Below are 59,501 nucleotides of genomic sequence, written 5' to 3'. Positions count from 1 at the left end.
GGAAGAGGATATATTCACTGGATTTCTCTAAGGGCCTTCCAGAAGATGGCAAAAGCCTTCCATGTTAGGAACCCTTTCAAGCCCTAAATGTTTGCTCTCTTTTTGAAATTTTTTTAATTGCTGAGGTTGCTTTTAAAAAATGGTTGTTGCATTTCTTATATTACTGTTTCATTTCCACTGTATGCTGTTAGCCCCATCTTGACCTTGTTGGAAAATGGTGTCATATAACTGTTTAAATGGGACGTGGGTGGTGCTGTGGGTTAAACCACAGAGCCTAGGACTTGCCAATCAGAAGGTCGGCGGTTCGAATCCCCGCGGCGAGGTGAGCTCCCGTTGTTCGGTCCCTGCTCCTGCCAACCTAGCAGTTCAAAAGCATGTCAAAGTGCAAGTAGATAAATAGGTACCGCTCCGGCGGGAAGGTAAACGGCGTTTCCATGCACTGCTCTGGTTCGCCAGAAGCGGCTTAGTCATGCTGGCCACATGACCCGGAAGCTGTATGCCGGCTCCCTCGGCCAATAAAACGAGATGAGCGCTGCAACCCCAGAGTCGGTCTCGACTGGACCTAATGGTCAGGGGTCCCTTTACCTTTAACTGTTTAAATAAAGTGGGAGATTTTATTTAGAAAGTGTCTTGCTCTTGGTGACAAAATTGTTTCTTCCAAGTGTCGGAAACAAATTGAATCGTATTACCTCCCCGTTGCTATGTCCCATCATTTCTCATGAGAGAAAGAGGAAATTTGTGGTTTACAGAAGGCTGTTTCACTATGGTTTTCAAGAGACTTTTCTGGGAGGCAGCTTTCAATTACAAAATTATTCCTTCAAAGTCTCAAGTACTAATTGCATCCTGTCATTTCTCTGATTCACATAGCTGCCACTTTTCTTGGACCTTGGGGCTTAGTCAGCAAGGCAATTCTTACATTCTAATGGGAAAGTCAGAATGCAGAGACAGTCCATACACTCACAACCCCTGACCCTGCAAAGGTCCTGGTCATAGGGAGTGTCTATGCTTTTACCTCCTCTGGACATTTCCTGTTTTGGGGGGATAGAAAGATGGAGCAGGCATTTCTGTTACTTTGGTAGGATGGGATCCTGTTCAGGTGGCTTCTTGCTCAGAAAGAGGTTATTTCAAAGCTTACAAGGGTGTCTGATACCTTTATCAAACGATACGGAATGATGCTGTTAGTCAACAAACAACAAACAGGAATGCATTTTATTAGATGAAATTGCTTGCAAAAATGTGCAAATTTTTGCAGTCGAAACTGCAAAAAGTGTTTATCAGGATAAATTTGCAGTAAAATGCAGAAGAATTTTCAGGAGAAAATTAATAATATATATGTTACTTCTGAATGTGGACACATTACTGCCAGGGATGATTTCTGCCTTAGAGTGGTTGGCATCACCTGATAATTTGTACTGTTTCTGCCAGACCCTGAGGCCAGTCTATGTAAGTACACATCTGCAATCATACGCAGGATGGGAGTGGTAGAGAAAGTATTATGCACCCCATTTTATGATGCTTATATTTAACAACATCCACACGAGGCAGGATATAGCTTGTATGTAGCTGGAACTAGCCGTCTCCTTGTTTTTAGATTCAGGTAGGTAGCCATGTTGGTCTGACGCAGTCGATATATATATATATATATATATATCCAGTAGCACCTTAGAGACCAACTACTTAGTTGGTCTTGAGGGTGCAACTGGACAGTCCCCCCCCTTGTTTTTAATACTGCATTGTTAAGCATTTCTTTTAAAACTGAGATGCACTGTTGTGTATTGATTCGAGGTTCAGATTTAGATATGGGTACATATCCCCATATCCCCACAAAGCTTACTGAGTGACTTCAGGTCAGTCACACTTCGTCAGCACTAACCTAAGGGCAGATCCATTAATTTAAAGTATACAATTGCACACACACCCCGCCCCAACAATCCTGGGAACTGCAATCCCCCCCTCTCAGGGCTACAATTCCTATCACTCTTAACAAACTATAGTTCCCAGGATTCTTTGCAGAAGCTATGCTCTTTAAATGTGTGTTGACTGTGCTTTTGGTGTGGATCCTCAAAAGCTCAAAGGGTTGTTGTTGAGTGGAGAAAAGGGGGAATACTCAGGAGTCCACAGTATCTAGGAGTTGGCTTCCTAGCCAACCATTATTTGTGGTCATCACCACTGAGTTTGTGCTCCAAATCCTTGGCAAGCACTTGAGGTCCTGCTAGTGAGATAGCAGTCCTCTCTCCTTGGATAATGCTAATAATAATAATTTATTCCCCACCCATATGTGCTCTGGGCAGCTTCCAGTACTTATAAAAACATAATAAAATGTCACATATTAAAAACATCCTGCCTTCAGCTGCCTTCTGAAAGTTGTGTAGTTCTTTATCTCCTTGACATCTGATGGGAGGATTTGGAGAAGGTAAGAAACAACAGGAGTTTCTCAGAAGGGACTCTGCTCTTTTCTACATGAAAACAGTAGTGGAAATGAGCCTTCTGGGGGTAAGGACTTGTGTGGCCACCCTGTTTTCCAGAGGCCTGGGGCCACTCATCCCTTGTAATCAAATGAGTGAATTTGTGGATGCCTGGAGGGACCAGGTTTGCTACCTTGAACTTCTTAGACGTATATTGGGATAAAAAAGTCAAGAGTATTTTTAAATACCATTTTTTTGCAGTACGGTTATAAATCCCAGGGTTATAAATGATGAGGTAGGACATAACAAACCAACCAACCAAACCAAACCAAATCAAATCAAACACTCTTTCATCTCTGCCTCGGCCTCCATTGAAAAGAATATCTGTTCCCTAAAGAGACGGTCAGCCTCAGGCCCAACCGCTCCTTGTGCATTGGGCTATGGCTAAGCAGATTTGTGTTTTCCCTCACCTGCCCTCTATATTTGCTTCTTCAGAAAGCATTTGCACAATATAGCTGCTGAAAACTAGCATTGGCCAATGTAAGGTTTTTGTGTGTGCACGTGTGTGTGAATGCTGGGAAGGGACTCTAGCATTGCCATTTGATGTGTAAGAGAAGAAAGGTCTTAAAAAACCCAGAGTGTTCCCTGAACAGGCGTTCAAAGGGTGAGAGGTCAAACTTTTTAGGAGCAGGGACTCCCCGTAATCAAGAAGAAGAAGAAGAAGAAGAGGAGGAGGAGGAGGAGGAGGAGGAGGAGGAGGAGGAGGAGGAGTAGTTTGGATTTGATATCCCACTTTATCACTACCCTCAAAGCAGCTAACATTCTCCTTTCCCTTCCTCCTCCACAACAAACACTCTGTGAGGTGAGTGAGGCTGAGAGACTTCAAAGAAGTTTGACTGGCCCAAGGTCACCCAGCAGCTGCATGTGGAGGAGCGGGGAAGAGAACCCGGTTCACCAGATTACAGGTCTACACCTCTTAACCACTACACCACACTGGCTCTCCTGTACAATCAGTGTTCCTGATCAAAGGGAGACTTTGAACCACCGCTCAGTGCTATAAAGTGAAGCACTGCATGAGGGAGTCACAGACATGCCTTCCCTGTTCTCAGTGCCCCTTGACTCCACACCAGTAGAGGGTCAGCCCAATACTGAGCTACATGGATCCAGGATGTGGTAGATTTACAAATACACTACACATCAGGCTGACTCTTGTGGCCCCCATATCCCACAGCTGGCTTGAAAGCAGTCACCCAGCAGACCAGGCCAAATTAGCAGCTGAGTGGATGCACATGAAAGTCAATGTTCAGATAAAACAACAGAATCACTTTTCATAGTAGGAACCAGGAGCTATGTGCTGATTTCTGGCAAACCAAAATGGCGAGCTGAGCATCAAATACACTGCCACAACAGACTGAAATGTTAGCACATGGCTCAGCGGTTTGTTTTTAAAAAGTGTGTCAAGGATCTCAGATTTAATTAACGCGAAGATAAGCTGCAGGGCTGGAGACCATTGGCTTCATACCTGCTTCCTTGTATTTTGCAATACAATTGCCCTTAGGTTGTATATCTTTATCTTCTATGACTAAGTAACTGATCTTGGGATAAAGACGGAAGGTTTATGCTTCCAGACATGGAACAGCCATTTTTCTCATTTAAAACAGGAATATCATCCAGGTTTGTGGTGCAACAAGGTGTTAATGACTTGTACCACTGGAATTTATTTGTAATTTAATTTTGCCAACAACAACAACAAAAGGGTGAGGGGAAGAAAAGACAAGAGATTGCGTATAGCATATAAATAATATTTGTTTATACACAGAAGAGCATGAAGAAGGGATAGACTCTGAATAGCAGAGATGTGATAATTTACGTCCAACCGCTGGAGCATCAACCTTAAAGGATGATTCATGGCCCTTGTTACACCAGAAAGCCCACCCCTGAACCCATGTGTCAGAGTCAGAATTCCTCTGCTGACCTGGGATTAGCTCTGAGAGTCCCTTCTCCAATCAGAGGGTGGATATTGTGGCTTCTCTGAAGAAGGGGCATGTGACCCCTTCTATGAAAATGACTTGCCATCCTCAAGGAATGGTGTGAGGCCTCATGCTCCATGTAGCCCAATCACAAAGGGGTGCATTTTCCATCCACATGACCGTCTGTAATTGGTGATGTCACAATAACAATTATAGGTCAATGTGATAGCAAAGGAGCCATAGTTCATACATCTGGGGCTTCCGGTGATTTTATATCCCTGCCCTGCTACTAATGTCAAAAATTATTATTATTATTATTAGTAGTAGTAGTAGTAGTAGTAGTACAGTGGTACCTCGGGTTACATACGCTTCAGGTTACAGACTCCGCTAACCCAGAAATAGTGCTTCAGGTTAAGAACTTTGCTTCAGGATGAGAACAGAAATTGTGCTCCGGCGGCGCGGCAGCAGGAGGCCCCATTAGCTAAAGTGGTGCTTCAGGTTAAGAACGGACCTCCAGAACGAATTAAGTACTTAACCTGAGGTACCACTGTAGTAGTATTTATTTGGCACTTACTACAAAATATCTCAAAGTGACTTATATTTTAAATTCTGCATCATGTTTGCTTATACAGTAAAAAGATAAAAGAGCATTAATTGACTAAAAGTGTTGATCCTGTAGTGGAATGACATAAAAGGGTCTAACCCGTAACCCTGATGTAGGTGTGGGTATCATCGTACCCCAAATGCCTGAACAGGACCAATAAAATTAAGACCAGTAAAAAGCATGTTTAGTGTGGAAGGCACTACACAGAGCCAAGCAGCTTATCAGGGAACCAAATTTAAAGGACAAAGCCCCCGCCTTTCCACCAATAACCAATCCCTTAGCTGCCAAGTACCAAACAGCTTTAGAAAGATGTCTCTTCAGTTTTCCAGTCCTGTGAAGGACTAAGTGCACTTCTAAATATTTATACAGTAAACACAGCAAAAATAAATAAATCATTATATATATTTACATATCTTGTTTTTAACCTATCCATTAAGCTAGCACGTCAATGCACTCTAATGTACAATGCAGCTCTCCTGTAGTTCAGGAGAACTCAGGGAACTCAGTTATGCCTTGAGGCAACAAAATGACCAATGTTCTTGTTTTGCCATTTATATTTTATTCAAAAGGTTTCAATTCTAAAGAAATGAAGTCATGCAAAGAAAAAAAGAGAGAAAGAAAAGAAGAATTAAAAGGCACAAAATGTGCGGAAAGAAACGATGTACAAAATACGAAAAATACCCTAACCCATACATTCTCATATAAATTTCATATTATTATCCTAGTACACTTGTAAATATTGATAGCCTGCTACATTTTGTATAAACTCATTCGAAAAATTGTCATAGTTATCCAGTCAAAGTCTACATCTGTAAGCTGTCCATTCATAAGTTGTGTGTGTTATCATATGGTCAATCCATTTATTAAAGGGGATCATATCTTTATTCTTCCAGTTCATCAATATCAGTCTCTTGTCTACCATTAGAATGCGTAGAATCCATTTTCATTGTCCTGTTGTTGACTTCCATACAATAGGTATATAGTTCAAAAGAATATTTTCCACTGAAAGTTTTAGCTTTTTGTGGATGGACAAAAGGACCAATGTTTGATGCAAAGTAAAATACAGAACCTGTTGTTCTTGACTACTCTTTCCCTTTCCCTTTGCTCTTAACCAAACCAGATGTAGTTCTTCTTTTCCAGTGGTGAAACTCATTCATGCGGGATGATACTCCTATCTTACAGGAGCAACTGATTATTCTATGCATTGATGCATGATCTGTTAGACTTTAACCTAAGATCAGTAAACAGAGACCGAAAAGCAACCAGAAGGTAACTGCGAAATAAGAGAAAGCAGTCATGGAAGAACTTGATCTCAGAATCCTCGTTGGCAATAAAATAAAAAATCCAGAGTTGTTTTGGCTTGCACTCCTCATTTATGTCCCCATGGTTGAGTTCCTTCAGACGCAGTGGAAGGTGTTGATAGTAAGTTGTGAACATGAAATGAGCAATTGCCGAATTCAGTACTACTCAGTGTGATAATGTGTTAACGTAAAGGGACCCCTGACCATTAGGTCCAGTCAAGGACGACTCTGGGGTTGTGGCGCTCATCTCGCTTTATTGGCCGAGGGAGCAAGCGTACAGCTTCCGGGTCACGTGGCCAGCATGACTAAGCTGCTTTTGGTGAAACCAGAGCAGCGCATAGAAATGCCATTTACCTTCCCGCCGGAGCGATACCTATTTGTCTACTTGCACTTTGACGTGCTTTTGAACTGCTGGGTGGGCAGGAGCAGGGACCAAGCAACGGGAGCTCACCCCATCGCGGGGATTTGAACTGCCGACCTTCTGATCGGCAAGCCCTAGGCTCTGTGGTTTAACCCACAGCGCCATCCATGCTTGCTAAATGGACCGACCCCCACCCCCATGTACAGTAGAGGTATACTACTTCCCTGGAAGGATTATGAGTTGCACTCCCTTGGGGAGATCAGACTCACAGCTTGGGAAAACTCCTGGATCCAGACTCAGGTGGTGTTGGTGTTTTGGAGTGCCTAATTCCAACTACAGTGGTACCTTGGTTTGCAACCATTTTGGATTACAACCACGTCAAACCCTGAAGTGTGTATCCCTTGTTTTGGATTACAACCCATTTATTTTTTTGGGGGGGAGGCCCCATTGGCAAAAGCACACCTTGGGTTACAACCTGTTTTGGTTTACAACCGGACCTCTGGAATGGATTATGGTTATAAACCAAGGTATCACTGTATAGCTGCTATTGTACCCTAGTAACTTCCATACTGGATTATTGCTACAAACACTTTGCATGGGACTACACTTGAGATGACTTGCCCAAAATGCAGCGGCCAGAGTGTTGCCTTGGGTTCCATCTAGAACTCATATAATGCCTGCTCTAAAACAAGTTACAGTGTTTGACTTCCGGGGGCGGCGCGAAACTGTAATGGCGGTCCTCTTCGAGCTCTGAAGAGGGGCTCTGCGGAAAAGGGTCGTTCGCTGCGGCATAGCGACGACCCATCAAGATAAACCACGGGTAGAGTGAGCCCGTGGCCGTGGGACTCGGCGGGCACCAGAAGCTGCTCCGAAAACACAGAAGGGACCCCGTAAGGAGACCCGGAGTGAAGGAGGGGTGGCGGTGCTGTGAGTTCATCGCTCTTTCCGCGGAAGTGAAGCCGCGCAGCTGTTACAGATGAGCGCTGATCCTTCTTCCTAAAATCAACACCAACTACAAGTAACATACCCGTGAGTAAAGGGGACTTGAATTTGGCAAATAATTTCGTAAATCTGGCTGAAAGCGGGAGACGAAAAAAGGGAAGTCCGTCTTCCGACATTGCTGACAAGATCAAAGCAAAGCTTTTAAAAGCGGAAGCGTTTGAAACGGGACTTTGGGAAGCTTTAACTTTTTCGTGCTATTAAATCTGCCCTTTTTACTGTTGAACTGAAGGTGGAAAGGGACTTTGATCATAAGAACGAGTAACGGGGGGTCTCCTCCTACCTCCCCCCCCCCTGGGGTGATCTTTAAAGAGTCAGATCGTCGGGCTGCCGGAGAGAGAGACTGTGCTAAACTGCGGAAACAGTTGCAAATTTTGTGAAAACTTTGCTGGAGTATAATTGATACATTTGAGCAGGAAAGTTTGGTTGGGACATTGTTGCAAGCACCCCCTGTGAAACTTTGTTGAACTTTAAAAGGTGCTCTGGGGAATTTTGAATTTTTGAAGGGACTTTTGGATATTGAACTTACTGAGCCAAAAATTTCTGGAACTTTAATGGCGGACTACTTCCTTCTTTGTCTTTGAAACTTGGTGGCACTCCCCCTACAGGGCTTTCGGATTATAAGATCCTGGGAACTGACTTTTGTTTTGAATTCCACTTTACCGGTTGTTTATAATTGAATTTGTCTTTCCCATGGAACAATAGACAATTTGACCTTGAACACTGACAGATGTGTAATGAGTGGTGCGGGGAGAACAAGAGCATCTAAAGCTAAGGAATCTAAAGAGGCTAAGGAGAAAGAAAAGGAAAGAAAACCAGCACAATTTCTACAAACAACATTGACCCAAGGACGCCGATCGTCGGTTCCAGCTGTACTGGTGACCCAAAGGGAACAAAGGGAAACAACTGAGAAGTCCACTGAGGAAGATATGGCAGCAGGTGGGTCGGATACACTACTTAAACAAATATTGGAGCAACTATCAAGTCTAAACCAGAAGGTGGACGACCAGTCTCTGAAGATAGATAAAGCAACTTCCTCGATTCAAAAATTGACTGATCAAGTTTCCCAGCATACACAAGCTATAGAGAACTTGCAAGGAGCTACAGCGGAAAATCGGGAATTGGCTGGAGAAGCAATCCAGAAAGTGGGAGCTCTACAAAAAGAAGTGGAAGAAATAAAAGGAGAAGTTAAGCCCCTGCACAAACAGGTGAGTGAACAACAAGTTTATCTGTCAATGGTGGAACTGAAAAATCGCGAGAGTAACATCAAATTGAGAGGTATCCCGGAACTTGAGCAAGGAGATTTGATTGGATACTTAACACAAGAATTTTCGAAGTTCTGGGGATTAAAGGAAGACACAGATTTTAAGATTGTTTCGGCATATAGACTGGGAAGAGTGGTAAAGAAAGATAGATCCAGAGACTGTTTGATAACTTTAAGATCAAAGGAAGAGAGGGATAAGATCCTAGGTCTTCATTTCAAAAAAGCAATTGAAATACAAGACAAAAGGGTGGAAATCTATAGAGATATCCCGAAACAGCTGTTGGATCTTAGAGCCACCTATTCAGAACTAGCAAAATTGCTGAGATACAACGCAATTCCCTATAGGTGGGAGTTTCCACAAGGACTATCCTTCACCTACAAAGAAAGGAAGGTTAAAATTAGAACACCTGAAGATAACCAAAAGTTCCTTCACGACCACGGAGAAGATCTCCAAAAAGGAGTGGATTGGCTTCCAGCTGTACCAGCACCAATATTGCCTGAAAGCGGGCCAACGCCTGCACCCTCGGGATCTGACCAAAAGGAAGGCACCCCATCTTAAGAACGTTTAAAATAGAACAAGATGTCTCTGCAGCTACTTAGCTGGAACATAAATGGCGGGAATTCTCCGGAAAAAAGAAGGAGGATATTCCATATTTTGAAAAAAGAACAATTGGATGTAATATGCCTTCAAGAAACACATGTGACCAGGCTCCATAGGAAAGTATTAATTAATAAAAGACTTGGTCAAGAATTTATCTCATCAGACAAAGTCAAAAAAAGAGGTGTTGTAATTTATGCAAAGGAGAACCTATCACCAAAATTCTTATTCAAAGATGATCATGGAAGAATTCTCGCAATTGAAATCCAAACACAAGGGGAAAAGATTTTGATATTAGGAGTTTATGCGCCAAATGATGGAAAATCAGAATTTTATAAGAAGCTGCATGAGACAATGATGGACTACCTGGACTATTCTAATATTATCGTGATGGGAGATATGAATGGGGTGGTGTCTACAAATATGGACAAATCTCAAAATCAAAATTTAACAACAGACGGCAGACTCCCTAAAACCTTTTTTGAAATGACAGACAATATGGACTTGATTGACATCTGGAGGACAAGGAACCCCTTGGGTAAAGAAGGAACCTTTTTTTCTGATGCCCACCTGTCATGGACACGAATCGACCAAATTTGGATATCTAGAGGGCTGGCCCCGAAAACGAGAAAAGTGGAAATCTGCCCAAAAACCTGCTCCGACCATAACGCCTTAAAAATGGAATTGAGACTTTTCCCAACTGGATCCTTCAGATGGAGAATGAATGACACCTTGCTAAGAGATCAAGAGATTGTTAAGAAGGCCCAAAAAACGCTAAAGGACTACTTTGAAATAAATTTGAACACTATGGTGGAGAAAAGAATAATCTGGGACGCAAGCAAAGCTGTAATGAGAGGGTTTCTGATACAACAGAATACAATAAAGAAAAAATTTTGGAATGGAAAAAAGGAAAAAATTCTAGAGAAAATAAGTGAAGGAGAGAAAAAGTTGAGAACTAATCCGAAGTCAAAAGAGGTGCTAAGAGAGATTAAATTCCATCAAGCACAATATTCGAAATTGATTAATCAAGAGATTGAGTGGAAAATTAAACAAATGAAGCAAAGATCGTTTGAATCAGCAAATAAATGTGGAAAGTTGTTAGCTTGGCAATTGAAAAAAAGACAAAAGTTAAACACAGTCACAAACCTGGAGATTCAAGGAAAAATAGTTCAGAAACCAGAAGAAATAAGAAAGTGCTTCCACAGATACTTCAAGGAACTTTATGCACAGGGGCCTCAGAAAGAATCGGAAATAGACCAATTCTTGAGGACAAATGGACTATCTAAAATAAGTCAAGATAAAAGATCAATTCTCAATAGTAAAATAACTCAACAGGAAATTGAAGGTGCCATCCAAAATATGCAACTTGGCAAATCTCCAGGCCCAGATGGTCTCACCTCCAAATATTATAAGACTCTGAAGGATTGTTTGTTACAACCGTTGCTGGAGGTTTGCAACCAGATTATGGAGGGGAGAAGGGCACCGGAAACGTGGAAAGAAGCATTCATCACATTGATTCCTAAGTCAGAGAAGGAAAAGACTCAGCTCAAGAACTACCGTCCCATCTCACTCCTGAATGTGGATTACAAAATATTTGCAGACATTTTAGCAAGTAGACTTAAAAACGTTTTAAACGAAGTAATTCACAAGGACCAAGCAGGCTTTCTCCCTGGTAGACACATGTCTGATAACACCAGGAACATTATTGATATATTGGAGTTGTTGAGAATTAGAAACACAAGGGCTGCCTTAATCTTTATTGATGCGGAGAAAGCATTTGACAACATTTCTTGGATGTTTATGAAGAAAAACTTGAAGGGGATGGGAGTGGGACGGGGGTTTGAAAATGGAATAGAAGCAATTTATTCAGAGCAAAAAGCCAAGTTGATAGTGAACAATGTGGTGTCGGATGAACTTCTAATTGAAAAAGGGACACGACAGGGGTGCCCTTTATCCCCTCTGCTATTTATCTCTGTTCTGGAGGTATTGCTGAATATGATTAGGGAGGACCAGTTGGTGCAAGGTATAGAGGTCGGAGCGAAACAATACAAACTGAAAGCCTTTGCAGATGACCTAGTCTTGACAGTACAGGAGCCAGTATCTAGTACAAAAAGAGTTTTGGAAATTATCTTGGAGTTTGGTCGGGTGGCGGGATTCAAGTTAAACAAACAAAAAACTAAGGTTTTGGTCAAAAATTTGACACCTACAGAGATAGAGGGGTATCAGAAAGAGACAGAGCTAAGTGTGGTTAAGAAAGTGAAATACCTGGGGGTATACTTGTCCACCAAAAATTTAAATCTTTTTAAAGATAACTATGAAAAATGTTGGTTGGAAATTAAAAAGGATCTGGATATTTGGTCAAGATTGAAACTTACCTTGTCAGGCCGAATCGCAGCTATAAAGATGTGTGTTTTGCCAAAAATGCTATTTTTATTTCAAACCCTTCAGGTCGTGGACAGAATGGAATGTTTTGGAAAATGGCAGAAGGATATTTCTAAGTTTGTCTGGCAGGGCAAAAAGCCCCGAATAAAATTTAAAATATTAACCGACTCAAAAGAAAGAGGGGGGTTTGCCCTGCCGGACTTAAGGTTGTATTATGAAGCTGCAGCCTTTTGCTGGTTGAAGGATTGGTTCCTGTTGGAAAACACCGATGTCCTAGATCTGGAGGGGTTTGATAATGTGTATGGTTGGCATGCATACTTGTGGTATGACAAGGCGAAGGTTCATAAATTGTTCAAAAACCATATTGTCAGAAAATCAATTTTTGCCGTATGGATGAAGTATAAGGATTTATTAGAAAACAAGACCCCGAGGTGGTTATCACCTGTGGAAGCCAAGATTTCTAAAAAAAAGCCCAATATGGAGGCCTATTGGCCAAAATATTGGGAACTGATTGAAAGAGTTGGAGACAATTGGAAGCTCCAAAGCCAGGACAAATTAAAAGGTAAGGTGCGAGATTGGTTACACTATGCTCAAATTCAAGAGGTATTCAAAATGGACAAAAAAGTGGGTTTCCAGTTGGAGAAATCGAAACTGGAGACGGAGTTACTAGAACCAAAGACTAAGGTACTTTCGAGGATGTATGACTTGCTGCTTAAATGGAACACCCAGGATGAGACAGTTAAATCTGCTATGATAAAATGGGCACAGGATGTAGGACACAACATTATGTCTGAGGACTGGGAAAGGTTATGGAACACCGGTATGAAATTCACGGCATGTAGTGCCTTGAAAGAGAACATTATGAAAATGGTATACCGGTGGTACATGACCCCAGTCAAGTTGGCTAAAATATACCATCTTTCTGATAATAAGTGTTGGAAATGCAAGGAGGCAGAAGGGACATTCTTTCACCTCTGGTGGACCTGCCCGAAAGTAAAGGCCTTCTGGGAAATGATACATAATGAGTTGAAAAAGGTATTCAGATATACCTTTTCTAAGAAACCAGAGGCCTTTCTATTGGGCATGGTGGACCGGAAGGTGCCAAAGAAGGACAGAACCTTGTTTATGTATGCAACCACAGCAGCTAGGATTCTTATCGCAAAGTTCTGGAAGACACCAGATTTACCCACACTGGAGGACTGGCAGACGCAGCTGATGGACTACATGGAGTTGGCAGAAATGACCGGCAGAATTCGAGATCTGAGCGAAGAAACAATGGAGGAGGACTGGAAAAAATTTAAGGACTATTTGCAAAAACATTATAAGTTGTTTGAGTGCTAAGACTGTGCATGATTAAGAAACATTATGCTTCTGCAATTTATTTTAAGTAAATGATAAAGTAAGTATTGATGGGAAAAAATGAGACAAATTAGAAGCAAAATATTATGTTTATTAAGAGTGTTAAAATTAAATTACAAATTTTTGAAACTGGTAACATAATAAATACAAAGGTATAATAAGTCGGGAAATATGATAATAAATTGCTGAATTGGTTAGAATGATGAACGCAATGCTGAGAGGATGCGAGGAGGTCCAAAAAGTTGTCGAAGAAATTTTGTGATGATCTTTTCTTTTTTCTATGTTTTTTTTCTTATATATATGGAAAATGTTTCTTGTATATTGTTGTCCAAACAAATTTGTTTACCTATGGAAAGAAACGCAATAAAAATTTTTATAAAAAAAATAAAATAAAACAAGTTACAGTGTTTGATTGTCATTTCTGGGCACGACTCAAGGTGCTCACGTTATTGTTTGAAGGTCTAAATGACTTTGGCCCCACATATCTGAAAGCGCCAACTTGCACCGAAGAGTGAAGTGACCGGGTGATGTCATGTGTGCAGCATGCGATGTCACATGACATTTTGGGAAGAGCCAGGGATGAAGCCGAATGCTGTGGGTGGGGGGCCCTCCTCTCTTGTGCTTGGTAGCTCCTCGCTCAGCCTCCTCCACTCACTGATGGTAAGGAACACGGGGGGATCATCACCCCAAAATTATGGAGGCCCCCCCAAAAAACAACCAGCCCCCTGGAGTTGGAGCCCCATCTGAAAAACTGCCTCCTTCCCTTTGGATCTTCTCAGGTGTTAAGATCAGCATCGGGTGCCCTCTTGGGAGTTCCCCAGCCCTCAGAAGTTCACAGGATGGCAGCCAGGGAGAGGGCATTCTCTGTGGTGGCCCCTAAATTGTGGAGTTTCCTCCCACAGATTGTGTTCCCCCATGGAGGTGCATCTGACACCTTCATTATGTAGTTTTCTCATATGCTGAAAGCACACTTTACCCACGTCTTTTGCACATGAGATATATATTTTACACGATATATTTCAGGACCCACCCTATTTCCTTGATTGTCGTTTGTTTTAACTGATTTCAATATTGTATTTTTAAAAGGTTGCAACCTGTCCTGGGGCCTCATGGTGAAGTGTGGATAATGATAGCAACAGCAACTTTGACCATAATAGTAATAAATCACTTTATTGCACAGTATTGTACAAAAATATATGGTTTTCTGCAATAATTTATATTAAATATATCTATTTATTTTCTTGTTTTAAAAAATGATGTCCTGCTCAGTTTTAAATAAAATCTTCAAGTAGTTTACAAAAAAGTATAGCAAATGTTAAGACTGTAAATAAAGGCAGAGTTGAAAATTATATTTAAAATAATTTAAAATATAAAAATAGAATCATAGAATCATTAAATAGTTGCAATCTACCATAGGTTAAAAACAAATATATACTAGAACTTCCTTATTCAAAATGCAGCTTGTTCCATGACTCATGAAACCACAGGAGAGACCAAGTCATGCCAACAAAGATGGTGCCCAGTGAGCATTGCCTGATGCCCAGACCAAGAGAGATTCCCTTCCTCTGGGCCTCATCACTTTTTCCTTTGTCTTGTGTCACTGGCACCCAAACCAGCTGTCACTCTTCTTGATGCTGAGGAATTTTTTGTTTTTGCTGTCAAACTCATATTGATTTGATCCACTGAATAGATAGAAATGTCCTAAAAAGAATAGGGAGTAAGAGTAAAAATTGTGAATTGAATGCATGAAGGAAACTCAAAAACCTACAAAATACCTCAGTGTGGAATGCTCTTGGTTACCGTTCCATTAAGTCAAGCACCCCTGCTCCCCCACAATGGTCCATTCCACAACCATCCACACCAGATATCCTATTCCTCAACTGCTGAAGTAAGCCACTGAGCATGCTCAGTCCTCATTGGTCTGTTCTGCACCCCCTCCCTCACATTTTCCTTTCTGCTTCTGCAAATCTATATCTTCTCTGAACAGAGCTATGGCAGGGGGTTAAGGTTTCTTCCATCTTCTGCAGTTTTGATCCTGGCATGGACCATGGCTATGGTAGCAGTCGTGAGATGCTCAGGCGGTTGAGCAACCTGCCACATTCACATCTGTGGTCAAGTCCTTCTGTCTCACCATTACAACTATATATGGTCCTACTGGATTAGGGAGGTTGTTTAATGAAGATGGTTATCCACCTACCATGATGCAGAAAAGCAGCTTTCACCTTGGAGCTAATTTTCTGGAAGTCGGCTGCTATCTTTCTTGGGTAGCCTTTTTCCATGGACTTCTTGGCTTCATCATATCTAGAGAAATGAACGGGTTGAGATTTCATTGATTTAAAGAGCTTTTCAACGAACTTTCAGAATTGTCCCACATGAGATAGGTAAGTTCCCCTTACTTCCAGTAGCGGTTTCCAGAGAAGAAATATGTCTTCTTTGAGTTGCTGTCATGAGCAGCTGCATCAATGCTCTTAACACTTTTTGGAAGCCCCAGGCTGTGAATATTCTTGGGGAAACCAATCTGTATTGTATTTCCTTTGGTGGCCCAATACTTGCTTCCTGTTAAGCAAAAGACAGTAAAAAGGAAAAAAAAGGGGGAAAGAGATTGAAAGAGCCTTTCATGAAGATGGAACAAACCCGAATGAGAAAGCACAGGCCCTGCAGAGACAATTGCAGAGAGTGGCTGGGGAAACTCAGCCAGATGGGCGGGGTATAAATAAATTATTATTATTATTATTATTATTATTATTATTATTATTATTATTATTAGGCAGGGCCGTTCCTAATCCATCTTATTCCTTCTGCTCAGGGCAATGGGGATTTGGAAGCAATATCCTGCACATTGAGGGCACGTGATGTGATTCCTTTGCTGCTGCTAAGCAAGTTGAGGACTGGTCAGTGCCTTGATGGGGAACTACCTGACAACCTTATTTAAAGAACCTTGAGTTCTATGATGGAAGAAAAAATAGATAAAGGAAATAAAAAATCTGCTTGGATAGAGATGAGAGAATCTGTCCAGTTTCACATACCCACCCCTTGTAGCTTCAGTTCTCAATTTTACACCACCACCAATAATAATAATAATAATAATAATAATAATAATAATAATAATAATAATAATAATAATAATAAAGTCTTTGTAGCTATACTGTGTAACTTATTGAACAGCTAGGATTTGGTCATTAACATTCTGTAACACTCTTGCACAGGTCGTTCTGCTTAATGGCAAGATGTCCTCCACTCCTTCCATCATTCTTAGCTCCTTTACTTGCTGTTCATTCACATTTGGAATATTTACCTTTGAAGAGAAATATTGTGTCATCAGCCTTAACTTCATACGCAGCATCTATGCCTTTGCTCAAACCTGGCCAGAAAGCAGAAATGGGAACCTTTTCAACATCTCTTCTCTGGGGATTCTTTCTCCAGAAAAAGCTGGGGAAGACAATATGAATGTTTACAGAAGAAGGGCTGTGGCTCCATGGTAGATCATCAGCTTTGCATGCAAGTGGGGCTGGAAAAGACCCTCCCCCAGTATAAAACCCAGGAGAACAGTTGCTGGTCAATGTAGGAAATACATTGGTACCTCAGGTTAAGTACTTAATTCGTTCCTGAGGTCCATTCTTAACCTGAAACTGTTCTTAACCTGAATCACCACTTTAGCTAATGGGGCCTCCTGCTGCTGCTACGCTGCCGGAGCACAATTTCTGTTCTCATCCCGAAGCAAAGTTCTTAACCTGAGGTACTATTTCTGGGTTAGCACAGTCTGTAACCTGAAGCATATGTAACCTGAAGCGTATGTAACCCGAGGTACCACTGTACTGAGCTACGTGGACCAATGACTGGAATCAGTATAAGACAATTTCCTCTGTTTCCTTATTTTCACTGTATCAAAATTCTTCCTTGGTAATGTTTTGTGTATAAGATTTAAGTCCTACCTGTCGGCCTATTTAATTATTATGCATATTTTTAGCAGTCCCAGGGAAGGTTACTCACAACAAGCCATACAATGCTTATTATGACTAAGACAGCAAATAAAACTATTTTAAATAGGGGGGGAAAAGACCAGCAAAGGAAGAGGGAGCATCTAGAGATCATCTTCCAGCCTCAGGGTCCTGGGTAAAAAAGGATGCATCTTGACTCACTGTAGAAAGAGAGCCAAAAATGGAGTCAAATGCACCATGGAAAGGAGAGCATTCAGTAACCTGGGAGCCACCCTAGACAAAGCCATCTCCAGAACCACCACAAAAAACTACAGGATGCCTAGTCAATGTTGGGATACTGCCAGGGAGACAAAGTCCATCATGGCCCCACGTCGCCTCTGGACGTCCATCGATCTCCCGTAGACACGCAGTATCAGCAATTAGCGACACGAGCTCCAGAAATAGCTTGCCACATTCCAGAGCTGATGCACGCTCTTATCAGCAGATAATGCACAGCGAAAGATGCACGCAGGAGAGCATGATTTAAGTTTATTCAGCGTTGGTCAGAACAAAGAAAAACATGACCGCCTGCTTCAGTGTTCAGGCACCGAGGGAGAAACAAAAGCAACAGAAAACATAAACTTCCTGTGAACAGGAAATACGCAGACTCTGTGACTCACAAAGCCTGCTCCCTTTTAAGGTGGAACGGAAATATCCTAACAGTCAATACTGACTAGTACTATTTGCAATTGTTCTTACCTTACGCACCAAGGAGGGCATGTTGAATGAATTTAATGAGCAGTATGTTGAGCTTAGTATGGATGGTTATTTTCATCATAAGGGAAAAGTCATTGCTGTTTCATTGTGTTTGCAGGATACTCTTTGAGTAGAAATGTTCTTGGAGGTGGGGCATGACTTTGAATTAGAATGTAAAAAGTTCAGTGTTTAGATATTATTTACCTGTCTTTAAAGAACAGGATTTCCCCTCGGAGAGAAGTGACAGCATCAAAAGCCAGGTGAGGGTCACACCATTTGGTGGATGGTGCCTCTGTTGTGGATGTGAGGTTAATTGATTCATTGTCATCACCACCTTCAGGAGGTCCTTGAAAAAGAGGTAAAGAGAAGAACTGAAGAACAAGCAGGATTTGGAATAGGCAGTTCAGAGGCATTGCAAGACACTTCATTTTAAGTTTCTTTAAACTTTTTTTTAAAAAAATCATGTAGTATTTTGTTTTAATATTGATATTGTGTATTAATTGTTGAAACCCATCCTGGGACTTTAGGGTGAAGTCCAGGTAATAAATGGTAATAATCATAATGAGTAATAATTTATTGGAAGACAGTTAAATACAACAATAGATGGAATAATAGATTGGCTCTGCAAATTCACATCAGCTGGTCTGGACGATCATTTGCACCCCAAATAAGAAGGTTCACAGAAAGATTTTCAGTTGTTTTTCTCACCCACCCATTCCACAGCCATGGTACCCCCTTAAAAATCTCTCTGGAGGGTTGAGGGGGCATCCAAAATAGATGGGGCATGGGGAGCGTTCCTGCAGGGAGGGCTGGAATTCCCCTCAGAATCTAAGACTACTTTAGGGAGTTCATGGAAATAAAGTTTCCTGTTACCTTGTTCTGAAGGTCGACCCAAATCCTCCAGAGAATCTATTTGAGTCTTCTCTGTGAACATTCTTAAGATAACTGTCCTTAGGATCCAAGCCAGTGCTCTTACATGGCCTCATTCCATATAACCATCTAGGAGTCTGTACTTACCATAAAGGTGCTGGATGCCCTCAATGTCATCTGTATGAAGACCAAAATTTTTAAGGTCTCTATTTATGTAGGTTGGAAACATCAGAGCATCTGGATTGCTGGAATGCCTGAGGCCCAGTACATGGCCAAACTCGTGAGCAGCTACAAGAAAAAGGTTGGTGCCTATAAAGGAAACAGAAATGGGTTTAGCAAATCTAAAAAAATGTAGTATGAACACTGACAACTGGGAAACACTGGCCTGCGAGCGCTCCACTTGGAGAACAGCCTTCACCAAAGGTGTCATGGGCTTTGAAGACAATCAAACTCAGGACGCAAGGGAGAAACATGCTAAGAGGAAGGCATGCTTGGCAAATCCACACCGTGATCAACTCCCGCCCGGAAACCAGTGTCCCCACTGTGGAAGGATGTGTGGATCCAGAATTGGCCTCCACAGTCACTTACGGACTCATTGTTAAAACCGTGTTTATGGAAGACAATCTAACTCAGCTATGAGTGATCGCCAAAGAAGAAGAAGAAGAAGATGGACAGCAACTCTTTGGGATTTCAGATGGGTCTTTGCAATCCCTTCCTGGAGATGCTGGGGATTCCACATGGAACCTTTTGTGTCAAACAATTTCAACTACATGCTAAAAAAACAGCACACTTGCCCTTTCACCAGAAACAAGGAAATGTAGTCTAATTTTATGAATAACCTGAGTGAGTTTATTAATACCGTTTATGGTTGTACAGAACAGTCCATAGGATGTACCAATGAACATTGTGGGGTGTTTTTTTCTTGGTTTTTTTACGTTGACAAAAATGGTGCTTTTCATAATTAAATTTCATCAGCCACATTCCTATTCTCTGCAGTCAGAAGGAGCTAAAAGATCACTCTCCTGGTCATAAGTGGTCCTAGCAAACATGATCATTATCACTGATTTCATTATAGCAACGACTGCTTTCAATGCAAGTCCTGATTATTTCTTTGTTAGGGTTGTATCCCACCAAGCAGTGCTCCAAGCAGCTCATAGAAAGAATGCAAATACAAGAACAACAATCAAATAGACCAGTAATGTGACAGAGAGCAATATGATATGCAAGTGGAGTGTAATAAATGAATGTCATGAACACAAGAAGTGTCCTATTGGATAAGGACCGAAGATCCACATCCTATGCTCCCAGTGGTGGGTTGGAAGGCAGAAAGGCCAAGAGTAGAAGGATCTAGGGCCAATGGCAGGCAGAGCCAACTAATTCTACAGTTGTCCCCATCCACCTCCCTGCTGAGTTCTGCAAGGGCAATGAGATTAAGTTACAGGAAGCTGAAAAGCAGGGGCGCCCACTGACCTGGTTGTAAGTCAAAGGGAAGGCATGTTGGCCCTGGAAGAGGCAGCCCTCCATTTACCCTAATAGATCAGCCTCCAGATGTCTATCAGAAGCCCCGAGAATGACTCAAGAGCAACAGTGCCTTTGGCACTTGTGATTCCCAGCAACTGCTATTAGAGCCATGAAGTTGGGATGCAACATAGTCATGAAGACTAGTAGCCACCAATCATCTAACGCCCATGAATTTGCCAGCCACACTGATGGCCATTGTGGCATCTTGTGGCAGCAAATTCTATAGCTGAGCTGTGTGCAAAAGACTTGCTTTGTGTGCCAGATAAACTTTAGCAACGCTGTAGAGCGATGCATGGAGAAATTTTAAAAATAGATTTTTATGTGGATTAGTTTATATTTATTTCTTTTATTAACTGTCATTGGGAGGAACCTAGACCCCCTGTACCTCAGGCATATTTTTGGCTTGGTTGATTTACTAAACATGCTGCTATTATTTTCTGCCTTATACACATCATGGTGATATTTTGCTTTGTACCTGGTGACCAACATTTGTTATTTGTTGTTCGTATTTTTTCCATGTCATTCTTAATAACAATGATAGTATTTTAAAACTCTAGAGTAAGTCTCCTGGGACATGAATGGTGATGGGGTCTCAGTGTTTGTCAGCAAAAGTAATTAAGCTGCCTTGACAGTCGTTACAAGCAAGTGAATAGAATATATTGAGACAAAACAATGAAAATACCATTTAAATCCCGTGCCCAGGGTTCATTCTCATCAAAATGGACGCTTCCACCGAAGGCAGGTGAAAATGCATGAGCCAGCTGCCCACCTGGTCCATCAAAGGGTATATTGTCACCATGAGCTTTTAAAAAAAATAAAAGAACATATATATAAATCACCCAGCCAGGAACTTGGGTAAACCTACTATAATTCCTTGCATGTGATTTACAGTACTTACATCTAGCAGCGAAAGAGATCTTGATATCTGCAGGTTTCCCATAAACCCTGGTGAAGGTCAGGGGAGTCACATCACTCCAAACTTTCCAAGCTCTCTCGATTGCATCATCTACGTCAGCGTGGTCCATGTCTGGCGTGTAATTCAGAATACTGTGAAACACACGGTAGAAGATGAAATGCACATTTGAAAGAATGTTCACAGAGCTTTCAAAGTGTGTGTGCAAGAGGAGACATCATTTTACGTCTCAGAGTATCTCCACATCCCTGCCCCTTGTATTTCTAAGTGTGTTAAAATTATGCTACGATGACTAGAATTAAGCTCTGTGTTGCACAGGAAAATCAATAATGGTAGACTGGTCTGAAGCTCAATATCAAAAAAACGAAGATCATGGCCACTGGGCTCATCACCTCCTGGCAAATAGAAGGGGAAGAAATGGAGGCAGTGAGAGATTTTACTTTCTTGGGCTCCATGATCACTGCAGATGGTGACAGCAGTCATGAAATTAAAAGACGCCTGCTCCTTGGGAGAAAGGCGATGGCAAACCTAGACAGCATCTTAAAAAGCAGAGACATCACCTTGCCAACAAAGGTCCGTATAGTTAAAGCCATGGTTTTCCCATCAATTTACAAGAATTGATGCTTTTGAATTATGGTGCTGGCGGAGACTATTGAGAGTCCCATGGACTGCAAGAAGATCAAACCTCTCCATTCTGAAGGAAATCAGCCCTGAGTTCTCACTGGAAGGACAAATCGTGAAGTTGAGGCTCCAATACTTTGGCCACCTCATGAGAAGAGAAGACTCCCTGGAAAAGACGCTGATGTTGGGAAAGATGGAGGGCACAAGGAGAAGGGGACAACAGAGGACAATATGGTTGGACAGTGTTCTCGAAGCTACAAACATGAGTCTGACCAAACTGGGAGACAGTGGGAGACAGAAGAGCCTGGCGTGCTCTGGTCCATGGGGTCATTAAGAGTCGGCAGTGGCGTAGCGTGGGGGGTGCCAGGGGTGCCGGCCGCACCGGGCGCAACTTCGGGGGGGCGCGCTCGCTGCCTCCGGAGTCGCCGAAGAGCCTCGGGCGCAGGCTGTAGCGGAGCCGCATGTTTCCAGGCGCCTGGCTGACGGCGCCCGGCAGGCAGCGGCTCTCAGCGCTCGCCGCGGAGGACGCTCCAGGCAGCCCCTCCTCACAGTCCCGCCTCCGCCGGCGCTGCTGCAGCTGCTGGGCCGTTGCATTTTCCTCGCCTCTCTGCCCCCTCCTCCTCCGGGCAAGCGGCGTCGTTTGGGCAGCAGCGCCAGCGGCAACTCGCAGGTTAGGGGGTAGGGGGTGTGCAAATTACATGCCTTGCCCCGGGTTAGGGGGCGCAAATTACTTGCGTTGCCCCGGGTGCTGACAACTCACGCTACGCCGCTGAGAGTCGGACACGACTAAATGACTAAACAACAACAACAACAACAGCCAACTTTTAGGAAAGACCATTACTGATCTGACAAAGGAATCCCAGCAAAGGAATCCTATAATACAAGTTGAAAACAGTAGCTTGCAAGTGGGATCTGTACTACCCAAAAATCTGCAGTCTGGTGTGTTCCTGATCAGGCTTCCAGACAGCCGGCCAGACATACCCTCTTTAAGATCATCCATTCCATTTTCTCCCCAGACAGAAGTTTTCTTCCTCAGCCAGGAGCCAATAATAAGCATTATCAAGTTACATCTTTGATTCAGGCAAGTGTTTCGAAACTTTACCTATATGTCAGGTTTTTTCGTCCCCATTTTGGTGACAAAGGAAAGGTGCTGTATTCTGCTACATCAGGAACCCCACACCTGGGATTCTTCATTGCAGCCAAAGTGTGTGAGTCCAATCTGCCCGTCACTCTCAGCCCAAAGTGTTTCTGCATTCGTTGTAACTTGTCAACAGGAATCTCATCACTCCTTTTGCTTCTTGCGACTGGCGTTGATGTGGAATCAGGATAGTAGTTTTCTATGTACATCTGATGGAAAGAACAGATGCATTTGATTGTTGCAGAATTATTTTCACATATAATCTTTCACATTGTAGGATTTTGATCTTTCTAACTTTTCCCCCAATGAGGAAGCTCATTTGTCTAATTGAACCCATTTTACAGACATAAGAACTGAAGCTAACGGACATTAACAGTGAATCCTATGCACGTCTTCTCAGTTCAGTGGGACTTACTCCAAGATGTAATGTAGGGTTGCATGTAGGATTGCGGTCTATTTTACCCAAACCCATTAGTGACACCTATGGAGGAGCAGAGGTCGGAATTTGCATTTTCCCAGTCTATAAGCATGCACAACATTACATTGACTGCCACTTTGCACAAGGCAATTAGTGACTGACTACTTTTTCTGCTAGTGGAATTCTGCTTCCCCTCTGTGCTACCATCAAACATTACCTTGGCAAAATTCAGGTCCGCTTCTCCAACTTGATCAGCTTCGTGGATTAGGGGCAAAGCACAAGAAAGTGCTCCATAGAGCGCAATCGTCAGTAGGAAACTTTTCATTGTCTCTTTCGCTTTTGCGTCCCAGTCTTAGAGTCCCAGAACTGTTCAGTCTCTCTGTCAATGGATGTGTCTATGTGCTCCCAATGGACCTCTATATATACCGGTACTTCATGGTTTTTTTTTATAGAATTAACAGAACCATGACTCACAACATTATAACATCCGTTGACTTGCCAAACACAGAAAATGTCCCTTTTAGCAGAGTGACACATACAAAGTTTGTTAAGTTCAGAAGCCCTAATTTGGCAGTTACTAAGAAGGTGAGTGGGGTTCATCACACAGGGTTTTGCCTCCAAGTAATTAATTAATTAGAATCATAGAATCATAGAGTTGGAAGAGACCACAAGGGCCATCGAGTCCAACCCCCTGCCAAGCAGGAAACACCATCAGAGCACTCCTGACATATGGTTGTCAAGCCTCTGCTTAAAGACCTCCAAAGTAGGAGACTCCACCACACTCCTTGGCAGCAAATTCCACTGTCGAACAGCTCTTACTGTCAGGAAGTTCTTCCTAATGTTTAGGTGGAATCTTCTTTCTTGTAGTTTGGATCCATTGCTCCGTGTCCGCTTCACTGGAGCAGCAGAAAACAACCTTTCTCCCTCCTCTATATGACATCATTTTATATATTTGAACATGGCTATCATATCACCCCTTAACCTCCTCTTCTCTAGGCTAAACATGCCCAGCTCCCTTAGCCGTTCCTCATAAGGCATCGTTTCCAGGCCTTTGACCATTTTGGTTGCCATCCTCTGGACACGTTCCAGTTTGTCAGTGTCCTTCTTGAATTGTGGTGCCCAGAACTGGACACAGTACTCCAGGTGTGGTCTGACCAGAGCAGAATACAGTGGCACTATTACTTCCCTTGATCTAGAGGCTATACTCCTATTAGAATGACTCCCTAAAATTACCGAATTTTTTGCTCTATAAGACTCACTTTTTCCCTCTTAAAAAGTAAGGGGAAATGTGTGTGCGTCTTATGGAGTGAATGCAGGCTGCGCAGCTATCACAGAAGCCAGAACAGCAAGAGGGATTGCTGCTTTCACTGTGCAGCGATCCCTCTTGCTGTTCTGGCTTCTGAGATTCAGAATATTTTTTTTCTTGTTTTCCTCCTCCAAAAACTAGGTGCGTCTTATGGTCTGGTGCATCTTATAGAGCGAAAAATATGGTGATGTGCTATATTCTTTAACCTCCAAGTGTTTACTCTGTGTAGGACTAGCGGTGAATGGCACCAAACTTTTTTTTTTTTTAATCTGAAGGAATCTCATTATATTGGGATCATGTCAACTAATAGACTGAAATCTTATTATCTATATAAATAGAAATAATTATAGCAATTGTGGCATTATCTGAATGAAACATTAACCATAAGATATGATGAAATAAATAACACAGATCTTTCCAATGTGGCAAGTTCTGGAAATTCTAGACAATTTTACTAGGAAATCAGCAGAAATTGTTAGAATAATTCTGACATTGATCAGCACATCTAAGTCTGAGAAGCTTGTTTATCATTTTTGGGTACAGAACAGTATTTGCCTTCTCCCACTACAACATAAGAAAAGAAATTTTAGGTCTCACAGGGCGCAGCTGAAATTTTAAAAGCCCAAAGTCCACCTTTGCCTGTGGTTCTTTCCTTTGCAGAATTTACACAGAAGTAGACCTATAATGCTGCTCTGCTGGGATTTTGTCAATAGCACAGGAGTAAACAGAGGGAAAGCCCTCTGTACACACAAAAGATAAGCATAAATGCTTTACTGCAGGGAAGCAACCTAACTTGGATTCCTAGTTCATTCATCTGTTATTTGAATACAGAAAATGAGTCTGTCGGTGGCTAAAACACCAAGTCAAGCAGGAAACTTTGCAGTTGCCAAGAATGGACGATTTGGAATAATCCCTCCTAAAAACATAAGCTGGGGGTGGGATGACAAAAAAGAAAGAAAGAAAAAAGATTTCTGTAGTAATTTTAATTGAAGAAAAACTCAACAGGAAGAGGGACAAATTCAGAGTCATAGTAAACTAGAAGAAAATGATGTAATGAAAGGATGCAGAAGTTTACTTTAATTTGTTAATGAATCACTTCCTAGAAGATAGCCGAATGTGATTGAACAATCATAGAATCATAGAGTTGGAAGAGACCACAAGGGCCATCGAGTCCAACCCCCTGCCAAGCAGGAAACAATGAAAACATAAAGAATAGAAACATATATGCACAGATGTTGATGCCCAGCCTCAGCTGTTCATGTTATGGTGACCTCCCATCTGAATGACTGTATTGTGGGGCTGCTAGGTTGGTAAGTGGGGTAGTCATGTGTTGTCACTGGTCCGGAAAGCAAGGCCTTACCGCCTTACCCCCACATGTGCCACTCTTGATCACTTAAATTGGCAGAGTTGGTGCCAAATAATACCCATTCTGTATTGTAAGAGCTTGATCGCTTAGTGTCGCAGTGCCTAGACTTTGGAACTCCTTGCTTATTGTGGTCCATAACTGTTCCCAGTCAGCCATCATTATGTTATGTCCAACATCTTGTGCCCATTTAATCATAGCTGATTTCACCATTTCATCCTGAGTGTTCCATTTCAACAGCAAGTTATACATTCTTGACAAATTCTTAATTTTTGGATCGAACAATTCTGTTTCCAATTTTGATTTTTCCACCTGGAAAGCAACTTTTTTGTCCAGATTGTATGCCTCCATTATTTGATAATAATGGAGCCAATCTCGCACTCTGTTTTTCAATTTTTCAAAGCTCTGCAATTTTAATCTGTCTCCATCTTGTTCCAGAATTTCCCAATATTTCGGCCATTTGGCCTCCATATTGAGTTTTTTCTGTGCCTTCGCTTCCATTGGTGACAACCATCTTGGGGTTTTCTTTTCTAACAAATCCTTATATCTTATCCAGACATTAAACAATGCTTTTCTAACAATATGATTTTTAAACGCTTTATGTACCTTTCGCTTATCGTACCACAAGTATGCATGCCAACCGAATACATTATTAAAACCTTCTAGATCCAACATGTCAGTATTTTCAGGAAGCAGCCATTCTCTCAGCCAGCAAAAAGCAGCTGATTCATAATAAAGTTTAAGGTCTGGCAGGGCAAATCCACCTCTTTCTTTGGCATCAGTTAGTATCTTATATTTTATTCGAGGCTTCTTGCCCTGCCAAACAAATCTAGAAATATCTTTCTACCACTTCTTGAAACAGTCCATCTTATCCAAAATTTGCAATGTTTGAAACAAAAACAACATCCTTGGCAGCACATTCATTTTTATCACAGCAATTTGGCCTAACAATGATAACTTTAAATTTGTCCATATTTCTAGATCCTTTTTCACTTCAATCCAACATTTTTCATAATTATTCTTAAATAAATTCACATTTTTAGCAGTCATGTTAACCCCTAAATATTTCACTTTCTTAACCAATGTTAGTCCTGTCTCCTCCTGAAACTTCTCTTTCTCATTCACAGTTAAGTTTTTCTCTAACACCTTAGTTTTCATCTTGTTCAACTTAAAACCTGCTACCTGTCCAAATTCTTGAATCAGTTCCAATACCCTTTTAGTACTAGATTCTGGCTCCTGTAAAGTCGATACTAAGTCATCAGCAAATGCTTTCAGTTTGTACTGTTTAGCTCCCACTTGTATACCTTTAACCTCTTGGTCCTTCCTAATCATATTTAACAAGACCTCAAGGACCGATATAAAGAGCAATGGAGAAATTGGGCAACCTTGTCGTGTCCCTTTCTCAATCTTAAATTCTTCTGTCACCACATTGTTCACAATTAATTTTGCCTTTTGTTCTGAATAAATTGCACCTATACCATTTTCAAAACCTTGACCTACCCCCATCCCCTGTAGATTCTTCTTCATAAAGCTCCAAGAAATGTTGTCAAAGGCTTTCTCTGCGTCCACAAATATCAAAACTGCCTTAGTATTGATATTCACTTGAAGTTTTTCTAGAATATTAATTATATTCCTCATGTTGTCAGACAAATGTCTGCCCGGGAGAAAGCCCGCTTGGTCTTTATGAATTTCTTCTACTAACACCTTTTTTAATCTTTTAGCCAAAATATCTGCAAAAATTTTGTAATTCACGTTACGCAGCGATATAGGGCGGTAGTTCTTAAGCTGTGTCTTTTGAGTCTCTGTTTTCAGTATAAGTGTAATGTAAGCTTCCTTCCACGACTCTGGTGCCTTTCTCCCTTCCAATATTTCATTACAGACTTCCTTCAATGGTTGTATTAACCATTCTTTCAAGGATCTATAATATCTTGAAGTCAAACCATCTGGTCCTGGAGATTTACCTAATTGCATATTAAAATTCACGGCATGTAATGTCCTAAGAGAAAATTTAATGAAAATGATTTATAGGTGGTATATGACACCAGTCAAGCTTGCAAAAATTTATCATTTGCCCGACAATAAATGTTGGAAATGTAATGAGACTGAAGGTACATTCTTTCACCTTTGGTGGACATGCCCAAAGATTAAGACATTCTGGGAGATGATCTATAACGAAATAAAAAAGGTATTTAAATATACCTTTCTGAAGAAACCAGAGGCCTTTCTCCTGGGCATGGTTGGCCAATTGGTGTCAAAGAAGGATAGAACTTTTTTTATGTATGCAACAACAGCAGCAAGAATACTCATCGCGAAGTATTGGAAGACACAAGATTTACCCACTCGGGAAGAATGGCAGATGAAGTTGATGGACTATATGGAATTGGCGGAAATGACTGGCAGAATCCGAGACCAGGGAGAAGAGTCGGTGGAAGAAGACTGGAAAAAGTTTAAAGACTATTTACAGAAATATTGTAAAATTAATGAATGTTAGAAAAATGTTGGAATGAAGTTATATGGCTCTAGTAGAAATGCTGTAAGGAATTAAGTATAAATAGATTAATAGAGTATTAAAGGGAAAAATAAGGTTAGAATCTGTTAAGATAATTAAAGGATAGAAAGCAGAGGAAGATGGAAAGGAATTGCTGAAACAATCAACAGAAGTGGAATACAAAAAGGGAGGTGTGAGGAGGTCACTGAAATAAGTGAATGAAAGATAAGATATTGAAATTGTTTAATGTCTTTTAACCTGTTTTTGTTTTGTTTTGTTAGTTTAATGTGTTATGTAGTGTTTTTGTATTGTATTGTTCTTTTTTCTTTTTGTGTGTGTGTGTGTTTAAATTGTTGGAAAAGTAATAAATATTATTTTTTTTAAAAAAGGAACTCCCTGCTTATTGAGGTCAAGCTCTTTTCTCACCTCTTGAGAAAAATATTATGCTCTAAACAAGCCTAACCAGCTGCTTAGAAAGTTGACGTAGTTTTAATCCGTTTTTCCTAGCTGCTTATAGCTATTGAAATGAAATTAATTAATGAAATTAATGAAATTTTATTATGAAAAGCACCTTTTTCTCCAATGTAAAAAAATGTGTAACTGGTAACTGTTGGTACAGCCTATGGGCTGTTCTGTGTAATATATTTCATACATCCATAAATGGTATGGTCTCATGGGTTACTTCTTTAACTTAAAGTCATTTCCTTTTTTTTTTCTTGAAAAGAAAGTTTCCTCTTTTGGCAAAAAGATAAAGTGATGATTCAGGAAAAGCTCACCCACGACCCTACAGGGAAGGAGAAGCCACACATTCAAATTAATATGAGGAATGTGGAGGACTAAATTTAAGATCAGAAATCTGAGTTAATTTTGGATCCCATGAAGAGATTGAGGAGAGCCAGCGCTGGCCATTTGGGCGGAACTTTTTCTGACACCTTCATTATGTAGTTTGTCTTTTGCTGAAGTCCCACCTTACCCTGACCCTTTACACATGGGATACGTATTTTCAAATTGTATTTTAAATAATTGTAACTTGCCCTAAGGATCTTCTTGATCCTTGCCCACCCTGGCTTATAAAGGCTAGCCAGGAAGGGCTGGGCGATGGGCTTCGCAGGGTGGTGAATGCTTCTTGAGAGCCAGTGTGGTGTAGTGGTTAAGAGCGTTAGACTCGTAATCTGGGGAACTGGGTTCGCGTCTCCGCTCCTCCACATGCAGCTGCTGGGTGACCTTGGGTCAGTCACACTTCTTTGAAGTCTCTCAGCCCCACTCACCTCACAGAGTGTTTGTTGTGGGGGAGGAAGGGAAAGAAGAATGTTAGCCACTTTGATACTCCTGAAGGGGAGTGAAAGGCGGGATATCAAATCCAAACTCCTCCTCCTCCTCCTCCTCCTCCTCCTCCTCCTCTTCTTCTTCTACTTCTACTTCTACTTCTCCTCCTCCTCTCTGTGAGGGAGCCTTCCCAGACCCACTGGAAGAGGCGGTTATCAAACTGCTTCTTAAAAAACCACCTTTAGATGCTGCCAATATGTCCAACTATCGCCCAGTCTCAAATCTTCAATTCTTGGGCAAGGCGATTGAGCGAGTGGTTGCTGAACAACTCCAGGCATGCCTGGAAGAAGCGGACCATTTGGATCCCTTCCAGTCAGGATTCAGGCCTCATCATGGGACTGAAACTGCCTTGGTCGCACTGGTCGATGATCTCCGGCGGGCTAGGGACAAAGGTGAGAGCTGTTTCCTAGTTCTGCTGGATCTCTCAGCGGCTTTTGACACCATTGACCATAACATCCTTCTGGACCGTCTAGAGGGGCTGGGAGCTGGGGGCACTGTTATACAGTGGTTCTGCTCCTTCCTCCTGGGCCGTGTTTAGAAAGTGGTGGTGGGGGATGAGTGTTCAGACCCCATGGCTCTCACTTGTGGGGTGCCTCAGGGTTCTGCCCTCTCCCCCATGCTTTTCAACATCTACATGCAGCCGCTGGGAGAGATCATCAGGGGGTTTGGGCTGGGTGTTCATCAGTATGCGGATGATACCCAGCTCTACCTCTCTTTCAAATCAGAACCAGTGAAGGTGGTGAAGGTCCTGTGTGAGTGTCTGGAGGCGGTGGAGAATGGATGGTGGCTAACAGATTGAGGTTGAATCCTGACAAGACATAAGGACTGTTTTGGGGGGACAGGAGGCGGGCAGGTATAGAGGACTCCCTGGTCCTGAATGGGGTAACTGTGCCCCTGAAGGACCAGGTGCACAGCCTAGGAGTCATTCTGGATTCACAGCTGTCCATGGAGGCGCAGGTCAATTCTGTGTCCAGGGCAGCTGTCTACCAGCTCAATCTGGTACGTAGGCTGAGACCCTGCCTGTCTGTGGACTGTCCCGCAAGAATGGTGCATGCTCTAGTTATCTCCCACTTGGACTACTGCAATGCGCTCTATGTGGGGCTACCTTTGAAGGTGACCAGGAAACTACAACTAATCCAGAATGCGGCAGCTAGACTGGTGACTGGGAGTGGCCACCGAGACCACATAACACTGGTCTTGAAAGGCCTACATTGGCTCCCAGTACATTTCCGAGCACAATTCAAAGTGTTGGTGCTGACCTTTAAAGCCCTAAATGGCCTCGGTCCAGTGTACCTGAAGGAGCGTCTCCACCCCCATTGTTCTGCCCGGACACTGAAGTCCAGCACCGAGGGCCTTCTGGCGGTTCCCTCGCTGTGAAAAGCCAAGTTACAGGGAACCAGGCAGAGGGCCTTCTCGGTAGTGGCACCCGCCCTGTAGAACGCCCTCCCACCAGATGTCAAAGAGAAAAACAACTACCAGACTTTTAGAAGACATCTGAAGGCAGCCCTGTTTAGGGAAGCTTTAAATGTTTAATAGACTATTGTATTTTAATATTCTGTTGGAAGCTGCCCAGAGTGGCTGGGGAAACCCAGCCAGATGGGCAGGGTATAAATAATAATTTATTATTATTATTATCTGCTTGAAATGAAATTAATGAAATTTTATTATGAAAAACACCTTTTTCTCCAATGTAAAAAAATGTGTAACTGGTAACTGTTGGTACAGCCTATGGGCTGTTCTGTGTAATATATTTCATACATCCATAAATGGTATGGTCTCATGGGTTACTTCTTAAAGACATTTCCTTTTTTTCTTGAAAAGCAAGTTTCCTCTTTTAGGAAAAAGATAAAGTGATGATTCAGGAAAAGCTCACCCACGACCCTACAGGGAAGGAGAAGTCACACAGTCAAGTTAATATGAGGAATGTGGAGGACTAAATTTAAGATTAGAAATCTGAGTTAATTTTGGATCCCATGAAGAGATTGAGGAGAGCCAGTGCTGGTCATTGGGGCAGAACTCTTTCTGACACCTTCATTATGTAGTTTTATCTTTTGCTGAAGACCCACCTTACCCTGACCCTTTACACATGGGATACGTATTTTAGTATCCACCCTATTCTCACAAATGAAGTAATTTTAACTGATTTTCAAATTGTATTTTATATAATTGTAACTTGCCCTGAGACCTCATGATGAACCGCAATTAACGATAACAATAGTAATCATATACCAACAACAACAATAATAATAAAAATCCACTTTATTACAAAGTAGCATACAACATACATATTCTTTGCAGCAATAATTTATATTAAATATCTATTAATTTATGTAACAAAAGTTATATACTGCTTGATTTTAAAAAAACCTATAAACAGTTTACAAAAAGTAAAATGAACATTGAAATAAAAGAGATAGAAACAGGATTATTTTTTAAAAAAATAATAATAATTGAGATCTATCGTAAGTTTAAAACAGTGGGGAATTTCCATTTTAGAAGCTCCTTATTCAAAACGCAGCTTGTTCCGTGGCTCATGCAACCACAGGACAGGCCAACAAACACAATGCCCAGGAGATTCCCTTCTTCTGGGTTGCATCACTCTTTGTCCCGTGTCATTGGCACCCAAACCAGCTGTTGCTCTTCTTGATGCCAATAAAGCTTTTGGTTCTGCTGTCAAACTCATATTGCTCTGAGCCAATGAATAAATAGAAATGACCTGAAAAGAAAAATGAGGGAGAGTGAAAACTGTGGATCTAATGGATGACGGAAGCTCTCAAAACCCTACAAAACACATCAGTGTAGAATGAGCCTACAGTGGTACCTCTGGTTAAGAACTTAATTCGTTCTGGAGGTCCGTTCTTAACCTGAAAATGTTCTTAACCTGAAGCACCACTTTAGCTAATGGGGCCTCCCACTGCCGCTACGCCGCCAGAGCACAATTTCTGTTCTCATCCTGAAGCAAAGTTCTTAACCCGAGGTACTATTTCTGGGTTAGCGGAGTCTGTAACCTGAAGCGTATGTAACCCGAGGTACCACTGTACTCACTTTTCCAGTAAGACTTGCTTCCTGACTGCTCTCCTCCACCACAATGCTCCATTCCAACCAAACCTCCCCCTGCCAATTTCCTTTTCGCCTCCTTTCCCATGTCAGCCGTGGGCTGTTCTGCATCCTCCTCCAACAATTCCTTCGTACTTCTACAAACCTTGAGTTTCCCCTAAGCTTGGAAATACCTCCCTTTGGAACCATACCCAGCAGGAATATTCTCAGTGGCTTTCTGCTATTGATTATTTCTTCGTCAATGGATACCAACATAAACAGCAAAGTAGCTTCCAATTGTAGGACCAAGAGGATTCAGATCCACTGAGTGGAGTCAGTCCCTGATCAGTTGTTTTTCAAAATAATAATAATAATTTTATAATAATTTATTATTTATACCCTGCCCATCTGGCTGGGTTTCCCCAGCCACTCTGGGTGGCTTCCAACAAATGATTAAAAATACATTAAAACATCAGTCATTAAAAACTTCCCTAAACAGGGTTGCCTTCAGATGTCTTCTAAAACTCAGATAGTTGTTTATTTCCTTGACATCTGATGGGAGGGCATTCCACAGGGCGGGTGCCACTACCAAGAAGGCCCTCTGCCTGGTTCCCCTTAGCTTCGCTTCTTGTAGTGAGGGAACTGCCAGAAAGCCCTCGGCACTGGACCTCAGTGTCTGGGCTGAACGATGGGGGTGGAGACGCTACTTCAGGTATACTGGGCCGAGGCCATTTAGGGCTTTAAAGGTCAGCACCAACCCTTTGAATTGTGCTCGGAAACATACTGCCTCTGGGGAAACTTTCTGCCTCTGGGGAAATTGCACACTCAGTTGCACTATCACTCATGCCAAGCAAGCACTGTAGTCTTCACAGAGTCCTCTATGACAGCGGTCCTGTTAATTTGAAAATTATCTTTGTGGGCAAGAAAACAGTCTCAGACAGGAGGTTTTCCCAGGCCGAATGGGAGACACTAGGGACTGACCCTAGGAACTTTGGTACTCAGCTACCAACCTGGCTCTGAGCTAAGACCTGCTTTTTAGATCCTGACATGGACCATGGCCAAGGGAGCAGTTCTGAGATGCTCAGGTCATTGAGCAACTTGCCACATTCGCAGATGTGGTCAAGTCCTCCTGTGATCTCACCATCACACAGAAGAAAATACTGTTTAATAGGCTAGCACCATGAAGATGGTCATTTGCTCACCATGGTTCAGAAAAGCAGCATCCACCTTGGAGCCAACCTGGTGGAAGTCAGCTGATATCTTTCTTGGGTAGCCTTTTTCCATGGACTTCTGGGCTTCATCATATCTAAAGAAATGAATGGGTCGAGAATTCATCACTCTTTGCACCAGCAGAAACAGCTACATTGAAAACTCCTTATATGTGAACCTACATATGTAAAGTGTAAGGACTTTCCTTCACTGGGGGTTTTTAAACAAAGGTGTCTTGCATGGTTCTGGGATGTGTGGCAAAGCAGCAAGAACCACGTGATACAGTGTGGTGTAGTGGTTAAGAGCGGTAGTCACGTAATCTGGGTAACCAGGTTCGCGTCTCCGCTCCTCCACATGCAGCTGCTGGGTGACCTTGGGCCAGTCACACTTCTGTGAAGTCTCTCAGCCCCACTCACCTCACAGACTGTTTGTTGTGGGGGAGGAAGGGAAAGGAGATTGTTAGCCGCTTTGAGACTCCTGAAGGGGAGTGAAAGGCGGGATATCAAATCCAAACTCTTCTTCTTCTTCTTCTACCTTGGGATAAGTACTTAATTCGTTCCTGAGGTCCGTTCTTAATCTGAAACTGTTCTTAACCTGAAGCACCACTTTAGCTAACGGGGCCTCCTGCTGCCGCACTGCTGGAGCACGATTTCTGTTCTCATCCTGAAGCAAAGTACTTAACCCGAGGAACTATTTCTGGGTTAGCGGAGTGTGTAACCTGAAGCATGTGTAACCTGAAGCCTATGTAACTCGAGGTACCACTGTACATTATTTGCATTTCAGTTGCAAAGGATTTAAAGGAGGGTTGGTCCTCCAGATGTTACTGAGACTACAGCTCTCAACATCCCTGCCCATTGGCAACTTTTGCTGGGGCTGATATGCTTTGGAGTCCAATGGCGTCTTGAGGACCACCAGTTCCTCATTTCTGAATTAAAGAGCTTCTCAATGAACTTTCTGGATTGCTCCACTTGAGCTAGGTAAGTTCCCCTTACCTCCAGTAACTGTTTCCAGAGAAGAAATATGTCTTCTTTGAGCTGCTGTCATGAGCAGCTGCATCAATACTCTTAACACTTTTGGGGAGGCCCAGGCTGTGAATATTCTTGGGGAAGCCTCTCTGTATAATATTTCCCTTGGTGGACCAATACTTGTGTCCTGTTAAGCAAAAGACAGAAAGAAAGAAAAATGATTGAGAGAGCTTTGCATGAAGATGGAACAAATCTGAATGAGAGAGCCCAGGATTCCTGAATGTTGTGAAGCACCCTGCGATCTATGGGTATAGGGCAGTATACAAATAATAATAATAATAATAATAATAATAATAATAATAATAATAATAATAATAATAATAATAAAATAACATCCTCAAGGTCCCAGGCCTCAGAGAGGTTAGGCTGGCCTCAACTAGAGCCAGGGCCTTCTCGGCTGCTGCTCCAAACTGGTGGAATGCTCTGTCACAAGAGACTAGGGCCCTGCGGGACCTGACATCTTTCCGCAGGGCCTGCAAGACAGAGTTGTTCCGCCAGGCTTTTGGTCAGGGCGCAGCCTGACTCCCTCCTCTGGCAACCTGCACAGAATTTTGCTTAATTGGTTGCCATCAATTTGATTTAATTAATTTTTATAATGAAACATTTTTAGATTGTGTGATTATTTGACTGATTATTTGATTGTTGTTAGCCGCCCTGAGCCCGGCTTCGGCTGGGGAGGGCGGGATATAAATAAAATTTATTATTATTATTATTATTATTATTATTATTATTATTATTATTATTATTATTATATTATTATTATTATTATTATTATTATTATTATTATTATTATTATTAATTCCCTTTGTTATAATCTACTAGCCTTTATTAGCTTACACAAGAAAGATCCTGTTTGGAATCATCTTTCCTCTGAATCAAGGCAGGAACCAGTACAGGTGGTATTTGTGTACCTTGGTAGAAACCTATTGATTTCCTTAGGCCTTTCCAGGATATTGATACCACTTGACTATAATAATATGTCTCTTTTGGCCTAATGCTGGCTGCTCATCTATTTATTTTGCAAGTTACATATTGAAGTCATATTTATGTAATGTTTCTTTAAAACTTCATGATGGGTATGTCAAAAATAGCATTTATGTGGTTTTAGTAAATAAATAAATGGCTGGGGCGACCCAGTCAGATAGGTGTGGTACAAATAACAACAACAACAACAACAACATATTAAGGAGGTCTGGGACTGATTTCCTAAGAAACATGAAGTAGTTTCACTAACAGCAGCCCAGAATTTTATTTTATTTATATACAGTATTATTCTGCTTATATCCCACCTTTTCCTTCAAAGAGTTTTAAAAACCTGACAGTAATCCTGTAAAATAGGTTAGGACTGAGTTAGGACTTCAGCCCTAGCCTCCCAAGGTCTTAATACGGCATTCTAACAGCCACACTTTGTAGCTTAGGATTCGGTAAGTAACATTCTGTAGACTCTTGCACAGCTATTTCTGCTTAATAACATGACACCCTCCACTCAACTCCTTCTTAGCTTCTTTACTTGCCATTCACTCATACTCACAACATTTACCTTTGAAGAGAAACACTGTGTCATCAGCCTTAACTTCATACGCAGCGTCTATGCCCTTGCTCAAAGCTGGCCAGAAAGCAGAAATAGGAACCTTATCAACATCTCTTCTCTGGGGATTCTTTCTCCAGAAAAAGCTGGGGGAGACAATGTGGATGTTTAGAAACACAGAATCATAGAACTGCAGCGTTGGAAGGGATCCTGAGGGTCATCTAGTCTGACCCCGTGCAACGCAAGAACCTCAATGGTAGATCACCAGCTTAGCATACAGGAGGTCCCAGATCCAATCCCTGACATCACCAGATAGGTCTGGGAGAGTTGCCCAGTCTCAAACCCAGGAAAGCTTTCACTCAGCAGTGTAGACAATACTGAACTAGGTCACTCAGTGGTCTGACTCAGTATAAGGTGGTTTTCTCTGTTTATTACACATATTTGTAGCAAGCTCTACAAATATGTAAAATTCACTGGGCTACTGACAGGTCAACAATTATTATTTTTAATTGTTATTTTGAAATCATTTTTATTTGATTTTACAAATACAAAATTATATATTTTTTAAAAAATTCAAATATATATCCATAAACAGAGATTACTCCGAATTTTGGAACCCCTCCCCCATGGGGTCCCATGTTAAACATTTCAAACTGCATATACTTCCAAACTCTAAGCGTTATATCAATCCATATTATCCATGGTAACTGTTACACTACAAGTGAAATAAAAATCCTGTCAATGTTTCCATTTGTTTGCAGTGGTCTCCTAGATAACTTATCATTTCCCCCCATTCTTTCATAAAGTTTTTATCCTCTTGGTTTCTGAGTTTTCTGGTCAGTTTTGCCATTTTGGCATAGACTTTTTATGTACGGAACAACAGCCGCCCGGATGCTAGTAGCCCGGAGATGGAAAGAAGACAAGGAATGGCAAACCAAGATGACAGGCCAACAATTAAACTCATCTGAAGTAGCAGTAAAGCCCAACAAAACGAAAGGGAACATCCAGATATCATCTTCCAGTGCTTTGGGTTGAAATGCAGCTGGAGGGGTTGGGCGTGACTTTGAATTAGAAATAAAAGATGTCAGTGCTTTGTAGGTAACTTAACCCTGACCATTAGTTCCACTTGTGGCTGACTCTGGGGTTGTGGTGCTCATCTCGCTTTAGTGGCCGAGGGAGCCAGCGTACAGCTTCCGGGTCATGTGGCCAGCATGACTAAGCCGCTTCTGGCGAACCAGAGCAGCGCACGGAAATGCTGTTTACCTTCCCACCGGATCGGTACCTATTTATCTACTTGCACTTTGATGTCCTTTTGAACTGCTAGGTTGGCAGGAGCAGGGACCGAGCAACAGGAGCTGACCCCGTCGCAGGGATTCGAACCGCCCACCTTCTGATTGGCAAGTCCTAGGCACTGTGGTTTAACCCACAGCGCCAGCCGCGTCCCTTGGAGATAACTTATCCCCTGGAGATAACTTACTTGTTTTTAAAGAACATGGTTTCCCCTCGGAGAGAGCAAACAGCATCAAAAGCCAAGCGAGGGTCACACAAGTCTGTGGATGGTGCCTCTGTTGCCGGCTCTGGGTTTCCTGATGAACTGTCATCACCATCACCATTCTCACCACCTTCAGGGGGTCCTTGAAAAGGGGTTAAAGAGAAGAGCTGAAGAACAAGCAGGTTTTGCAAGATGCAGCTCAGAGCAAGAGGCTTCACTAGATGATGGCCAAACCCGATAATGGATGAAATAACAGGTTGGCTCTGCCAATTCACATCAGGTGGTGAGCTGAACTAGAATCCCAAACTAAGGAAATTCACAGAAAGAGAGTTCCCAATCCCTTCTCTTGCCCAGCCACCGGTGCCCCTGAAAAGCCTCTCTTGAGGTTTAAAGGGCCTTCCTAAAAATAAATAAACGAGAAAGAGCATGTGGGGGGTGCTGGGAGGAAGAGGAGGAATTGTCCTCAGACTCTAAGTTACTTTAAGGAATTTCATGGAAGTCAAGTTTTATGCCACTGTCTTCCACAGTCTCTCCATACCATATTGTTCAGAAGGCCACTCTCCAGAGTTTCTTCTGCTGGAACAGCAGGCAGGAGAAAGTGATGGGCAATTTCCCTTCTGGGAATGTCCTTAGGCTAAGGGTCCAGGCCAGTGCTCTTCTTGCATGGAATAAATCCACACAATCATCTGGGAGTCTGTACTTACCATAAAGGGACTGGATGCCTTCAATGTCATCTTGGTGAAGCCTGAAGTTTTGCGGGTCCGTAGCTTGATAAGTTGGAAACATCAGAGCCCCCCAAATGCCAGAATGCCTGAGACCCAGTGAGTGGCCAAACTCATGAGCAGCAACAAGGAAAAGGTTGACTCCTAAAAGGAAACAGGAAGATTGTGAGTACTTGTGAAGCTCACCTGGGTATAAGATAGTGAAATATATACTTGGGGGACTTTAAGGATTCAATTTTGGCAAATTCCACTAGGGAATGACCCAGTTCAACCTTTTCCAGCTTAATGTGTGGCAGAATGTATCTAGCCAGCAGATTTTGTGTTTCTAATGTGATGCCTTTCTGCATTTTAAATTGTGTATTATTGAGAGGTAATATGTTTTGCAACATATATTTAGGGGTAAGGTAAAGGTAAAGGACCCCTGGACTGTTAAGTCCAGTCAAAGACGACTATGGGGTTGCGGCGCTCATCTTGCTTTCAGGCTGAAGGAGCCGGTGTTTGTCCACAGACAGTTTTCCGGGTCATGTGGCCAGCAGGACTAAACCGCTACTGGCGCATTCAAAAAGATACATTTAACTGTATATATATTTTGAATTTTTTTTGTAGCTTTACTTTTTTTTGAGAAGAATAGAAATATTGGATGGAACAGCCCCATGAGTGAACAAATGTGTAAGTGACATGGACCAGAATATGTTTCTCCATCCTTACAGATTAGGCTTCTGAAGAAAAAGCTCCTATCAGACATGATTTTTGAAGTAATAAATGCCATGAACACCAGAAGAGTCCTGCTAGATAAGCACCCAAGACCCATCTAAACTCACATGCTGTGCTCACAGTGGCAGTGGGGACTGTCACTCATTGGGACTGGTAAAGTTGGAGGCAGAAGGGCAAGCAGCAGACTCAGCCAGCGCCAATGACAGTCAGAGCTTACTAATTCCAGGGTTGTCCCCATCCACCTCCCTGCTGAGTTCTGCAAGGGCACTGAGATTAAGGAGCGGGAAGCTGAAAGGCAGGGCCGCCCGTCAGAATGGTTGCAGGCCAAAAGGAAGGAAGGCTGAAGGAGGCAACACTCCATTTGTCCTAATGGAGCAGCCTCCAGAAGCCTCAGACATGATCTGAGAGCAACAGTGCCTTTTCCACTTGCAATTCTTAGCAACTGCTATTAGAGTCATGAAGTTGGGATGCACTAGAAGCCACTGATAGGCTTATCCCCCATGAATTTGTCTAATCGCCTTTAAGGCCACCCACACTGGGGGCCATTGCAGCATCTTGTAGTAGTGACTCCCATAGTTTGGCCATCTGAAGACAGGTTGCTTTTGTATGTCAGAAATGTAGAGGAAGGCCCCTAAACACACACCATATTTTTCCATGTATAAGGTGATGCTTTTTGCTAAAAAAAATCAGGCAAAAATTGGGTGTCGTCTTATACACAGATAGTGAATGCAGAGGGGGGACGTGCGATTAATGGCAACAGCAAGCAGGAGATTGGCAGCGGTGATTGGGCGGGTGATTGGTGGCTGCGGCAAGGCCTGCTGGTGATTGGCTGTGGCAAGGTGGGCAGGCGATTGGCGGCTGTGGCAAGTGGGCGGGTGGGCTGTTGGTGGCGGCAAGAGGGCAGACCATTGGCGGCTGCGGCGAGGTGTGCGATCAGCAGTGGCTGTGGCAAGCGATCAGCAGTGATGGGCAGGCGGGTGAGCGATTGGTGGAAGTGACCTACCCCACCCCCCCAAAAAAGCTAAACAACTTAATTTCTTAATTTTGGGTTTAAAAAAATAGGGGTCGTCTTATACACGGGGGCATCTTATACACAGAAAAATACGGTAAGCATTTTTATATCCTAGGATTAGAATGGTATCTGTGTCTCACTATTTTGCAGTATATGTAAATAAGAGTCACACTGAAAGCCATTACAAGCAAGTGTACAGCTGAATATATTGAGACAAAAGTAAACAAATTACCTGTTAAATCCTGCACCCAGGATTCATCCTCATCGAAATGGGCATTTCCACCATAGGCAGGTGAAAATGCATGAGCCAGCTGCCCACCTGGTCCATCGAACGGGATATAGTCACCATGAGCTTTAAAAATAAATAAATCAAAGAATATGTGTATAAGTCGCCTGGCCAGGAGCCTGAGTAAAAATACCTATATCTATTTGTGTGTGGTTTACTTACATCTAGCAGCAAAGGAGATCTCAATATCTGCAGGTTTCCCATAAACCCTGGTGAAGGTCAGGGGAGTCACATCACTCCAAACTTTCCAAGCTCTCTCGATGGCAACATCTACGTCAGTGCGGTCCATGTCTGGCGTGTAATTCAGAACGCTGTGAAACACAGAGTTGTAAAGAAAATGTACGTATGAAAGAAATGGCACCACACAGCTTTCAAAGTCTCTGGTGAAAGAGGGACATCTTTCTACATCTCAGCACATCTGACACAAAATCCATGCTCCTTGTATTTCTAGGTGCATCAAAGCGATGAAATGATGAGCAGGCTTTTATGCTTCTTGCAAACTATGAACTACAGTGGTACATTGGTTCTCAAACTTAATCCCTTCCGGAAGTCTGTTCCCAAACCAAAGCGTTCCAAAACCAAGGAGCGCTTTCCTCATAGGCAGTAATGCAAAATGGATTAATCCATTCCAGACTTTTAAAAACAACCCCTAAAACAGAAATTTAACATGAATTTTACTATCTAACGAGACCATTGATCCATAAAATGAAAGCAATCAACAATGTCCTGTACTATAAAATAAATAAGATAGTATTGTAGATGATTAAAATTAAAATTATTATTTTTTCTTACCTGCACTGATGATAGTCATTGTTTGGATGGGGGCCTTTTATCTATTTCCACAGTCACACAATCAATCAATCAATAGCTGAACTGGGTTCCACACAGTCACAAAAACAAATTAACCAAAAAAGCTTCAAAAATAAAAAAGCAAATTAAGTAGCAAAAACAAAACCGCCAAACTTAATCCATTCTGGAAGTCCATTTGACTTCCAAAATGTCCGAAAACCAAGGCACAGCTTCTGATTGGTGCAGGTGCCCTGGAAACAATAGCCACAGCCATGTTCGACTTCTGAAAAACGTTTGAAAACCGGAACACTTACTTCCAGGTTTTCGGCATTTGAGAACCAAGGTGTTTGAGTTCCAAGTCATTTGAGAACCAAGGGAGCACTGTAATTAATTGTGCCCCAACTCTTCATTATGCAGGAAGATCAATCATGATGGACTAGACAACTTTGAGGAAAGACCATTACTATTCTTTCTGAGGAATGCCAACATTTCTAGCATCTTCCAATGGCATCTTAAAATCAGTTAAGTGTACTGAAACCTTACCTATATGTCAGTTTTGTTTTCTTCCATGCTGGATCCCCAGGAAAGGTGCTGTATTCTGCTACATCAGGAACCCCACACCTGGGCTTCCTCATTAAAGCCAAAGTGTTTGAATCCAATCTGCCTGTCACTTTCAGCCCAAAGCGTTCCTGCATCAGCCGTATTTTGTCAGCAGGAATATCGTCGCTTCCTTTGCTTCTTATGACAGGCGTCGATGCCGAATCAGGATAGTAGTTTTCTATGTATTTCTGATTGGAAGAAAAGATATATTTGATTGCTTATAGAACTATTTTCACATATATTCATTCACATTTTAAAATTAGCCATTCATACTTTCTGCCTTTGTTCGCAACGAAGAAGGTCATTCACCATTGCACCCATGTTACCGACAAAGGAACTGAAGCTCACAGATATTAGCAATGCAATCCTAGGCATGCTTCCTCAGCTGAATGGAAGTTGCTCTAAGGTGTATTTATGCATGAAGAATTAACCCATCCAGCAGCTCTGAGGAGGAGAGGACTGAATCTACATTTCCCCAGGCTATAAGAATCACATTGAATTCCACTTTGCACAAGGCATTTAGCAACTGTCTACTTTTTTTGCTAGTCAATCTACCGGAAGAATTCTGTTTCTCCTCTGTGCTACCATCAACCATTACCTTGGCAAAGTTCAGGTCCGCTTCTGCAACTTGATCAGCTTCCTGGGTTAAGGGCAAAGCACAAGAAAGTGCTCCATAGAGCGCAATCGCCAGTAGGAAGCTCTTCATTGTCTCTTTCGCTTCTGCGTCCCAGCCTTGGAGCCTTAGAACACTTCGGTCCCTCTGTCAATGGATCTGCCTGTGTGCTCCCAATTGACCTCTATATATACTCCGTGTTTGTTCTATAAAATCAACAGAAGCATGACTCACAACATTATAACATCCGTTGACTAGCCAAACACAGAAAATGCTCCTTTGGGCAGTGTGACACACAGCAGGAGCTGCCAAGTGTGAAAACCCTGATTTGGCAATTACTATGAAGGTGGCTGAGATTCGTCAAGTGGGACTTTTTCACCAAGGGGAGGGGGAGTAGTTCTTTTTATAAAGATAAACAAAGTATAAGGACAAGCCCTTCCACGACTCAAATACTATGCTTATTTGTATTATCAATCCTCCCTAGACATTCGGTTGCATTCAACTAAGTCCTACTCAGAATAGACCCACTGAAATTAAGGAATTAGTCAGATCAATAAATCCATCAATAGATCTACTCTGAGCATAACTAGGATTGAATACTACCCATCCATTTGCTATTTAGTATTTGACAGGCTCACATTTGACCGACAGACTGAATTCTTATGATCTACATAAATTAGAAATCATTAGAGCAATTGTATGAAGAACTGAACAAAACATTAATTTGTAAATACAGTGGTGCCCCGCAAGACGAATGCCTCGCAAGACGAAAAACCCGCTAGACGAAAGGGTTTTCCATTTTTCGATGCGCTTCGCAAGACGATTTTCCCTATGGGCTTGCTTCGCAAGACAAAACGTCTTGCAAGTCTTGCGATTTTTTTCACTCCCCCCTTTTTCTAAGCCACTAAGCCGCTAATAGCCTTTTAGCCGCTAAGCCGCTAAGCCTTTAATAGCCGCTAAACCGCTAAACCGCTAATAGCGCTAAGCCGCTAATAGGGTTGCTTCGCAAGATGAAAAAAACGCTAGACAAAGAGACTCGCTGAACGGATTATTTTCGTCTTGCGAGGCACCACTGTATAAGATATGCTGAAATAAATAATACAGGCCTTTCCGTTGCAGCAGGTTTTGGAAATTTTAGACAATCTTCTTAGGAAACAAGCAGAAATGGTTAGAGTAATTTTGACACTGACCCATGGATCTGAAGGCCAAAGATGTGGCTTTGTTTACCATTTTCTAGTACAGAATAGCATTTACCGTTTACCACAATAAGACACCTGGTTCTTGAAGAAGGCAAGAAACTTTAGGTGTGCTTTGCAAATAAGCCAATTCCTCCTTCATTCCCCCCTTTTACCAGTAAGTAACAGAGTAGGTTGGTGGGGAGAGGTCAGGCTAAATCAGTTGCATTATGTGGAAGTTGTAAATATTCGTTTCCCATTGAAATTAATGGACCTCAGCATACTCACTCTTCACATGGGTTTCAATGGGACTGAATTCCAACTGACTTGTTGATGTTGTTACAATTATATCCCAGCTTTCCTCCTAAGATCTCAAGGTGGCGTACATGATTCTGCCCCTCTGCATATTATCCTCACAGCAACCTAGGTTAGACTGAGGAAGTGTGACTAGCGTTAGAATGCATATACAACACATATAATCGCTTTTTCTTTACCAATCTAGCTGAGTCCCAAGTAAGCTCATGGCTTTGTGGTGATTTGACTCCTGGTCTAACAGGGACTAGTCCAACAACCTAACTGTGGCACAACACTCTCTCTTTTAGTCTGGAGGCAACCCACTACGGTTTCATGAAAAGAATACTTGTCTTGAAAGGTATTATAGACAGTCATGACATAGTTTGGGGGCAAATATTTTCTTTGCTTTTGGACTCTATCACTTCACACACATACACTTTAATCTTTGGCATAATTTTATTCATCCATACCATGTTGCCAGAAATATTTCCTGATAAGAGTGCTGCTCCAACCCATTTATCATTTTGGCTGCTTTCCATGAACTCATTCTGTGGAATATGTTATGGTGTACTTTGCCCTCAGGCTGTTTCTGGAGAACTTTCACGGAGAGCCTCATGTCCAGCAATCCAGTAACCTCAATGCGCCCATCCCAAGATTGAAAAGGCTTTGGCAACACCCACGGTTGCACTTTGTAAAGAGTGTCAGGAGAGGATCTGACTAATTCCAGACACAGGCAGTATAGAAACTTCCGACTGGGAGATAAGAACCCAAGAAAGAGCTGAACTAAATCAGGTCAAACATCTCCCTAGAAGAGCATCCTGTTCTCACAGTCACCAACCAGATGCCTATGGGAAACCGGCAGGCAGGACCTGAGCATAGCAGCTGTCTGCGATTCCCAGCTAGTCTCCCTACACATGTCCTTCCAAGCATCACTGTAGAAAGATTGTGTGGCAAAGATGAATCGGTAAAAAGAAAAGTATAAGGTTTCAGATCCAGCTAGAAGCCCCTTAGTGCCAAATTCATGAAGATGAGAAAATAAGGAAGGGCATGCACTCTGCACATGCTCAGATGAAGACTTAAGAAGAAAAATACTTCCTGCATTCTAGAGCTGAGCCTTGGGTCAAATTAGGCCCCCTTATGAGGTGTGTCTGTGTCTCTCTGTGTGCTTTTACCTTGTGAAATAATGGAGAACCAATTGGGACAGTCCACTAATGCAACAGCCATTATACTAGCCGGAGTTTTGCTCCTAGTGTGGCGAAAGAGCCAAATCCATTGGACAGCTTGAACCAGTGTAAACATCTGTACTGTTTTGTACTCTTCCACTACTTCCTCTTGTGCCACTGCTGGCACAATGAAAGTAGTTTGCACAACAACGCCAACTCTCTTGCTTTAGGCACTCGCTTGACATTGGATCTTGCCGGTGCTATTTTTCTAGAAAAAGAGTTGCCAGAACTCACCACAAACACCTCCCTTGTTCTCTTACAATGACAATGGTGCCCACCTGAGAGGTGCTGGAACTGAGTTCTGGCTGAAACAAAGCTCTGGATCTCGCCCTTTGTTTTTGTCTAGAACCTGAAGCCTATCAAATGTAATTTATCCCCCAATAGATAATGTACAACTGGCAAGCCTTTCAAGCAGCAGTCCAAGAGGACACCAGAAGTGCGTGCCCACACTCTACATATCCATTTCGTACATGAAAAGGTCACCTAAAGATGACAACATACTCATGAAGAGGCACACACAAATACACACATAGAGCCTCGCAGTTTACAGTCAGCATAGTTGTGGCCGCCTGCAGCATTTCACAGATGGCAGCATGTAAACACAGGCCTCTTCATACAGGAACTGACTCAGAGGAACCCCTTTCTGACTGCTCAGGAGGCTCGGATAGGGCCAGAAATCCCCTCATGCCTCTTCCTGGCACACCTGTGGTGCCAAGGAAGGAGTCGGCGAGGCAGCAGGTGAGGCAGTTTGCAAGGTGTGGAGGACTGGAAAACGCAGCCTTGACTCTTCCTCACACACACCCCTTCAGAAGCTGGCAATCTTAATCTGCGGTAGTCATGTAAAGAAAGGTACCGAGAGAGGTACCTTGCTAAGTCAATGGAAATAAGTACTGAAGCACAGTATCTCACCACGTTCAACTGCGCCTTGGAAGATGGGTGCTTCTCCCTGAAATTCCTTAAAGTAACTAAAGAAATTCAAGTCTATTTCTCTCCCCTAAAGACTTGAGGAACGGTTGAAGGAGCTGGGTGTGTTTAGTCTGCAAAAGAGGATGAGAGGAGATACGATAGCCATCATAGGAGCCAACTCCTAGGGGCGAAGGGGTCTTTGCCCCACCACTAAAAAATTGAGGGGGCCGGGGCATTGCCATTCAAATGGTGTGCATGTGCTACATCATGTGATTGATTATGTGGGGTGGGACTTACCTGTCCACCCCCTGCCATTATTTTATTCAAGTTGGCACCCCAATAGCCATCTTCAAATATCTCAAGGGCTGTCACATGGAAGAGAAAACCAGCTTGTTTTCTCCTGCTCTGGAGGGTAGGACTCGAACCAAGGGCTTCAAGTTACAAGAAAGGAGATGCCCACTAAGCATCAGGAAGAATTTTCTGACAGTAAGAGCTGTTTGACAGTGGAACAGTCTCCCTCAGGAGGTTGTGGGCTCTCCTTCCTTGGAGCTTTTTAAGCAGAGGTTGGATGGCCATCTGCCATGGATGCTCTAGCTGAGATTCCTGCATTGCAGGGGGTTGGACTGGATGACCCTTGGGGTCCCTTCCAACTTTACAATTATATGGTTCTATAATTCTATAACTTTTAACTGTGTGGGGACACTTTTGCAGATCAACTCTGTCCCCCTTCAAGGTCTGGGCTCCAAAGAAGCAGGCACCAAGCCCTTGCTTTTAGGCTAAACTCTGCCCTACCTAGCAGAGAGTTGGTGCCTCTGCCCTTTTCACAGCTGTTGGTGTCCAGCCCTGCCAGGTTTGTGGAAAATGGGGACCTTTCTCACAAAGCATGTTCTCCTTCATGGAGAGCACATGTTACGGTGGGGTCTAACAAGACACCTCACTGTTGCTGGGTGGGAAAAAGTAGTTGGCCACCTTTGCGACTGGGCTCCTCTTGTCATTGAGGAGATTTTGATGTTGCCATTTTCCGACTGAGAGCCAAGAAGGCTTTTATTCGCTGCGCGCAGCGTTGAGCTTCCTCTTTTCGCTGTGTGCATCGGATCACCCACCCACCCTCCCTATATTTAGGGTTGTTCTCATTGACCTTGCTATGCCTGTCATGGGGTCATCTGCTTTTGGGGCAGGGGCCTGGTAGGAATTTTGTCCATTTGGCTGATTGGCTGGTGCCATTTGGTTTTTGCCTACTGCGTAGCAAATTGTCACAACTTGTAAGGCTGCGATTAGGCATTGGTTTTATGAATTGGTTGGTGGATTGGCTGTGCCTGCCCCTCCAATGCTGCTGCTGCAAGGGTATTCCATTAAAGGAATCCAGGGGCTCACCATGCTTTTGTCCGAACCCCTGTCAAGGGGCTAGGGCCACGCAAGAGCCCCTGGGAGCATTTGGGGAGAGGTGAGGGCATGGTACCCAGCTCCATCTTTCTCCCCAAAATGTTTTCCTTTTCTGACTTCGTGGGCGTGCAAATGTCAGTCTGTCCCCATGCAGGGTCAGATAGTCGCAACCAATGCCTAAGCAACCACTCACATTTTTTGTATTTTAATAAGGTTGTGGCCAAAATTATGCCAAAAGCCTTAAACAAAAATTCTGTGTGAATTGTGTTTTATTGGGGTGGCTTGGGGACCTCGACACGCAACAGGATCTGAATGCCACACCAGCCTCCCCTCCTGCAGTTTCCAGTGACTGGTATTTAGAATCGTATTGCTTCTAGTGCTGGAGATAGAATAGGCCATTGTGGCTTGTAGCTACTGATAGCTTTCACATCCACAAATTTTCTAATCTTCTTTTAAAGCCCTCCAAACTGTTGGCCATCAGCACTACCCCTTGTTTATGCACTGTTCAAAAAAGTACTTTCTCTTGCCAGCCCTAGGTCTTTCAGCATTCAGCTTCACCAGCTCTGAGCTGGATGGCAACCCTATTTCATCGAGTTGGAAGAGACCACAAGAGTCATGTAGTTCAACTCTCCCTTCAGTGGATGCAGGAATCTTTTCGTCCAATTTGGGGCTTCTACCCATGACCCTAAGATGAAGTCTCATGCTATACCAGCTGAGAAAAGGGAAAATATTTTCTGTAGGACCCAGGTGAAGGAGACATGATTTGTGTCATTGCTGCAGGATAAAAAACCCAGACAATTTAGTAATCGACAAAATTTTAGAGATCCAGTGAGCCGTTATTAATGAGAACCAATCTTTGTCATCAGCATCTGAGTAACATGTCAAGTTCCAGAAGGGTTGCCAGACAGGGTCTTTTCTGCCAAAATCCTTCCGAAAGAATACATCTGATCTATGATGCTGGGTTTGGGAAATGCCAGAAAAGGCCCGGAAACATTCATTCATTAAAATAATTCCATGCTTGGAAATACCCATGTGCCTCAGGTATCGTGGTGTGTTTTGTTTGGTTCCATTAATTCGTTAATTCAATTCAACTCATGCTCAAATTTTGGTCACAGTGCCCAAGGTGGATTAGCAGATAACAATAGCTGATTTAAACCAAATATCCAAAGCTTTGAAACATCTCCATCATCATCATATTTACATGCATCAACAGGTAGCATCTGCGTAGGTATTAGATTAAATTGAAGAAATATTGGCCAGTTTAGGCAAGTGCCAGGAGAGAGAGGTATGGATGCTGGGAAGCAGTAAGCCCCAGAGAGAAAGGGCAGCAAAATTGAAAGCATGGGGTTGGGGCAGGTGTGAAACTTAGAATATATCCTCCAACATGTCAAAGGGAAAAATCAGGACGCCATCTTTTGGGACAACATTTTCCCATTTTTTCTTCACGAGGTAACAGCAGCCATTTGGGATACCATAATATCATGCAATTTCACACCCTGATTCCCCTCACTCTCAAAAAGTGAGAGTTGTGTGGTACGGTGCCTTAAGATGCACATTTTGGGATGTTGTGCAAGATTGCAGCCCTGAAAAAATCACTTTTTCCGGGGGAGGGGGGGTGTCACAGTGTGAAATCATGAGAGATTGAGGCACCGAAAATGTCCACTGTGCTCTCACAAGAAAAAACAGGATGTCCCGGTTTTTCCAGGACAGTTGAATAAGTAACTATGATAGGTTTAGTGATGAGAAATGTATTGGCACAGTGAAGATGCTAAGAAGGCCAGTCAAGAGAAAGAAGAGAAAGTTGATTAGAGCAGGGTAGGGAGATTTACAAGGAAATTCCAACTGTGCCTAGAAGGAACTAATGTGGAGTTCAGTGGGGCTTATTCCTAGTTAAGCTGGTTTAAGAGGTGCATTCCATTCAAACCAGAACCCCATATAATAAATTATATATATTGTCAGGGATGGCAGAGGAGGCATGGTGGAGACTGCCTCCCCATCCTGACCCTTCCAGGGAGGAGGAAGAGGAAGACAGTATAGTTTTACATCAGGGGTTTGAGGGAGGTTACAACTCAGAGGCAGATGAGGGAGAAAGTTGGGAAATAATTGGAGAAGAGGAGGCAGGACCGGAACAGCAACCTACTGACACAGTGTCTTTAGAAAGCATTCCAGACCCTCCATCTCCCAGAACCTGGTGAGCCTTAGAAGTAGGAGAGCAAAGAGCTCAAAGACAGAGAGAGTGTAGCAGCACCCATAGAAGAGATGCTGAGATTGGCGAATGAGGAAGTGGGAGAGATGGGTGGCTGGAGATTCACTTGGGACAATGCCATTGTCCAAGAGGCTGGGTTCTATAGCCTCTCTCTGTAATTATTGGATAAAAAAGGATGGTAAGAAACTTTTCCTTGTCTTTATGCTTTCCTGGGCAACCAGCCGGGAGCCACTGACAGCATCCTGACACAGAGAGTGTGCGCTTAAATGTGTAAAAAATCAATCAGACATGTATTAAATTATAAACATCCATAATTAGAATGCACAATAAAACTGTCCCATTAAAATCTTAAAATATAAAGCTCTAGAAGTAAAAGATGCAATAAAACAATCCCATTAAAACAACAAAGCAATTAAACAGGAGACTCAACTTGAGTGATTAAGGGAATACATGTGCATTTAAGCTTAAAAGCTGGCAGAATGCCAGTACAGACGGCTTATCTCATATTCCAGTTGGGAGTGAATTCCATAGCACCAGTGCCACCAGTTAAAAAAAAAAGAAAAAAGGGGGAGAGGCTTTATAAGACACACAGAGAGAAAGAGATCTACTAGATAACAATAAGAAGGTAATGTCAAAAATGTATAAAATGGTGTGACAAACAAAAGCCAACAATGATACATTGGGCAATGGATATAGGACACTATATAGAATTGTCAGCATAGGAGCGATTGTGGAATGTAGACTTAAAATTTACAGCTTGTTTTGGAATAAAGGAAAATTATATGAAGATGATGTATAGATGGTACCTGACATCTAGTAATCTAGCAAAAAATTATAAATCACAATCAGATACTTGTTGGAAATGTAAGGAGAAAGAAGATACATTTTTTCCTATGTAAGAGGAAGAAAGCATTCTGGGAAATGGTTTATGAGTTGAAAAAAATGTTTAAAATAACTTTTGTACAGAAGCCAGAAGCTTTCCTTTTAGGAATAATAGGAATAGAGATGCCAAAAGAAAAAAAGGTTTTATTTCTGTATGCGACCACAGCTGCTCGAATGGTGTTTGCCCAGATATGGAAAGAAGAAACAAACCCAACAAAAGAAGACTGGCAACAGAAACTTTTGGAATATGCAGAAATGGCAAAACTTATGAGAAGGTTAAGAAATCAAGAAAAGAGACATTTTGATTTGGAATGGAAATGCTTTATTGAACAATTGAAAATCTGTTGCACACAACTAAAAACATTAGCAGGACTGACGCAAACATTCGCAGTATTTATTTGTTTTATAAAATTAAAAGAATAAATGATAAATAGGGTAAACTTGGAGGTGTGGCAGGAATAAGATATATTACATGGAACCACAGAAGGGAGGGGAAGGAAGTCGAGGTGGGAGGGGTTCTTTTTCTCCTCTTTTCTCTCTCTTTAGATTGTAAAAGACAAAAACTGTCACGACTATGTCAATTGTAAAATGAAAAAACAGAAAATAAAATTTACAAACAAAGTGATGAAAAGAACTAAAGAAGAAGAAGTCAAAGCCAGCACTTTGAATTGGGTGCAGTTGTGCCAGAATTGGATTTCTATGCTTGGACTGTTTTGCCCAGTTCAGGAACCTGACAGTCAAATTCTGCACCACCTGCAGTTTCCAAACTATCTTTGAAGGCAATCCCATATATAAGCCATTGCAGTAATCTATCCTATCAGGGTGTGGACAACAGAAGTTAGGCTATCCCTGGCCAGACAGGGAAGTAGCTGCACCACCAGCTGAAGCTGATGGAAGGCACTTTGTGACTGAAGCAGCTTGGCTATCCAGTTACACTGGCACCTGCTTCTTCAGAGGTTGGGTAACCCCATTCAAGGCAGGCCGTGCACCAGCCAGCCAAGGGAAGCACCCACTAACAGCACTTCAGCCTTATCTAGAATAAGCTCCAGTTGAATGACTGTAATCCAGCCCATGACTGAGGCAGCACTTTGGTCTAGCACGTCCACTGCCACACCTGCAGATGTAGAGGAGAAGCAGAGCCGTGAATCATCAGCATATCGCTGGCAACACACTCCAGAACTCTGGGTGATCCCACCCAGCAGTTGGGATGACCTTTTGAAATCAGGATGGTGTACAGTATATCCCAGCTCCCTTTTATTCAACTGGCCGCCTAAATACAGATAAAGAATTGCAGTGGGCAACTCGAGAAAGCATTGGCGTTTACCACAGCCACATGGAATGTAGTACTGTCCTGGATTTAGGCTAAATGTAAAATTGAAATGTAATTCTGATGAATTAGGATGCTTCCTGGCTGTTGCTGTTTTTGAGTGGGATTGGGAATATAGGGAGCTCTCTTACACTGAATTAGGCCACTTACATCAGGTCTCTCCCAGCCCCATCTGCAGATGCCAGGGATTGAATCCAAGACTACCGGGACAAAAGGCAGATGTTTTACCATGGTGCCTCCTGCTCTCTGTCTTTCTCACCCTGACCGTATGTGTAATTGGGGTTTTAGAGAGCATAATTAAGCATAAGTCTCATCCCCAAAGTGATTAGGGATCAGTTCAGTTCTTCACATTTCCATATTAGTACAGTGGTACCTCGGGTTACATACGCTTCAGGTTACAGACGCTTCAGGTTACAGAATCCGCTAACCCAGAAATATTACCTCGGGTTAAGAACTTTGCTTCAGGATGAGAACAGAAATCTGCAGTGGCGGTGCAGCAGTAGCAGCGGGAGGCCCCATTAGCTAAAGTGGTGCTTCAGGTTAAGAACAGTTTCAGGTTAAGAACGGACCTCCGGAACAAATTAAGTACCTAACCCGAGGTACCACTGTATGCGATTTATTTATTATTTTGAAATCTCGTGAAAATTTGTCAGCATTTTAATGTGGGTTTCCTAATATACACATTTTTGCAAAGTGATTTCCCCAATAGAATGCATTTTTGTATGTTATTTTTACACACACACTCAGAAAAGTGCAACATATTCGGAGAAGCGCAAATTTCAAAGGGTGGCTATTTCAATTCACGTACTGCTTCAGAAAGTAAGGATTCAGCAGATTCACATTTAAATATGAACTGAATCAAGTATCTCTCCCAACCCTAGAAAGAAATAGCACAAGGAACTGGAAGGCACAAGAGGCCAGGCACTAGAGGGCTTTAAAGGGAAGGGTAGAATCCTGACAGTGGAAGTCCTGGAGTCTAGTCATGGAATTTCCAGCCTTCCTTCATGTGTCAAAAGTTCACTAAAAGCACAACACCCTGTCACTGTGTTTAGATTTGGCAGAGACGATCACCAGTCATTTTCTAAAAAATAAATCCCCCCAGTTAATTTAGGGTGGCACTATATATACAGTATATTATGATGCAAACAAGAGTTTCTCAATCCTGTATTTCCCCTGTAAGGCACCTTTCATCAGCTTGGCATCCTCCACATATTTTGGGATGTAGATCCCACCATCCCTGGCTGTTGGTCATGATGGCTGGGGCTGATGGGAGTGGTAGTCCAAACATTTGGAATGCACCAGGATGCGGAAGGCTGAAGTAAAGGAGCTCACCTTTACTTGACTGGGTGGGATGTGCTTAAATCTTCCCCTCTCTGCTGACCACCCCCTGTTAGGCCTGCCATTTCCCTGCAGGCAAACTCTGAAATTGGATGCAAGGAAAACATGACTGAGCTGGAGGACGGGTAGGGAAGGGGAAATAGGCAGGAGACAATCAGGGGCATACCTAGAGGTGGGCTAGGTTGCCCCCTGCTCAGGGATGCACAAAAATCATGCCTCTCCACTCAGACGGTCTAGCAGCCTATCTGCGTGCTCCATGGGCTGCTCCTCTGCTGCCCTGGGTGGCTGAGGCAAACAGGCTCCTCGGAGAAGGAATCTGGTCACTGGCATGGGCTGTTACAACAGTTACTGCCGGCACTATTTTGAGTTTCTGGCCCATGGTCTCTTCCGGATTTGGAGGCACCAATACAGCTCCTTGCCAAGGAAGATATGGGGTTGGGGCACCAACACATCTCCTTGCCAAGCATGCAAGAGGTGCCTAGGTAGACCTCTGGATACAGTTGGGAGACATGGAGAAAACAGATCAGCCCTCCCACCGATTCTTCCTGACACTCTTGCTACTTGGCAAGCACTGTTTGTGTATATACATGTGCAAACAAGCATGTGTAGTTCAGGGGTAACCAACATGGTGCTAGCTTGACGCTGTTGGACTTCCATCCTCTCTGCCCACTGGCCATCCTCTCTGGGGCTGATGGGACTTGGAGTCCAATAGCAGCTGTTGCCAGCCCCTGCTGTAGTTCGATCTTTATAATTCTGTGTCCAAGGCAGCTGTCTACCAGCTCCATTTGGTGCACAGGCTGAGACCCTACCTGCCTGCAGACTGTCTCGCTAGAGTGATGCATGCTCTGGTTATCTCCCGCTTGGACTACTGCAGGCATCCCCAACCTTTGGCCCTCCAGATGTTTAGAACTACAGTTCCCATCATCCCTGACCACTGGTCCTGTTAGCTAGGGATCATGGAAGTTGTAGGCCAAAACATCTGGAGGACCGTAGGTTGGGGATGCCTGGACTACTGCAATGCACTCTACGTGGTGCTATCTTTGAAGGTGACCCAGAAACTACAATTGATTAAGAATGCATCAGCTAGACTGGTGACTGGGAATGGCCACCAAGACTATATAACACCAGTCCTCAAAGGCCTACATTGGCTCCCAGTACGTTTCCGAGCACAATTCAAAGTGTTGGTGCTGACCCTGAAAACCCTAAATGGCCTCGGTCCAGTATACCTGAAGGAGCGTCTCCACCCCCATTGTTCAGCCTGGACCCTGAGGTCCAGCTCTGAGGGCCTTCTGGTGGTTCCCTCAGTGTGAGAAGTGAGGTTGCAGGGAACCAGGCAGGGGGTCTTCTCGGTAGTCGTGCCCGCCCTGTGGAATGCCCTCCCATCAGATGTCAAAGAAATAAGCAACTACCTGACTTTTAGAAGACATCTGAAGGCACCCCTGTTTAGGGAAGTTTTTAATGTTTGATGTTTTATCGTGTTTTAATATTCTGTTGGGAGTTGCCCAGAGTGGCTGGGGAAACCCAGCCAGCTGGGCATGGTATAAATAATAAATTGTTATTGTTGTTGTTGTTGCTGCTCTGTATTCTTTGAATTATCCACACTGGTGCAGAGTGGAGTGCTGCCTCCATTTATGTCCCCCTGCCAATAGAGAAACGGCATTTTGTGTCCTGTGAGCATGCACAGCCCTCACTGAGACATTTTGCACCAATACTTAGGGGTGGGGTGTTGCTGGTTTTTTCTTTTTCCACTTCTGCAATCTCTGTTGCCAAGCAAATGCAGGCAACCGAGAACACATATTTGTGTAATAGTGAGCTGACGGTCGCATAGATTTCGTTTGGATTCACGTGGCTTTTGAAGTTCTGACTGAAGGGTACCATATTTGAGAGACAACCGGAAATGTTTTCAGTCTCTCTGTTCCTGCCAGTTTCATGTAAGCAACGTTCACAGAAGGTAGGCCTTCACCTCATGACCTCTGTTCTTACGGTGGACTTTAGCACTTAGTCAAAAGTTTGTTCCAAATAAACAAAAACAAATTATACTTATTTTGCAGGGCACTTTTTCTATAGCTACCCACAACTTCTGTTACATTCTGTTAAATATCAGTTGCTTGTTTTCCTGGAAGGTTGCACAGCATAACCAAGGACTTAACTCAAGTGCCTAAGCTGAATCAGCAAGATGGAAAAAGCAGGTTTTTCATTTCTGAATGTGATTCTAAGGCTTCATATGGACATTTCCCATGCTAAAATATTTGCTGTTGGGAATACATAGTATTCTCAGCCCCATTGTGCATACAAAGCATGCATTACAAAGTACCTACACTTGGCTAACAACAACAATAAATTCATTTCATTTCATTTCATTTCATTTCATGAAGCCACCTGGAAGTGATTTACAATATAATGACATATCTTTTTGACATATATTCTTGCTTCGACAAGTCTCCCCAGATGCTTCGAAAGTTGAATTTTAATTTGTTTTAATATTTTAACTTATGTACATTTTAAAGGATGGTTGTGAATTTTTGCTTATTTTACTGTGTTGTCTTTTGGAAACTGCTTTGAGGATTTAACAGTCAAGTGGTGTATACAAACCACAAGTGGTTTGTGAATTAAGTAACATAAACAGATATATAAAACACTTCCACATATTAAAAAACAGTTTAAACATTTGCATATAAAAAGAAGATGATGTGGATGAGGCGATCTTTGAGGTAGCCTGGTTCCAAGCTTTCTATGGCTTTGTACGCTGATACCAGCACCTTAAACTTCACCTTGTAGCTAACTGACAGACTTTTTGTCAGATAGTCATCAATGCCCAACCAGCCGTACGCTTCAAAACTGCTAATTAAAGAAATACTATAGTTAGGATGAATTTGCGATCAGGATTTGAACTATGAGCAACAGAAGTACAGTGGTACCTCAGGTTAAGTACTTAATTCGTTCCGGAGGTCCGTTCTTAACCTGAAACTGTTCTTAACCTGAAGCACCACTTTAGCTAATGGGGCCTCGATTTCTGTTCTCACCCTGAAGCAAAGTTCTTAACCTGAGGTACTATTTCTGGGTTAGCGGAGTCTGTAACCTGAAGCGTATGTAACCTGAAGCGTATGTAACCCGAGGTACCACTGTAAATAGATGATAGAACTGTGGTTATGATTTAACAAAGAGTATTTTACAGGGTGCAGCAGAAGAGGAGAAACAACAACTCCATGGAAAATGGGGTGGGGTGGGGTCAACACAAAATAAAGGAAAAAATGAAATTGTGTATTGGGTTGTATAAAAACGTAGAAATTTCATAAAATGCAGTTGGAAAAGCAGTACACTTCAAAACTTTGTGTTGTTTTATGTTTGTGCATATGCTATTCAGGAACGTGTTCTTTTCTAATCCTCTTTCTCTTAAATGGATTCACCAGTCCCTTTGCACCACCCATGGAAATCTTAAACCTTCCAATCACCACCCGATGAAAAGGAAGACTCAGTCATCAGGCGGCTTCTCGCCAGTCATCGTGACCAGACACATTCATCAGGACACATGCAGAGCTCCAAAATAAACACAACGGGAGAGAACCATTCGAAATGGAAAACTAGTGCAAGCGGACAGATTTAGTCTTCTGCTCTCCAGCAGCAGCTAGTGGAGCAGAGTGGGGTGGAATTGCATCGCTCACCTGGCTTCCCAACACAGAGGCTGCTGCCAGTAACCAAGAGGAACATGGAGACGGGACAGGGAGGTTGACGGAGTGTAGGTGCAACAGCAGAGCCAGTCAAACACCATGGCAGCTCATTGCTGTTTTAAGTTCTGATCTAAAGAGAGGGAGATTCTCTGGACACTTTGAGAAAACTGAGATATACATATTTTTATAAAGAGAAATAAATGATAAATGTGTGTTTTTACTAAGGGGACCAGCTGACTTGGAAGTCACATCTCTCCTAAGCTCATTATAGCTATTCAACCATCTCAGCTCATGACCATTGGGTGGCCAATTATCAGGGATGCTGCAGCCATGGGTTTGCTACATCAGCAGAGGATGGACTTGATAATATTTGAGGTCCCTTCCAACTCTCTGGTTCTACGATGTTTCCAGTGCCCCCTGCTATAACCCTGGTGAACCATGCATAAGGTTCTTCCAGCAACTCACTAGTGGAGAGCAGCCCTCCCTTAGTGGTCAAGAAATGGTCGTTTCAAGTTCCCCACAGGCTCTCCTTCTGTGTTCTCCTCCTTCTCCAGCATACTTCACCGACAAGCCTTACGTGGCATGTGCTTTGTTACATTTTTGATCCGCAGACGGCTTCTTTTTTAAAAAAATAAATTAAAATTAAAAAAATTATTTTTTTTAAAAAAAGTCCCCCCCAAGACTTTCCTCAGCTCCTCTCTCTGATGTCTCATGTTGTTCTCTGATACTGTAAAATTGTATATATCCTTTTATTATCTATCTACTATATTAACCCTCGATAAATTTGTGTATGTTTACGCAAAACCTGCCATGGAGTCCAGTTCATTTTGTTGTCTTTTTAAGTAATTTGTAAAAAGTTCCCATTCTTCTCTGAAGTCACAGTTGTCCTTATCTCGCAATTTGTATGTCAATTTCGCCAGTTCTGCATAGTTCAATTTCTCGCGCCACTGTTCTTTTGTTGCGGTTTCCTCATTCTTCCATCCTTGTGCTATCAAGACTCTTGCCGCTGCTGTAACATACATAAATAAATTCTTTATTTTCTCTGGCAGGTCTTGTCCTACAGATGGTTTCAATGCCCTGCAGAAATCTGGAGGAATAGATTGCTGAAGTGACTCATTTGTACTTTGATGGTATCAAACATCATGTGCTGGGGAAATATTTGCATCTTTGGTTCAAGCGAAGCATCACACTGTTTATACCAGGCCTGGGGGTGGGAGCTTCCTGCTTATTCTTCCGAGTGGGGCTCTGGGATTCTTCCCTAAAGTCTTGTCTGAACAGCACCGCTGAGCAAAAAAAGAGACACAAAGCTTCAGAGAAGCTGTATTCCCAGCAAGTGAGGTGGGATGGGAAAGCTTTTTGACCAAATGCTCCCTTTCTCAATACTGGCGCCACTGAAACAAATGAATGCTTGGTGCACTCCTAATGGTTTTCCTGCCTAAGAAGGCAGCCCATGGTTATTTACTGAAAGGAAGCTAGATATTTTTTATAGGCTCTGCCTGTTGCTTTCAAAGGGGATGCTTCACACTCTGGTTTCTGAACAACAAAATCAGGACGTGTTTGTGAGGTGTTCAGACCAAACTGATTCAGTTGTTTGGGTGGTCAGCTTTTCCTGACATGGTGGTGAAAGAGTGGAGAAATTTCTGGCTGTTTCAAGGTGGTGGGCTGCTTAACACCTCACCTACGCTTAAGTATTTGCTCCCAGTATATTTCTGAATTGACTTGAAACCTTTAAAGCTCTACACAACTTAGAACCCAGATACCTGTTGGGCCATCTGCTCCCATATCAATCAATCCCTCAGGCTCCGACCTACCCAATATGTGGGCCTGACGTCCCTTGAAGCACAATCCACGTTACGCTTGCAATCACAGTAGATGTCAAACCTCGGAAGACCTTGGTCAGTATTAGGAATTGGGGATTAATTCACATTTAAAGTCAAATTACTTTCTGAAACATTATGAGGACAGCTATTCTTCTAAATTTGCACTTATCCGAATTTTGTATCGCAGTTCTCTGACAAATCAACGTTTACAAAAATGGATATATTGGGGGGGATGTTCATAAAAATGAATATACTAGTGAAAATAATGTGTGAAAATGAATGATATTAGGATAAATTGCTTGCAAGCATGTGCACGTCAGTCAAAACTGCACACAAAAATGTGTTTATGAGGAGAAATTTGCACCAAAACACT

At 42.6% G+C, this 59,501-nt stretch overlaps 2 protein-coding genes across 2 annotated transcripts; both read right to left on the bottom strand.

The window, feature by feature from the left end:
• Positions 1 to 14,381: 14,381 nt before the first annotated feature.
• LOC308588946 (stromelysin-1-like) lies at positions 14,382 to 23,765 on the bottom strand. Its single transcript, XM_081197685.1, has 10 exons — positions 23,615 to 23,765; positions 22,944 to 23,188; positions 21,206 to 21,354; positions 20,990 to 21,109; positions 18,934 to 19,095; positions 18,121 to 18,262; positions 16,539 to 16,672; positions 15,640 to 15,799; positions 15,441 to 15,544; positions 14,382 to 14,944 (listed from the first exon to the last, which is right to left on the bottom strand). Exons 1-10 carry the CDS (start codon positions 23,720 to 23,722, stop codon positions 14,841 to 14,843), a joined length of 1,428 nt encoding a protein of 475 aa, XP_081053811.1. The 5' UTR covers positions 23,723 to 23,765; the 3' UTR covers positions 14,382 to 14,840.
• An 8,356-nt stretch (positions 23,766 to 32,121) lies between these two features.
• Positions 32,122 to 43,151, bottom strand: LOC308588945 (stromelysin-1-like). Its single transcript, XM_081197684.1, has 10 exons — positions 42,892 to 43,151; positions 42,237 to 42,481; positions 41,067 to 41,215; positions 40,851 to 40,970; positions 38,875 to 39,036; positions 38,156 to 38,312; positions 36,691 to 36,824; positions 35,118 to 35,277; positions 34,119 to 34,222; positions 32,122 to 32,596 (listed from the first exon to the last, which is right to left on the bottom strand). Exons 1-10 carry the CDS (start codon positions 42,997 to 42,999, stop codon positions 32,493 to 32,495), a joined length of 1,443 nt encoding a protein of 480 aa, XP_081053810.1. The 5' UTR covers positions 43,000 to 43,151; the 3' UTR covers positions 32,122 to 32,492.
• Positions 43,152 to 59,501: the final 16,350 nt, after the last annotated feature.

The sequence above is a fragment of the Podarcis bocagei genome, assembly GCF_964188305.1.
Source record: "Podarcis bocagei genome assembly, chromosome: 6".
NCBI lineage: Eukaryota > Metazoa > Chordata > Lepidosauria > Squamata > Lacertidae > Podarcis > Podarcis bocagei.
This window is presented reverse-complemented; position numbering and strand designations above follow the sequence as displayed.

What these genes read in the sequence shown, in the direction of transcription:
- LOC308588946 (XM_081197685.1), bottom strand. Translation starts at nt 23,722, where the DNA reads ATGAAAAGTTTCCTACTGACGATTGCGCTCTATGGAGCACTTTCTTGT. An exon ending in CGGACCTGAATTTTGCCAAG is followed by an intron (nt 23,189 to 23,614) that starts GTAATGTTTGAT and finishes TCTTTCCATCAG; the next exon opens with ATGTACATAGAAAACTACTA. An exon ending in TCTGGAAACCGCTACTGGAA is followed by an intron (nt 15,545 to 15,639) that starts GTAAGGGGAACT and finishes TCATTTCTCTAG; the next exon opens with ATATGATGAAGCCAAGAAGT.
- LOC308588945 (XM_081197684.1), bottom strand. Translation starts at nt 42,999, where the DNA reads ATGAAGAGCTTCCTACTGGCGATTGCGCTCTATGGAGCACTTTCTTGT. An exon ending in TCTGGAAACAGTTACTGGAG is followed by an intron (nt 34,223 to 35,117) that starts GTAAGGGGAACT and finishes TCATTTCTTTAG; the next exon opens with ATATGATGAAGCCCAGAAGT. An exon ending in TGCTGCTTTTCTGAACCATG is followed by an intron (nt 32,597 to 34,118) that starts GTGAGCAAATGA and finishes TTTTCTTTTCAG; the next exon opens with GTCATTTCTATTTATTCATT.